Source organism: Taudactylus pleione, unplaced genomic scaffold (genome assembly GCF_031769625.1).
Source record: "Taudactylus pleione unplaced genomic scaffold, aTauple2 ptg000090l, whole genome shotgun sequence".
Lineage (NCBI taxonomy): Eukaryota > Metazoa > Chordata > Amphibia > Anura > Myobatrachidae > Taudactylus > Taudactylus pleione.
The window spans coordinates 6,606,850-6,673,914 of NW_028284492.1; the positions used below are offsets into that span (position 1 = coordinate 6,606,850).

General features: G+C 40.2%; 1 protein-coding gene across 1 annotated transcript; it reads left to right on the forward strand.

Annotated features, from left to right (window-relative positions):
* Positions 1 to 57,293: 57,293 nt before the first annotated feature.
* On the forward strand, positions 57,294 to 60,059 carry BHLHE22 (basic helix-loop-helix family member e22). The gene has a single exon (XM_088469359.1). The coding sequence runs from the start codon at positions 57,808 to 57,810 to the stop codon at positions 58,699 to 58,701; it is 894 nt and encodes a 297-aa protein (XP_088325485.1). The 5' UTR covers positions 57,294 to 57,807; the 3' UTR covers positions 58,702 to 60,059.
* Positions 60,060 to 67,065: the final 7,006 nt, after the last annotated feature.

Below are 67,065 nucleotides of genomic sequence, written 5' to 3' on the forward strand. Positions count from 1 at the left end.
GACATCAAAATATGCTAGAACCCATTTTCATGTACCCCAAATTTGACCTTGGTACTTATTTTTCCCTTTCTATAATTTTTCAGCACTTATGCACATAAGCGTGTAACAGCCAATTCTGACACTTTAAGAACACAAAACACTTTTATTAGGGCTATTAGAACACTTCTATATTTAATTCTAATGTTAGTGCAGCTTTTTCTGGGGTACAGACTGATTCCCCAAAATCTTAGGGACTTTTCGCCTGTTTAGCTTTCCGACGATTTCGCCTGTTTGCCTCTTCGCGTCTTTTGGAATTGAATACGGAGATAAGCGGGAGCGTGCAGGGAAAAAGTATCGCCTAAAAACACGCGAAGGCGGCGAAAACATCGTGGCTCGGCTTTTCGTAGCTAATTGAATACGGGCCTCTTATGTAACAGTCAAAGCAGTTAATACTGCCACCTAGTGATGGCGTTAAACAGGGTCCTCCGTTTCCCTTACTCTAACTCTGCCTTCCCTGCCTGCTTTGAAAGCAGAGCCAGGAGTAGGTGCCTGTGATCAGCCTGTGTGTCTAATAGACAGCAGCGCTGATCACAGTGTAAAAAAAAAGTTTGATTTAGAAAAAAAACAACACTTAACCTGCTCTGTGACCTCGGGCAGCTGCTCTATGCTGTAAGAGCACGAACTCGGAGACCAGCTTAATGGACTACAGGAGGACGTCACCAGAGCACCGACCATCATCAGGTTAGTGTATAGCTGAGCGGGAAAGAACAGGAATATGGGGTAACAGTTGAGATGTGGGGGAGTGATAGCGGGGGGGGCGGGGTCGCAGAGGTGGTGGGGTGGCTATCGTGCAGGGAGTGGGCAACTGCAGGTGGTGAGAGCTAGCGGCTCTCTGAAAAGTGTGCTTTCTCGCAAGCTCTGTCCTTGCATACAATATTTGATACATCCTTGCAATGTATTCAAATATCGCATTCTGAATCCCAGCAATATTATCTCATCACATCTGCTTCTGAGATGCAAACTGTGATAAATAGGGCCCTTATACACCATGCACTTCATGGGGACTGTGTATTACAGGTAGCCAAAGTAACTGCACATGCACTTTTATGCCAAATGGGTCCATAAAAGTATAGTCTTTGGCAAAGAAGTGCATTAATCATACTTGCCTACGCTCCCGATTTGACCGGGAACCTCCCGAAAATCGGGTGCCACTCCTGGCCCCCCAGAAAGGCAGGCAAGCAATGTGTCCGCACCCCCCCTTGGTTGTAAGTATAATCCCCGACAGTGGGGGCCGGTGATGCAATTCGTGCTGAATCGCGTCATCATGGCTCCGCCCCCGGTTGTACAATGCCATTAATCACGGCATTGTCAAGAGGGGGCGGAGCCATGATGACGCGAACACGCTGCCATGCCCCCATGCTCCGCCCCCAATGATGCATCACCGGCCGGGCCCCGCCCCCTTTCACCGCGTCACACCCCCAGCAGTGTAAGCCTGACAGCTCCCTCTTGGAAAGAGGGAGCTAAATGTCGCCAAGCCTGGTGCATTTCTCGGTGCACTCTGAGGAATGTAATAAAAGGCAGCGCCGTTGGGAGGGAGGTGAAGCTTGTGAAGGAGGCATAGTTGCTTCCCCAGTCTGCCTTGCACAGCCAGCCTTAGTGAAACTAATTGCCGGGCACCTGCTGTGATGGCTGATACACGAGTGGTGTGCACGGCCCCGGCAGCCCTCGGCTCCTATCCTCCTGTCCTCGTCTGTGTTTCTGTGTTAGAGATGTACACTGACCCCGTGTTTTGGATCTGGAGTCATCTTCATGTTTTGGTTTTGCAAGGAGATTACAACCGTGGCTTGTTGATAATGGTGTGGTTAATAAATGTAATGTAAGGTCTCCAATATATGGCACACTAAAATCACAATAAAAATGAATATTTATCAATGATGCAAATTAAATGAATAATGATGAAAACATATTTTTAATTGTAATACAGCCACAATGAGAATGTTTATTCTCTTCTTTCCCCCCTGGAAGAATTAGTGATATTTTTAAACAAAAATAATATGCGTGGGAAAAAGGTGTATACATACTGTACCTTCATTTTTCTGGGTATCATCAGAATTTAATTCTCCACATGCCCCTTAAGTACCACTCAGACTTCCCCCTGTGCCACTTTTATGTTATCACAGATTCTGATGATCTAATAAGCAGGGTACACAAGGATAAGCATTATATTAATTTCTCCCACGCATCATAATTTTAGTGGGACAGTCCCGATTTTGTAGGACTGTGTTGTTGTCACACGATCAGGAATTGCAGAGGGTTGTGTACCACAACCCTCTGCGGTAGAGGCAAATGCCTCCATGGTGTGCGGCATAAAAACTGTCATTTTTCTGAAAATAGCTATGAAAAACTGTCAGGCACAGAAGGCATTTATCAATATTTTCCCTACTTGGGCTGCACACCCATTGTGGAATGTCCTCTCTGGTGTAAGAAGACACTTCTAGCATCTTGACCTTCAAGTGTTCCAGGAAAACTAACCTATTTAGGAAAGCATATCAGATTCCAGAACCACCCACATGGCCTCCATAAGCTAATGATCTAATAATTTTATATAATTCACACTAAACTGACATGTCTTCTCTTTCTACACTCAAACAACGCTCTGACCCCGGACCAAACCATTTACCCTTGCTATCTGGCTGGACCAATATTCGATATGCAGCACTTGCCCTCATGTATCACACTTCTATTCCCCTATACATTGTAAGCTTGTATGCAGGGCCCTCTTACATCTATGTCTGTCTGTTAATACCCAATTGTATAGCGCAATGGAATATGCTGGCACTATATAAATAACTAGTAACTAACCAGGTCACCTCAGTCTCTCTACCCCCAAAGCTCCTTCCCCCACCATGCTGCAGCTGCTCATCCCATGCCAAGCCCACCCTGGACCCCCCCCTTCCCCATTCATGTCCTGGAAAACCTTCCCCTGCTCCCATTCTACTTGCCCCACTATGTACTCCTCTCCTAGGTCTGTTCCATCTTCTTAGCAGTAGAAGCCATATAGAGGAAACGGAACAGACCTTAGGAAATTATTATATAGATTGTTAATAAATTAATAAACAATGGCATGACTGATTATGGAAGTCTGTGTATAGTGTGGTACAGGGCCACATACTTTATATAGCAAGGGACCCTTTTGCATTACTGCAGTGTAATTGTAACACTGGAGGTGGTGGATACAGAGCTATGTACTGTTGGAGTAGTGTAAAGTTGCTCTGAAAATGCCACATACAGGTGAGAGACACATTCATAGTAAGACAATACAGGATTAGAGTAGCATCAGAACCAGAACCAATAAATAATCAATATTGGATCAAACAGGACTGGATGATAATCAGAAGTTAGGGGTAAGCCAAGATAGGATCCAGGAAATAAGAACCAATAGGCATACTCCTTTCAAGGGAGCAGCAAACAAAACAAACATCTAGCAGTGAGAGAATTGCAGGATGGCGTTTATATGGGCTTGGGAGATGATAAATGCATATCGAGTGCTGGTAGCTCATTATTAGTAATTGGCTGTTAATCTGCCTGTCTAGACCACTGCTGCTCTGGTCCAGTGGTAATATTATCCCACTGAAAGTTATTGACTCAGCCTTTGGGTTATTGCACTAGGTCTGCCTTGCTGAGATGTAGTGAGTTGTTTTTGAAAAATGTCCATGACAACAGGGTTTAACCATTGTCATGCTGCAAGGAGGAAAATGGAAAGCTACAGTACACCAGTTATATACTAGGGACAGGGACCCCAATAGGATAAAGCTGCAAGTGATGCATGGAGATTGTGGATTCAAAAATATTTTTATGATAAAACATATATAAGGCATTATATCATAAATCAGTCACCCTTTGTGAAAACAGCACACAAGGGGAAATGACGTGTGACTATAGAAATCCTCCCACAAAGATAAAAGCTCAGAGTATCCAAACACCATTAGGCATGTTTAACTTTACTTCATTTAAGTGGAGAAAGAGCATATCAACGTGTCTTTATCTTCCAATAACATCCTCCAATAGATGTTTTCAGGTGTTTTTTTTATTAAAAAAATAAGTCTAATGCCATACCGCCAGTAAATGGAAAAAGATCAATAACTCAAAAAGGCAAGGGGCGCCACTCTAGTAAACTAAATTAAGGCTTTTCTCCAGCATTTTAGCTGGAGAAAGCAAATTTTTTGTTTACCCTATATTTATATATATGAAAAGTGCGGAGAAATCAGTGATTTAGTTCTTGCAGAGCCCAAAGCTTTTAATAGTGTCTACTGTGGGGCAGTATTTATATAAAGGAGGAGCTCTTTGTTTCAGACAGACATAACGCCATCTCTTTCTGGCGTTATGTAGCACATGTGGAGCCGTGTCACATAGTTTTGGGCCAGGCTTATCTATGAGGAACTCCAGGGCCATGGTGATTCTCTCCAGGTGCATCTGGCGGAAGTTGGATCTCTGGCACATCCTCTTCTGGCTCAGCACCTCCAGCAGCGCAAACAACTGCAGTCTGTCGCTCAGATCTGTAATCCCCTCATGCACGCTTCCGCTACCCGTGGTATTCAATTTTAAAAATAGTGGTCACAGGGTTTTCAGCTCTGAAAACCCTGCGCCACGTAAATGAAAAATAAAAACAAATTCATCACTGACCTGGCCCGGGGGTCTCCGGTGGTCTCCACGGTTCCCGGTGGCCTCCCCTCTCTCTTCTTACTGGAGAGGGGCTGCAGAGAGTCCTGGAAGCTCCTGGGACACTCCAGGGGCTGATGGGAGGGGCAAGGGCTGCTGGGAGATGTAGTTCTCCCAGCGTCCATTCCGGGGGGGACACACATACACCGGGGATCACACACACACTCATGCACACACACAGTCACTCATACACACTTACAGGCACCACACACACTAGATACTCACTGTTGCTGCAGAAGAGCCGGCTCCCGATGCTGCATGCAGAATACAGCACTTCTGAAGGTGAGCAATTAAGGACTAATTAAGCTAATGGGAAACTTCAGTTGCTTAATTAGTCCTAAGGGGGTGTGCCGCCGGGGTGCCAGAACAAGTCCCACTGATTTTTCCTAAAAAAAAAAAAGATTTTAGGAAAAATCACGCTTGCTCTGGAGGTCTGTGAAAAAAACCTCCCGGCGTAAAAAAACAAAACAAAACACGCACCTAATTGAATAGCAAAAAACCCGCACCTGCAGGAAAAACCTCGCAGGTGCGGGTTTTTTGCTATTCTCACCAGGGCTGTAGAGAGCCGTGCCAGGCCCAGGTGAAGAGGCGGCATGGCCTAATAGCGGGAAGCGCGGCCATGCCCCCTTGAGCAAAAAAAACCACTTCTGCAGCACCACGAAGAGGGGGGGGGGGGCGCTGTGAGCCCCTCAGCCCAGCGCAAAGCCAGGGGGGTGCGATCAGTGTAATCACTCCCCCCCACAGGCATAGGAGACTGCTGTGGCTGCTGCTCAGCAGCCAAGAGCAGTCTCCTGCTGTGTGCTGGGCTGCTGTGAGGGAGGGAGAAGGGAGGGGGGGCGGTGCTGAACCCGGGCCCCCGCCGGGCCCCTCAGGAAGCCTGGGTAAATAGTACCCGCTCCCCCCTCTCAGCGCCCCTGATTCTCGCACCCAATTGAATTTGCCCCATGGTGTGTCCTCTCCTAGGTCCTTCTCTGTGGCCAGAATTTCTCAGCTGCTTGGTCTCCCCTGGAACTGCGCTCCTGCTGCTGCCACCTCGGTTCCGTTCTGTGCATGCGCAATGCCATGGGAAGCCTTTATGCCGACCTCTGCATCAGCAAAAAAGTTAAGAAAAATCCTTACTAAGACAGTCCTTAATAACATGGGCTGTCCCAGCATCATTTTTCATATAAATATAGAGGTAATTATACAGTAAATGATGTGGTAATTATCTCTAAACACAAGTAACTTTTATTAAGTAGACCCCTTAGACACAAACAACAGTGAATGTGAAAATCACAAAAAGTAAACAGTGAACTGCGCAAAATGATTCTTGCTTCTGGTTTCTTCCAGCAAGGATTCTTAACCCAGACAAGTGAAACCCAAGGGTGATATTAAATGAGCTTGTAGCATATAAATACTAAGAATCAATGTGATAGGATTCTTTTTCCGTGTTAGCTCCTAAAAACAAGGAAAACAAATATATAAATAATTACAATATGGGGCAGATTCAATTGGGCGCGAGGTTTCGCAAGGAAAAAACCTTGCGCACCTTGCACCCAATTTTGGAATACCGCGGGTATGTGCGCTCCCGATACCCATGGTATACAATTAAAAAAATAGTGGTCGCAGGGTTATTATTATTATTATTATCCTTTATGTATATGGCGCCACAAAGGTTCCGCAGCGCCTTACACAGTACATAAATGAGCACACAAGAAAAACAGTTAATAGTAATACAAAACAACACAGGACAAGGACATGGTTTATAAACATAGCTGCATAACACAAGCAGCAGGACATGAGCAACCAGGTGTTAGGTGCCATTGTGGGGAGTTAGGAGTAAATGATACTATAAGTAGGGGGAGGAGAAGCACATGAGGGACGAGGGCCCTGCTCGTGAGAGCTTACATTCTAAAGGGGAGGGGCAGACAGACAGGGGCGACACAGATGGACTAGATAGTGAGGAAGGAGCATGGAGCAGTGGGTTAGTATATGTTCTGCGGAATGTGTGTGTATAAGATGACCTGATGTTATCTCAAAATTAAGTCCTTCATTCATCTATCTCTATGACAGAAAATAGATTTTAATTATGTGTTATTTACATGAGAGATGTACAAAATAAAGTAGTAGCACTTTAATTATTGTGTGTTACATTTTAGCATCTAAATACATCCTGATAAAAATGCAGCTATTATGGGACTGTCATGCCATCCTAATACAGTAGTGAATACTTTAGTCCCAGCTGCTGGGTGCTATGCCATGCTCCATGCTCCTCTCGCATAACAGACCCACCCACAAATGGGTGCAGCCATGCCCATCATGATGTGGTCCCACAGGATGTTGCAGTACCCAGGCCCAGAATTTCTCTTGGCAGGAAAACTTCGCAGGTGCAGGATTTTTGATATTCTCGCACCCAATTGAATATGCCCCTATGTGTAGGTAGTATAGGTGGTAGCACCATAAACAGTCACAGTTGGCCTGGCGTTATGACATCAGTTTGCAGCAACCCAGGTCATTTTTGATGAATTGCCATCCGCAACCAGCTCAATGTGTCACAATAACGGACAACATTCACACTATCTCCCTTGGTGAAGAAATAAATAAGAAGCACGCCCTTGTGGTCCCAAAACACGGTCGCCATAGCCTTATTTGCTGATGGAGTGGTTTTGAATTTCTTTGAAGTTGGGGATGATACGTGTTTCCATGTCATGGATGCTTGCTACCTCTCCGGTGTCACATGGTGCACCCACGTTTCAGTGCCTGTAACAATACGCTGCAGGAACTGAACTCCTTCCTCATGATACGGCGTCACTTGCACGAGATGCAATTCCATCCTATTGACTTTGGTACCCATCGTGAACACTTTTTCCTGTAACCCAGTTGCTCATGAACGATGTTGTCTACAGTACCCACTGAGATGTTCAGTTCATCATCAATATCACTAACTTGATTGTGTCTGTCCTCGTGAATCAGACCTTCAATGTGGCACAAATTGTCATCTGTGGTGGACATGCTTGGCCAGCTGTAACGCTGCTCTTCATGAACGTCTGTCTGCTCTGCCGTTATCAAAGGCAGTGCACCAAACCCAAACCTGTTTCTATGACATGGCGTTATCACCATACACCTCGATAAGTTGGCAATAAATTTCAGCTGCTGATGTGCCCTTTAGATGCAGAAATCTGATCACACTACGCACCTGAATGTTTGACCATGTTTCCGCCAGCCCCACTATCTTACAACTGATGTTAGGACAGTATGACTGATATGAGGCGCAGTCTAATGGCCAGGAGGGGAAGCAGTGGTCTACCTGCTATGGCCTGGAGGGAAATTAGAATGAAATAGAGAAAATTACACATAACATTATGTTTTATCATAAATAAAAAGTGATTCAAGTGTATTAAAGTAAGCAGTGTCTCTATTGCACAAATAAGTTACCAATAAATATTCATCCCCGGCTTGGCCTGACTGGCTTGGGGTGAGAATGCTTTGGCCATGGAGACCCGGTAATAGGGTCTCCTGGCTGTGGCATTACACCCCGGACGGTTTGGGTTCGGTGCTGGTTTTAATGATAGGGGGACCCCTACGCAATTGTTTTCCCCCTATATTTAAAACCAGGACTGGCCCTGCGGCCTGGTGCTGGTTCCTAAATTACAGTGGAACCCTACTCGTTTTGTTCTCCATAATTTTTGGAATCAGGACTGGCTGACAAGTCCAGGGCTGGTTATGGCTATTGGGGGGGGGAACCTACGTCATTTCTTTTATTAAAAAAATCCCTTTACAGGAGGCATATAGGCAGAAACATATACAAATCACACTGATCTGTGTATGTTTCTGGCAAATTTGCAGCTCAGGAGATGGTCTATTTGAAACTTCAATTTATCACTGAGTTTGCTACAATCTCACCCGAGATTGTAAACTCGAATCTTAGTTAATTCTCGAGTTGCATCTTTTATATCATTAAGCTGATTGAGCAACTACCATATTTTTTGCTTGCAGTTTGGAGGATTGAAGGGAGTCAGCATTAGGAAGAGGTGCTGATCCTTATAGTGCCATGTGGAGGTTTTTTGGGGTACCTCCAAGGTAAGTTAGCTCTCAGCTCATAAATGTACTGTTATCATCCAGTACACCAATTTGTAATTATATGACCCAGAGTGGGTGCTACTATTATGTGGCAATAATTATTTTGGGGTGAGCGTTTGGGAGTGGGGCCCCCGGGGTTGTTCTGGCTGGACCTTTCTCATGGCATCAGCACTTAATTCACATAGGATATTTTTTCACTTCTCTATTCGTTTGTATATTATTTATGTCATTTTAATTCTTTTACATTTCATTAACACTTATTGATTTATCTTTACACATCTATCCTTTTACACTTCACTATCACCTTTTTTCCCCTTTTCGTGTGATGCCCTGGGGATGGTCCTTGGCTGGAATTTTTTGGGGTGCCTTGCTTCTCGGACGTGAACCCCTTAATGTTAGGGATGCTGGTATAGAGGAGCCTTGACGTCGGCCCAGCACTTATTCATATATTTGCAAATGTATGTAACCAATACCTCTGAATTTCTATTATCATGTAGGATTCAAGTATTTTTGATTTAGCTGCAGTGTGCTGAGGGGCAAATTCCTTTTTTCTGTGTTCAGTGTAAACCCCGCCCTTTACAAGCACCTGTAGTATATAATTAAGCTGATTGAGCAACTACCATATTCTTTGCTTGCAGATTGCAATCTCACCCAAACTCGATTCTTAATAAATTTACCCCAAACAGTTAATTACATTACAAGAGTGGTCACCTTAAGAAGTGGAAAAACAATATTCCTTATTTTAAATTTTATAGAATTAAGTGTAATTGCACAGATAATATAACCTGTGAGGAACAAGTAAAATTATATATTCAAGGATAAAGAATAACGGAAATATTGGTGGAATCCAACAGAATTTGAAAAGATTGGGCCTGTTACAGTATAAGGAAAGAAGGAAACGAGATATGGACATCGTTCTGTTTATGACTACTTATAATGGACAAGAACAAACAATTAGAAGAATACTTTCCAAACATTGAAATATACTGAAAATGGATCCAATTCTTAAAGACGTGCTCCCACCGAAACCTCCAATAGTTTTCAAAAAAGTAAGTCTTACTAGCTCCTAGTATGTTAAGAAAAAATATCCAAAATCAGCCTAAAAAACAACTTACTTAAACGTCATGGATGCTACAAATGTGGATGATGTAATATCTGTAAATATCTTCACCCAAAAAGAAAAATATTTGCTAACTTTAATAATTATAAGGAATATAAAATGAAACAATACATGAACTGTACCTCTTCATCATGATCTATTTTCTTGAATGTTCTTGTGGGATCAAATACATAGGAAAAACTAAAAGACCACTAAAACTAAGGCTCCAGGAACATATACGGAACACTAAAAATAAGGTGGAAAGTCATGCAGTTTCAAAATATCTATATAATAAGCGAGAAAGCAGATCTATCTGTCTGTCTGTCCATCTGATTGTCCTTTATACATGGCCAGCGTTTTGGACCTAGCTCCACCATATTTGGTCTTGATGTTGTAGTTTGACCAGGATTTCGGTTTTTGCCTAGGTTTGAACTTCGTCAGGTCCACACACTGTCACACAATCCCTAAAAATGTGGACACATTAAATTACACAGGATCCGGGGCTGGCTCCAGTGGAAATTGGCAGTCTGACAAAAACCTGTGAGAAAGCTACAAATGTATCCTTTTAACCTCAGTCTGAGCAAACTTGATGACTCATGCAAGTTTATATTAAATCCAGAGCCTCAGTGTTTGCATGCAAAGGTGTGACTAGAACTTTGTGGGCCACATAGTAAGATCTTAAAAGGCCCCTCCCAGAGATAAAAAAAAACACATACATTTGCCCCCACACAGAGCCTATTCATGTTATGCCACACAGACCCTTTCAGGTTATGCCACACAGGGCCCATTCAGGTTATAACACACAGTAGTACTCCTTATACATGTTATGCCACACATTAGTAGTGCCCCCTATACATTATGTGACACAGTAATGACCCTTACGCTACACAATAATGCCCGTTACACCTTATACCCCACAGTAATTCCCTTTATAGACTATGCCACATAGTAGTGCCCCATATAACACATTATTCCACACATTAGTAGTGTCCCTTACACATTATGACCCCCCAGCAACTCACCTCTCCATGTCCCTCCAGCAGCCTCACACCTCCCCCTGTGTGTCATCAGCAGCCAGCAGGTGTGGATTTGTGGCCAGGCCATCAGCTAAGTACAGCTGTTGCACCGGGAGGCAGGCAGCGGCAGACATGGACAGACAGCACCGGTGCAATTTTAATCTGGCAACCTTTGATTGCCTTGTGACTGGTGGTGCTGTCTCTCCATAACTGCCTGCCAGGGCCAGCACCAAATCAACATCTTAGACATCCAGGTGCCCCTCATATGCCCTGACTGGACCGGCCCACCTTGTGTGCGTGACTGGGTACAGGGGGAGCGGCAGGCCACAGAGACAGCTCAGGCACCATAGCAGCCTCATCCCTTGCACCCATGGTAGTTACACCACTGTTTGCATGCATAATAAGAAACAGTTGGGTCTTTTTCAGGATCAATGGAATGGGATTATAGGCAAAGACAAAGGAAACAAATAACAGGCTGCAGGTGTACTTCAGGGTCCAGTCTTCAACCCAGGCAACAATGGGTATCCCAGCTAGTATATGCATGTGCATATATACAGTATATATATATATATACAGTCAGGTCCATAAATATTGGGACATTGACAGAATTTTCTGATTTTGGCCTCTATTCACCACCACAATGGTTTTGAAATGAAACAAACAAGATGTGCTTTAACTGCAGACTTTCAGATTTAATTTGAGGGTAATTACATACAAATCGGGTGAACTACAACAGTTTCAATATGTGCCTCCCAGTTTTTAAGGGGCCAAAAGTAATGGGACTATCAACTCAAAAGCTATTTCATGGACAGGTGTGGAATATTCCCTCGTTATTTCATTATCAATTAAGCAGGTAAAAGGTCTGGAGTTGATTCTAGGTGTGACATTTGCATTTGGAATCAGTTTCTGTCAACTCTCAATATGAGATCCAAAGAGCTGTCACTATCAGTGAAGCAAGCCATCATTAGGCTGATAAATGAAAACAAACCCATCAGAGAGATTGCAAAAACATTAGGTGTGGCCAAGTCAAGTGTTTGGAACATTCTTAAAAAGAAAGAACGCACCGGAGAGCTCAGCAACACCAAAAGACCCAGAAGACCACGGAAAACAACTGTGGTGGATGACAAAAGAATTATTTCCCTGGTGAAGAAAAACCCCTTCACAACAGTTGGCCAAATCAAGAACACTCTCCAGGAGGTAGATGTATATGTGTCAAAGTCAACAATCAAGAGAAGACTTCACAAGAGTGCATATAGAGGGTTCACCACAAGATGCAAACCATTGGTGAGCCACAAAAACAGGAAGACCAGATTAGAGTTTGCCAAACAACATCTAAAAAAGCCATTACAGTTCTGGAACAACATCCTATTGACAGATGAGACAAAGATCAACTTGTACCAGAGTGATGGGAAGAGAAGAGAAGGAAAGGAACTGCTCATGATCCAAAACATACCACCTCATAAGTGAAGCATGGTGGTGGTAGTGTCATGGCGTGGGCATGTATGGCTGCCAATGGAACTGGTTCCCTTGTATTTATTGATGATGTGACTGCTGACAAAAGCAGCAGAATGAATTCTGAAGTGTTTCGGGCAATATTATATGCTCATATTCAGTCAAATGCTTCAGAACTCATTGGACAGTGCTTCACAGTACAGATGGACAATGACCCGAAGCATACTGCAAAAGCAACCAAAGAGTTTTTTAAGGCTAAAAAGTGGAATGTTATGCAATGGCCAAGTCAATCCCCTGACCTGAATCCGATTGAGCATGCATTTCACTTGATGAAGACAAAACTGAAGGGAAAATGCCCCAAGAACAAGCAGGAACTGAAGACATTTGCAGTAGAGGCCTGGCAGAGCATCACCAGGGATGAAACCCAGCGTCTGGTGATGTCTATGTGTTCCAGACTTCAGGCTGTAATTGCCTGCAAAGGATTTGCAACAAAGTATTAAAAAGTGAAAGTTAGATTTAGGATTGATTAGTTTGTCCCATTACTTTTGGCCCCTTAAAAAGTGGGAGGCACATATAGAAACCGTTGTAATTCCTACACCATTCACCCGATTTGGATGTAATTACCCTCAAATTAAATCTGAAAGTCTGCAGTTAATGCACATCTTGTTTGTTTCATTTCAAAACCATTGTGGTGGTGAATAGAGGCCAAAATCTGAAAATTCTGTCAATGTCCCAATATTTATGGACCTGACTGTATATATATACACATTTAGAAGTCACTATCCATAAAGATGTCTGCAGCCAAGTAGAGTATCTGAAATGGTACATGTGTCCAGCTTCTGCGTACCATGTACCGATATACCAGAAATGACATCACAGGATGTGATGTATGCATTCCAGATGTGGTTCAAATAAGGAAATACATCTTATGATGGCCGCAACAGGAAGTATGTACAGGTGTGCATGCGCTGAATGAAGACAAACTGTGTAGTGTGCTGTCCATACTACACAGTAACAAACACTGCTGCCAGGTAGTACACTCATACTACCTGGCAGTGGTGTGTTTGTTTTGGCAGCCAATGGGGCAGCGGCAGGTGCAGGAGTGGGGATTCAGGTGTTAGATTTTTTGTGTGTGTCTTTGTCTTATATATGTAAGGGGCACTGCACTGCATAGGGGGGACCACTATTGGGGGCAATGCATAGGGTAGACTACTACTAGGGGCACTATATAAGGGGCACTGCATAGGGGAAACTACTACTGGGGGCACTATATAAGGGGCACTGCTGAGGACACTGCTTAGGGAAGACCACTACTTGGGGCACTGTATAAGGGGGACCACTACTAGGGGCACTGCATAAGGGGCACTGCATAAGGGGGACCACTACTGGGGGAACTGTATAAGGGGCACTATTGGGAGTACTGCATAGAGGGGACCACTACTGGGGGCATAGTATAAGGGGCACTACTGGAGGCACTGTATGGGGGGAGCACTACTGGGGGCACCGTATAAGGGGCACTACTGGGAGCACTGCATAGGGGCGACCACTACTGGGGGAACTGCATAGGGGGGACCACTACTGGGGGCACTGTATAAGGGGCTCTACTGGGGGCACTGCATAGGAGGATCACTACTAGTGGCACTGTATAAGGGGCATTATGGGGGGCATTGTAAAATGTGTCACTACTGGGGGCACTGTATAAGGGGCACTGCATAAGGGGCTCTGTATAAGTGGGACTACTGAGGGCACTGCATAAGGGGCACTACTGGGGCACTGTATAAGGGTACATTACTGGGGGCACTGTATAAGTGTACACTACTGGAGGCACTGTATAAGGGGCACTACTGGGGGCACTGTATAAGGGGCACTATTACAGGGGGCACTGCATAAGGGATACTGTGACTGGGGACATTGCATAAGGGGTATTACTACAGTGGGCATTGCAAAAGGGGCACTACTGGGGGCATTAAGGGGAATATGGAATGGAAAGAAATGTTTCCAGAGTGATGAGAAATGGTGGTGTGTCATGTTGACATGCCCCCATTTTCCAGTGAACATGCCCCCTGTGGCATTTGACCATGGCCATTTTTTGGCGTGCACACATACTTGGGGGCTTCATTTTTCAACTTGCCCTGGGATCCAAAACCCTAGTTATGCCACTGATAAGACCATCAAAAAGACTAGAGAGAAGGAGAAATATGTTTATATACATGTCAATTTTATTATTTTCTAACTCCACTACCACCAAGTTATGTAAAAGATATAAAATATATGAATTATATGAAAAATGCAGGAAATTACATCACCGGAAGTAACATCACAATTGGATTGAGCTGTTGACAATTGTCCCTATTAGTGCGCCTCCCCAAAACTTATATATCCCCTTGATGAAGTCTGCGAGACCAGATGAAATGCGTTGGGTACTTTTTCTTTGCCTAAATATGGATCTCCTTAACTGAACTGAGATAAGCAAATTGCTCTATATAACTTTTAGGGGAATACTAATTTTTTAATAGGAATCTTTCTTGTATGGAATTTTTGTATGTGTTTATCTTACATAAATAGTGTCAAAAATGTGGGTTGTTAGTTTTGTAATATATAGAAAGTGGTACTTGTTTGTAAGGATACTTGTGCATTTTAGCTCCTTAGTGAACTTTACATTTAATATATTTTTTGATTATTTATTGGCATATTATTTGTGCAATAGAGAAACTACTTCAACTTTAATACATTTGAATCACTTTTTGTTTATGATAGCTCAAAAGTATTACTAAGCACTAGTAGGTGCTTCTATCCATTCACATATTTAGATTTTAACACAAGTGAATTCCTACCACCATTTTCCAATGAACTGAGCTGACACCCATTTTTTTGAGGGAAGTGCCATTGTGAATATTGATCAGTGAATATTCTTTTACCAAAGTACATTATTACAATTGTTGCTATCAATCATCACTTGTTGTTCATATTATATATATATATATATATATATATTTATATCCCTGAGGAAGTTTGGTTCAAACGAAATGCGTTGGAGGTTCCTGCTCATGGTTTTCCATGGCTTGCACCCATTGAAGAAATACCAAGGGTGTCGGGAGTTCCCAGAATTCGGTATCATTTTGGTTGGACTATCCTGATCCCGGGTTGGGCGATTCACATTTGTATACATGTACTATGTCAAGTGTTTTTTATGTACATGTTTTTAATCCTTACTTTTTTATACAGTCGATACATACTACCCTATGAGTTCTTTCTAATCTTGTTTTTGGTGCTGGGCTGCATTCCGATATTGGAGGCTTTAAAGAAGTATTGGGTCTTGATTCATTATACCATCGATCAAAGTGGAATTGAGATAAGCTTAAATACTCTTATTAATGTATGCACAATACTTACCATAACAACCAAAACAGGTTTTGAATTTGCTACACTATCAGCACCTTCTTGTCTTGTCGTTTGTGTGTGTATATATATATATATATATATATATATATATATATATATATACAAAAACACTTAGAGGGCGCAAATAGTGTTCAGAATGACAAACAAACTTCAATAATATAGGCTAGTGGATAGGATAGGAAACAAATGTCCATGTAAAACTCCAATGGTGGACTCGGTACACTGTTCTTCTTTCCGATATCTTTATTAGTCCTCTGATGGAAATGTTGGAATATTCAGCAAATTCTAAAAAAGGACCCTCTCACCAGAAACACAAGAAAAAAAAGCCCAAAGGCCAATCATTAGATATCTTTCAAAAATTATTAATTAAAAACACATATACTAATTGGCACATAATTAATACATATTAAAAATGCTTACGTTAATCATTAGTTATTCTATTTTCCATTGACATAATTGAAGAGAAATACGCTAAATCCTGCCGGCCACCAATCGGGGTTGAAACTTATTCAGCAGGTTCCTCACTGAAAACACATGGATTATTGACCAAGAAATCACTACCCCAAATGGAGTTGAAGTTTGTCATTTTGAACACTATTCACACCTTCTAAGTGTTTTTGTATGTTTTATTCTGTTTGATTCTTGCTAACAGGGAATCTACTGTGAGGTGCAGCATCCATCGAATTGTTTAGCGCAAAATAAGGGTATTCTTTTGTTTACATATATACAAGCAAAGAAAGTTAGTGCGCTATTCAGTCCAGCTTACACCAGTCTTTTTTTGTGGAACAACTAGTCCTAGGTTAAATTTGCAACAGAAGCAGACAAGTCAGCATACCCTGATTCTTTCCACAGCTTTGTCCACTTGCACTTAAGTCACATGAGCTCAAAGAATGGCGTCCTCCCCTTTAAAACCCTAATCCACTGCTCGAGTAGTTAAAGTCTAAAACCAAATTAGATAAAAGGGGCGCACCATCGTGCACTAAAACATTTTAAGGCTCTTACACTCACTTACAAAGCCCTCACCCATTCCTCTCCCATTTACATCTCTGATCTCCTCTCCCTTCACTCTTCTGTCCGCCCTCTTCGTTCACTTAATACACGCCGCCTTTCATGCCAATTGATTACTTCCTCCCACTCCCGCCTCCAAGACTTTGCCCGTGCTGCTCCTCACCTTTGGAACTCCCTCCCTCTCCCTATCAGACTCTGCACCTCTCTACCATCTTTCAAATGAGCTCTTAAGACCCACTACTTCATTAAAGCCTTCCAGCTCTCATCCTAACTTGCTGCTACATCTTCCTTTCTCCCGGCCCACCCCATTCTGTGTCACTCCTGTTTGTCTTCCCCTCTCTTAAAGAATGTAAGCTCTTTCAAGCAGGGCCCTCTACCCTCTTGTGCTTCTCCCTACTGTAATTTAATTTATCTCTTACTAGCCACTACTGCAACTAACACTTGGCTGCTTATGCGGGCGTTAATGTCACTAATGTCACTAATATAGCAATGTTTATCCATGTCCTGTATTGTATTGCGCTATTCAGTCCAGCTTACACCAGTCTTTTTTTGTGGAACAACTAGTCCTAGGTTAAATTTGCAACAGAAGCAGACAAGTCAGCATACCCTGATTCTTTCCACAGCTTTGTCCACTTGCACTTAAGTCACATGAGCTCAAAGAATGGCGTCCTCCCCTTTAAAACCCTAATCCACTGCTCGAGTAGTTAAAGTCTAAAACCAAATTAGATAAAAGGGGCGCACCATCGTGCACCAAAACATTTTAAGGCTCTTACACTCACTTACAAAGCCCTCACCCATTCCTCTCCCATTTACATCTCTGATCTCCTCTCCCTTCACTCTTCTGTCCGCCCTCTTCGTTCACTTAATACACGCCGCCTTTCATGCCAATTGATTACTTCCTCCCACTCCCGCCTCCAAGACTTTGCCCGTGCTGCTCCTCACCTTTGGAACTCCCTCCCTCTCCCTATCAGACTCTGCACCTCTCTACCATCTTTCAAACGAGCTCTTAAGACCCACTACTTCATTAAAGCCTTCCAGCTCTCATCCTAACTTGCTGCTACATCTTCCTTTCTCCCGGCCCACCCCATTCTGTGTCACTCCTGTTTGTCTTCCCCTCTCTTAAAGAATGTAAGCTCTTTCAAGCAGGGCCCTCTACCCTCTTGTGCTTCTCCCTACTGTAATTTAATTTATCTCTTACTAGCCACTACTGCAACTAACACTTGGCTGCTTATGCGGGCGTTAATGTCACTAATATAGCAATGTTTATCTATGTCCTGTATTGTATTGTAAGTCAATGGTTACTTTTTTGTCTATGTACTATGTAAGGCGCTGCGGAACACTTGTGGCGCCATATAAATAAATGATAATAATAATAATAATAATTACAAGCAATCATACAACAAAGAAATACAAAGCGCTTTGTATTTCTTTGATGTATGATTGCTTGTAATAAAATGTTTTGGTGCACGATGGTGCGCCCCCTTTATCTTATTTCGTTCTAGAATATATACTATATATATATATATATATATATATATATATATATATATATATATATATATTCTATTTAGGGTTAATCCAGCAAACAGGTGATATGACTATTTGAACTGTGTTAAGAATTGAAATATAAGTATTATATAACTATTATCCATGTTTAAGAATTAGAATTGTACCACAAATATGTAATAATATGTGTACTTATACATAATTGGTGGTGTGGGCCAGAATCATCCAGAAGGTTCTGGGTGCCTGAAACTGGTTAGCGCTAGTTCTGCTGACTGTACACACTGACACTGAGGAGAAGTGACAGTTGGAGAGAGTGGTCAGTTAAGGTGCGCATCCATTACCCGTCTATGGAAAGACAGTACGATTACGACATTGTACAGTCATTACTGATCCCCTGTAGCGCCTACACTGAACGATATGTCGTTCAGTGTAGGCACCCTCCCTCATCCCTGAACATTGCCAATCTGTTATCGGCAGATTGACCAGCATGTTCAGGCGATGGTTGATGTCGGAAATGACCAGCGGGAGTGCGCATCGCTGGTCGTTTCCGACATCGTGCACGATTTGTGCACGATTAAAGAGCAATTGAATGATTTCGATGTTGTAATCGTTCAATCGCTCATTAAAATCGCCTAATGGATACGCGGCTTTAGAGCTAAGCTAACCTCAGGTGATGACTGAAAGAGGAGGGAGTCTAAGTCAAGTACCTGATGTAGAGAGACGGAGCCTGTGCTCTCTAAAGTGGACAGCAGATGAGGAGAAGTGATGAGTGGCGGCCACTAAGTAGGGGGATCAGAGCAAATTAAGTAGAGACAGAGAGCTCACCTTAGGTCTGAGAGGAGCAGCCAGAGCGGTCAGTAACCACTAACCACTGGTGCTGACTTGAAAACATTGGGAGAGGTCTGTAATCTCTCTACAGTGACAGCCCTATATTCCTTTCTTACTATACCCACTAACTTATACACGGAAAAGATCCTCTAAAATATCATACTATGGACATAATTGTGAAGGCAGAAACTTCCCCTGCAGCCCTCCTCAGTTATTTTTGAAATAAGACTGCAGTATCTGTCTATATCTAATACTAGACTGCATACTACTATTATATCAGGGGCTCTATGACAGAAAGCAGCCACACAACCAGAAAGTCTTCAGCCAGAGCCGGACAGTTGTAAGTCTTCTATAACCTCATTGAGGCATTCACTAAGTACAACAGCCTAATGACGCATACACACTAGACAAGAATTTTGTACGATATGATCGATAATGATATCGTTATCGTTCATCACGTTCAATATCATCCAGTGTATATGCAAGACATCGTTAACGATGCGCACTCCCCCAGATCATTAACAATGTCTTTCATTGCCTGTACTTGCAGGGCAACCTGATGATTTTGTCAGGTTCTGCAAGTACGGGGATGAGGGAGGGTGTCGTCACTGAACAATATCATTAACGATATAGTTCAGTGTGTATGCTCAATGTCGTTAACGACATTAAGCCAAGCAGTGTAAGGTAAACACTTAAGTATATCATTCATGGAGCATATCGTTAAGTGTGTATGCGGCTTAAGAAACAGTCTGTGATCTTACATTAAGTGACTTGAGTTCACCTGCCTCACTCAGGATATATACAGACAATATTTACATAACATATAATTATATATATCCCTCAAACTACAGCTGCAGGTTACATTTGTACATTACATCACCTACATTTAATTAAGTAATACTATTCTGTGTGAGGATATTCCCATGTGCAATCATCACCTGCAGGGAGATAACAAAACTATTATTTCATCCAGCCTTAAAAAAATCCATGTATATATACCAGTGCCGAAACTCGGATTTTTGTCACTCGGGGAAAGACAGTAATTTGGCGTCCCCCCTGGTAATTCCCCATGGTAATGCCCCTGGCAGCAGTGCCCTCATAGTAATGCCCCCTTCAAAAGTACACCTATAGTAATGTCCCCTGAGGTAATGCCACTGTAGTAGTGCCCATATAGTAATGCCCTTGTAGTAGTGCCCCCATAGTAATGCCCCTGCAGTAGTGCCCAAATGGTAATTCACCCATAGTAATGCCCCTGCAGTAGTGCCCATATAGTAATGCCCCCATAGTAATGCCAATGTAGTAGTGCCCATATAGAAATGCCCCTGTAGTAGTGCCCATATAGTAATGCCCCCATAGTTATGCCCCTGCAGTAGTGCCCCATAGTAATGCCAATGTAGTAGTGCCCATATAGAAATGCCCCTGCAGTAGTGCCCATATAGTAATGCCCCTATAGTAATGCCCCTGTAGTAGTACCCATATAGTAATACCCCCATAGTAATAAAAAAAATAGATACAGTAGAGAACCGCGCACAGGGTGCTGCAAAGTGGGGACTGCCAGGGGAGTGGTCACCGCCCTCCAGCAATACGTAAACTAATAATAAAACAATGGACAGACAAAAAAACTCTGCGCGCTCCTATTATAGTGCCATTGGTGATATATAGTACACCGTGAGTAAATTAGGTAAGAACATGCTCTAACTAGAAATAACTTCTGTACATTTTAGGTAAAGTAATACAATACCGAATGATAATGGAAATCGATATCCTGTTGTGGATGAGGCAATATTCAATATGGCACATAGGACAACGTATCTTACAAAAAAGCTAAAAAAGACAAAAAACAACACAATGGTGTAGTAGTTCACGGCAAAGTCTCTTATACACCAGACTAGAGCATAACTTTTTCCCCAGAATGGTGAGAAATGTTCGTACTGCACTCATGTCAAGGTAAGGTATATTCCTCATGTAAAGGTATCTTTAATGGAAGGGTCTAATCACCATTGTGTAGTACTTCCAAACAAAATGCCCAGCCATGCAGTCTCTGATGTTATAAATGGGCGTACCCAAACACACTGGTGTAGGTCTCAGATGCTCATAAAGGTATCTTTCAAGCCAGTGGTCCCATCCCTCTGTGGTGTTTGATATCTTGTCCTCAAACCCCAAAAATGGGGGATAATGGCAATATAGAATGGAATGGACACTGACTATTATTACCATGCAAATAAAGATATTTATTCCTCTTAAGTTAAAAACATAAAGTAGGGATAACCCATGGAAATCAGACAGATGGAATAACGAAAAAAATGACCTTGAGTGGATAGTAAGTCTGGACTCACTCCGCTACAAGTCACTGATCCAAAATTCAGAGGGCCCCCTTTTTCAGTCCTGCTGCCACCAACACATTTCGACGGGAAAGTCTTTTTCAAGGTGAATGTGGCAGGGTAACTAAAACAGCTTTATATACCCCTAATCCATCCCTCCTCTGTTAAGGGGGGGCGGGGGTCTCAATTGATCATCAAGATGAAAATAACATAAGGACAGTGTAAATAAGTCATACAACATAAAACATAAACCATCCGATTGGGAGTTTCTACAAATACAGAATACATAGTAAATATACCTTAGATCAATAATAGATCTGTTCAAGCGTTCCATAGTGTGGAATGCATCAGCTGGGAAGTCCGGGACAGATCAATTCTGCCCACGTGACCTGCGGCAGCCAATCACGTGGATGTCTCAGAGTGAGGCCTGAACTGCACACACCTGCTCGTGTGTGTCAAAAAGACGATACCGCAATGTCCAACGTCTCGCTCTGGACCAAATTAATACCACGGGGGTTTGCGTTTCAATTGTCCGGAAGTGGAGCATATTTATGCATTCAAAATCCCCGGACCAAAAAAGAATACATACTATATAATAAATAGTGTGATAAATATAAAAATTTACTATAAAAATCCCCATATTGCATAATAAAATTCCAATTGATACCTCCAAACATGGAGATAATCAATCTAAAACAAATATATTACCAACATAAATTACATAAGACAAATAAAAGAGGAATAATCATGTAGGCTGGAGAGGACTGTTTCTGCAACAACATTATAGAAACCATTTGGTTTCGAACTCAAGATTAAGGCCATTAGGAATAAGTGTTCCCAAAATAAAAATAGTTCTAACCTTATTATTTACTCACGGTGTACTATATATCACCAATGGCACTATAATAGGAGCGCGCAGAGTTTGGGTCTGTCCATTGTTTTATTATTAGTTTACCTATTGCTGGAGGGCGGTGACCACCCCCTGGGCAGTCCCCACTTTGCAGCACCCTGTGCGCGTTGTCTACTGTATCTATTTTTTCGAATACGTATCTCTATTGGTCATTTTACGGTGTGAAAATGGCTGCAGTTAGTATGTTTCCACATAGAAACATCAGGAAAGAGAAGTTTGAAGAATTTTTCTCAGGGGAGCATGAATTGTCAGTAGTAATAGATGAGGATCTTGAGACCATCATGGGGAAATTAGAACACCCTCTCATTAGAGAAAATAAGGTATGGTGGGAACTCATATCCTTAGAGCGGTATGTGTCAGAAGACATTATACCTAGAGGGTTAAGGATTGATAAGCTACCCTTCTTCCCCAATAAATCCTCTAGTTTTGAGAAAGAGTGGCTCCATATTCTAGATTCATGTTCACTAGGATTGATGAGGCTTATCATTAAGGAAAGGAATAATGAACACAAAGAGCTGGAAACTGAAATAGAAGCTTTGAAAACCATGGTGGAACCTTTCTCAGATCTACCTGACTTTAAAGAAATGGAGGAAGAAATTACTAAAAAAATTGCTCAGAACGAAAAAGAAATAATGATCAAAAAAAAGAAAAAATACCTTCGAGATGTTGCCGACTTTAAAGAAGGGCAACAACATCTTGTTACAAGGAAAGAGCAGAATTTCTTCCTCCCTAAAGAGAACACAGGAGTACGGTTTAACAGTGACGTGGAGATGAGCAATTCTGCGATAGGAAGACACTTTGCCAGATCCAATTGGGAGAAGAGAAAGGGAAACAGGAGAACTTCATTTTGGAGATGTTTTGGGCTCACCCCATTTTTGAAGATCCCAATATAACCATCCCAAACCTTGGGAGCAAAAGAGATCGATGAACTTCACAAGATTGGATGATGATCCCTTTAGGTCACCACCATGGAGAAGAACAACAGATAAAAGATCGAACGTATATAGATCACCCACTTCCCATTCTCATTCCAAATTTAGAAATAGATTTGACCCTTTGGAGGATTGTGGGGAAAGAGATGAGGATTTTTTAGGGCAAAGACGAAACAGGCCGCCCAGAAAATAAAAAACAGAAGGGGCCGACGAGGACTTGCCTCCTCACAAAATCATAAGAAAAAATATCAAAATATTAGAAGGAAAAAAAGGAGAAAAAGAAATAAGATACATCTTCTGGGAATTCCAATAAAGTCCGTGAGATCACCAAAATCTATAATTTGAGCAATTATGTGCTTACTGTAGATGAAGAGAACGTATTAAAAAAAGGACTTAAATATGCCCCTTCTAGCAGTCTGGACCGCTTTGAGGTATATATTGACGTTCAATGCTTTATTAGGAGACTCACTTTAAAAAAAAATTTTGATGATCCAAACCATGAAGAAGAACCAAGTATGTCCAATAGGTCTCATTTTAGACCCAAATCTATATTTTTTCCAACTCATAAGAAAGGGTGCTTCGTAGACACATTTGAGAAAATGGTCAAAGAAGAAATTGAAAATAAAAAATTTCAAGCAATAAGGAACCAAAATCTTAACAAAAAGGAAAGAGAAGCTTTAAAGAGTCTTAAAGAGAATGCATGCATTATTATCAAACCAGCAGACAAGGGGGGGGCAGTAGTGATACAGAATATCAGGGATTATAAAAAGGAGATAGAGAGACAATTGGATGATAGTCACACGTATAAAAAATGAAGAGGAAATCCAATGGATAACATTGTGAAAAAATTGGTGAATCACCTTGATAAATACGAGAAGAAAAAGGTTATCACTGAAATGGAAAGGAAGTATATGGTAGTGTCTAAACCATCCATTCTGGTTGTCTATACTCTCCCAAAGATCCACAAAAATATGGAATGCCCCCCGGGAAGGCCTATTGTTGCTGGGACTGAATCTGTCACCTCGAATCTATCCCACTATATAGACCGTATTTTACAGCCTCTAGTCACTACTACACCATCTTATTTGAAGGATTCAATGGAGGTTATTAGAAAATTAGACTTGGTCCAGTGGGAGTCAAATTATACTCTGGTCACAGCTGATGATACATTGCTGTATACAGCAATAGGCCACCAACATGGCCTGGAAGCTACTAAATACTTCTTAGATCAAACTGATTCCAGCCTTGACTTTAAAAATTTTGTCCTGGATAGTATTGAATTCATCCTCAGCAATAATTTATTTTGGTTTGACGATTCCTTCTTCTAACCGCTACATGGAACCGCTATGGGCACCAGATTCACACCCAGCTACGCCAATCTTTTCATGGCTTATTGGGAGACCTTTCATGTCTTCAGTGATCCTGAGTGGGTTGTGAATCTGGTGCTCTGGAAAAGGTATATCGATGATATCCTATTCATTTGGGTGACCAACAAACACTGGATGATTTTTATACAGCATTGAATCGGAATAATTTGAATATTCAACTCACTTTTTTTAGTCATCCCAGTATGGTCAATTTTTTGGATTTGACAATTTATATTGAAGAAAATAAAATCCATACTAAATCTTATACAAAACCAACAGACTGCAATTAATTTATACAATTCGACAGTAATCATCATAAGAATTGGTTGAATTCTGTTCCCAGAAGCCAATTGCATAGAATAAGGAAAAATTGTTCTAAATTAGAGGACTATCAAGTTCAAGGTTCACTTTTGAAAGCACAGTTTGTGAAGAAGGGTTATGACTCAGATACGATTGAGATTCCGTATCAGAAATACGCCAGATGTGATAGAATAGAAGTTCTCACCAGAAGGACTCAACAAGATGAGGAAAGTAAGGGAGATAATAATGACTTCAAGATCCCTTTTATTACTAAATATAGTAACCAACATAAGGAATTTGAAAATTTTTTAAAAATCATTGGGGGTATATTACTTATAGATCCCATTCTGAATAAATATCTTGACAAGAAACCAAAATTCGTATATTGGAAGGCGGACAACCTACGAAAACAAATTGTTCGAAGCGCGATAGAAACCAAGGGCATTAATAGACCGATCAAATCTAAAGGTTTTTACCGTTGTGGTTCCTGCCTGATGTGTAGGAATTGTAAGAGCAAAGACTCAGTCATTACAAAGTACAAATCCCAATATAATGGAAAAGAATTCCAAATTAAAGATTTTATTACTTGTCATAGCAAGAATGTAGTGTACCTACTAGAGTGCAATTGCAATAAACAATACGTTGGCCATACTACTCGTAGGTTGAAAGAAAGGATGGCAGAACATCTACGCAACATTAGGAAAGGTCTTATCAGTCATGGTGTATCTTCCCATTTTAAGGATAAACACAATTGTAAAACAGAAGACCTTAATGCGTGTTGTGGGGTACAATTAATTCCCAACCAGTGGAGGAAAAATGATGTAGAAGATTGGCCAGGACCGAAATTAAAACTATTTTTATTTTGGGAACACTTAATCTTGAGTTCGAAACCAAATGGTTTCTGTAATGTTGTTGCAGAAACAGTCCCCTCCAGCCTACATGATTATTCCTCTTTTATTTGTATTATGTAATTTATGTTGGTAATATATTTGTTTTAGATTGATTATCTCCATGTTTGCAGGTATCAATTGGAATTTTATTATGCAATATGGGGATTTTTATAGTAAATTTTTATATTTATCACACTATTTATTATATAGTATGTATTCTTTTTTGGTCCGGGGATTTTGAATGCATAAATATTCTCCACTTCCGGACAATTGAAACGCAAACCCCCGTGGTATTAATTTGGTCCAGAGCGAGACTTTGGACATTGCGGTATTGTCTTTTTGACACACATGAGCAGGTGTGTGCGGTTCAGGCCTCGCTCTGAGACATCCACTTGATTGGCTGCCGGAGGTCACGTGGGCAGAATTGATCTGTCCCGGACTTCCCGGCTGATGCATTCCACGCTATGGAATGCTTGAACTGATCTATTATTGATCTAAGGTATATTTGCTATGTATTCTGTATTTGTAGAAACTCCCAATCGGATGGTTTATGTTTTATGTTGTATGACTTATTTACACTGTCTGTATGTTATTTTCATCTTCATATGGTATTGATGATCAATTGAGACCCCCGCTCCCCCTGACAGAGGAGGGATGGATTAGGGGTATATAAAGATGTTTTAGTTACCCTGCCACATTCACCTTGAAAAAGAGTTTCCCATCGAAACGTGTTGGTGGCAGCAGGACTGACAAAGGGGGCCCTCTGGATTTTGGATCAGTGACTTGTAGCGGAGTGAGTCAAGACTTACTATCCACTCCAGGTCATTTTTTTCGTTATTCCATCTGTCCGCTTTCCATGGGTTAGCCCTACTTTATGTTTTTAACTTAAATATCTTTATTTTCATGGTAATAATAGTCAGTGTCCATTCCATTCTATAGTGCCATTATCCCCCATTTTTGGGGTTTGAGGACAAGATATCATACACCACAGAGGGATGTGACCACTGGCTTGAAAGATACCTTTATGAGCATCTGAGACCTTCACCAGTGTGAGTTTGGGTACGCCCATTTAGTACATCAGACACTGCATGGCTGGGCATTTTGTTTGGAAGTACTGCACAGTGGTGATTAGACCCTTCCATTAAAGATACCTTTACATGAGGAATACACCTTACCTTGACGTGAGTGCGGTACGAACATTTCTCACCATTCTGGGGAAAAAGTTATGCTCTAGTCTGGTGTATAAGAGACTTTGCCGTGAACTACTACACCATTGTGTTGTTTTTTGTATTTTATCTTTTTTGTAAGATACATTGTGAGAGGGACATTGTCCTATGTGCTATATTGAATATTGCCTCATCCACAACAGGATATCAATTTCCATTATCATTGGGTATTGTATTACTTTACCTTAAATGTACAGAAGTTATTTCTAGTTAGAGCATGTTCTTTACCTTATTATTTACTCACGGTATACTATATATCACCAATGGCACTATAATAGGAGCGCGCAGAGTTTGGGTCTGTCCATTGTTTTATTATTAGTTTACCCCCATAGTAATGTCCCTGTAGTAGTGCCCATATAGTATTGCTCCTGTAGCAGTGCCCATATAGTAATGCCCCCATAGCAATGCCAATGTAGTAGTGCCCAGATAGTAAAGCAAAACAGTGGTAAAGGACAGGAATTTTAAACTTGAGTAAGGCCAACATAGGACCAAGCCACATATCACTCCTGAATAAAGGGTTAAAATTTGCACACAATAAAGACCTGAACAAATTTGAGACATATCTTGACTTGCATCGATTCACATGGAAATTAACCCTAGCAATATATTTCATGAAGAACTCCATTATATGTAACGACACTCCATCGGACACTACAGAGTACAAACACACAGATCTCAAACTACCATCAACGTTTTACCCTGCACACATGAAAAGCCCACTTATAGAAATATTTGAAAGATTGGTCGGGAAAGATATAGAATCCATAGAAACCAAATTGAAACCCAGAAATTTAAATCTAACAAAAGGAGAAACTGCCGCCCTAAAATAACTAACTAACACCACCAAGCTAGTGGTCAAACCAGCTGACAAAGAAGGGAGGGGTCATTCCGGTAATATACGATCTACTAAAAATCCACAAGAGCACCCTAAATCCGTCCGGATGCCAATCATATCAGGCATCAATTCTATCACCTAAAATTTGTCACAATACATTGACTTCTTCCTACAACCCCACGTACGGACACAAAAATCATACATACAGGACACCACCGACATCCTACAAACACTTAAAAACATCTCTTGGTCTGAAGATATTTGGATATGCACCAGCAACGTGACATCACTATATACAGTAATAGAACACCAACAGGGACTAGAAGCCATACAACACTACTTACTACAAGACAGAAACATGACAGAGTCACAAACCCACTTCATCACCAACTGCATATGATTTATCCTGGAGCATAATTATTTTTGTTACGAAGACACTTACTACAGACAGGACAGAGGCACTGCTATGGGGACTAAATTTGCTCCCATCTATGCTAATTTATTCAAGCGTAGGTGGGAGGACCAAATCATCTGATGTCATCTTTATATGGCATGGAGATGAGACAAAATTACTACAATTTCTGCAATACCTCAATCAGAATGACAGGAATCTTGCATTTACAAGTAACTACAGCAGGACACAAGTTGACTTCCTAGACATAACAATTTTCATTGAAGACAACCAGATCCACACTAAAACTTACCAGAAACAAGTTGATGTTAATAGCTACATCCTTTCTAACAGTGGACACCATCCCAACTGGTTAAGCAACATCCCCACTGGCCAATTCAAAAGACTATGTAGAAATTGCAGCAAACTTATAGACTATCAGACACAAAGCAAACAAATGGAGAAACAATTTTTAGAAGAAGGGTACAAAAAAGAGACATTATCCAACACATTACAAACAATAGAAAATCTAGACAGAAACACTTTACTGGCCTACAAAGAAAAAATAAAACACACCAAAGGCCCAATACATTTTTCATAACACAATTTAACACAAACTATAGACACCTCAACAAGATTTTAAGTAAACATTGGCACATCCTATTAGGAGATGAGGCTTTAAACGACATACTCCCAGAGAAACCAAAAATCATCTATATAAAAGCACTGAACCTAAGACAAATGTTGGTTCACAACCATATAAAAGGGAAACAAGCAATACAAACAACATTGCCAGGCCAAAAAATCGCACAAGGCTTCTCCCACTGCGGATCCTGCCAAGCCTGTAAATTGAACATGATAACTACAAAAAAACATAAGACGTTCACCTCTACCCAAACCAATAAAGAATACACAATCCGTGACCATATAACATGCAACAGCGAAGGAGTGATATATTGATAACGTGTCCCTGTAGCCACCAATATGTGGGTAGAACTAGGAAATTAAAAACACACCTTTCTGAACATATCAGAAACATACGTAAACAGACACACAGCCTCTCCAACCACTACAAAAACTCTCACAACCAAAATCCCAGTAAATTGGAATTTATAGGTATTGAGCAAGTCAATAAGAACTGGAGAGGTGGAGACTACAGTAGAAAAATAAACAAAGAAGAATTAAGGTGGATGATTGACCTCAAAACTTTAGCACCTCGGCCTCAACCTCGACAATGAAGTTAGATCAGTTATCACCGGATAACACGACATACTTGTAAGGACTCGTTAGAGCATGTTCCCAGAATGTCCAATCCCACCATCAATTTCCATAATCTTAGTCGCGCACTTCATTCTACCTGATTCTGCATACTAAGCCAAGGGCCCATTTACTGCTTCAAGGGAAAATGCATTTATTACATGCTCATCCTTCCAATTTAATCTATTATGATTACTTATTATACTATTAATATCTATACGGCCTATCCACATCCCTTTGCTGATTTGACCTATATTTTATCCACCTTTTTATTCACCTATTTATCCACTTGTAACTCCAAATATCCCTTGTTTTATTTATCTCATTATAAATATATAACTGTCTCATCACGCACACGATCTATGTGATCACCTCCATTGGACAATGAGTTATACCTCCATATCATCAGTCATAACATTGCCTATTTCTATATATTAATATCCCCCTTCAACACAGCTATATGTTATTATCCTAATTGGTAATTACAACTCGTTACAGCTGTCCATCTACACTATGCTAGTACAGATTCAAGCTGCCTTAATTACACACACTTTATGTGCCCACATCACCATGGAGATTGATAGCCAGGGCGCCTTATGACGTCATCCAATACTCGGATATATATTGCCCTCTTCCAAGATGGCGCCACAATACTCCCCTAAGAAGGCCTGATGGCCGCGATATGTTCGGAGTACCCCTCTCAGACATCCTTTCATCCACCCAGGGAGAACCATTAATTCTCCCCACACCGCAAATCCATCCACTTCCAAGTCCCTCACCATCGGGTGAGTTAGAGCGTGCAGAGAGTGACCGGGACTTCCATTACAACGGCCCGAGGACCAAGCCGGTGAACACACGGACGGTGTTCATCGTCATAGGGTCCGGATCAATTCAAAACAAGTAGACAAAAGAAAGAAGATAGAAGACAGAAGAGCAAAGTAAGTGAGGCCTCACCAGGACTTATTACAAAAGACTTTCTATACATTGCCACACTTGGGGGGTTAAGGGATGCCGACCCCCCAGGCTATTACTCTCCATCTCCCTTCATAATCCTCTCCATACCCACATCCATACCTGTTTGCTTCCCCCTCTCTCCCCCCCTCATTCCATTTCAACATTATTTGTTTTACCTATTAGATCCATTTGTACTGCATTAATACTCACCATTTTACTCCTAAGAGCACTGTGACTGTATTAAAGGAGTTAAATACATCCTTTTTGTGTCAGCTTTGTATTTACATTATATAAGCTTAGTTACACATTTACACACAGGCACAGTCTTCATTTGTTGATTTAAGTCTTGGCTTATCTCATCTAAAGGATTGACCATTATTTATTTCAAAGAACAATATAGTTATTTATACTGTATGTATTTACTAATATTGTGATAACATTGTAAGTATATTAGAAAAGGTAAACCTATATATATATATATATATATATATATGTATATATATATATATATAAAAACATTTAAGTTAGTGAAAAAACTAGACTAGACTCTATAACTAGAGCTTATAGAATAGGAGTTCTCACCCATATTAAAGTATGTAGTAGGAGTGTTAATTACTTTATCCATTTGACAGTGTAGATATGTGCTTGTGATTTAATGTTACATTGTGTAACCAATGTGACCATCTTTTTTGTGTGATTCATGCATTATATTATTGTGCATCCCTTGAATAAACCTCTTTCATAGGATCTGCATCCTGAAACGCTCCAGCCTAATAAAGTCTGTATTCATTTGTGTCAGATATACGTCATCAGTATTTTGTCTATGACCAGGTTTGGTAAAAGGGGATAACCTTTCTCAAACACCCTCTCCCACAGATAGGGTCTCTCACAAGCCACCCCCTGGTAGCTAGCTATTGTAAATACAAGGCTTGGGTGGAGGCACTATAGATTTAGCTACTAATCATTAGCCCGAAAGCATAGCAGATGTACAGATAGTCTGAATACCCTTATTTAATAGTAAAGTAGGATTACATATATATATATATACATACACTCACATACATACTGTACATACGTGCGTGCATACATACATACACACATACATACACACACACATACATACATACACACATGCACATACATACACACACATACATACATACACACAAACTTACAGTATACATATACCCTGGGCTGAAAGTAGATTGGTGGCCACTGTGTGTGAGGGATGGCATGCGCAGCAGCTCCTCCGGAAATTCTGTGTGCTGGAAGCTGTGATGATCAGAGCTCTCTGTAGCTGCAGCTCCACAATCGTGGACTTTTTTCTTTAGCCCATCAGATTGGGTTTCTAGGTACTCAGAAATCCCCCCTGCATGCTCCACTTGGTTATCTACTCTACAGAGATGCCAGGAGAGCTCCCCAAAAATTGTGAGTCTCCCTGAGATTCCAAGAGAATAGGCAAGTACTGTATGCACATTCAACTTGTTTTCAACATAACATATATAATTAACATAATTACAGTATTTTGTCATTTGTTTAGCTAAACATAATGATTAAGATATTTTCTCTCAATTTTGGTTAGATACCCAGCTACAATTTACACTTAGTCCAAACATAACAAACTATTCTATAAATAATAAAATAGAGCGACAATTGATCACTGTAACCTGTAAAGCGCACATTTACATCAAGTCAGTAGAGATGAAAAAAGGTTTAAGTATTTTTTCCATAAATAATTTTTTATAATAACAATAAAAGTTATAGAGCACATAAAGGGCTGTGGGAAGAAGACATTTTACTGTATGTGTATTGCTCTGAATGCTCTCTGAAATATAAATGTGACAATCAGACATCTGAGTGTGCTTCAGAGAAATCGCCAAACCAAAGATTACATTTCTGAACTTAATACGTTTTTAGGATAATAGCCCATTTCTAATAAGTAATGCGATGCATTAAAATATTGTAAAAACAACTGCAGCTTAAATGAAAATCACTTTGAAATCAGACAGTGGGTTGTTTTGTAAACATTAGATCAGTTTTACATAGTAATCTTAATGGTAGTGTTATCAATTCACTTCTTAAACAGAGCATAACTATGGTTATATAATTTTGCACAAACTCTTCAATATAAGTACATATCACAACGAATTAAACAGAATTCAAAAACAGTCAGTTCTCCATTTTTTAAAATTTTTGCAGGGGACCTGGAAAAATTAGTATAAAATCTGTAAAAATCTAAAATGAGAACAATGTACAGAAAGCACCAAACTTCAAGGCAAATTGCAAATGACCAAAGCGCCTGATTGTGATAACGAGCTCATTTCATCATATACAATTTGTCACAAATAACAAATCTGTACATACTAAATTACAGTTTTATTTTGAGGATAAAATATTGTTATCCCTTAACTCAACTGCCCACTAGTGCTACAGCTACAGGTCTGGACCCAACATTTTTTTTTTATAAATAGGGTCTCATTTAATGTTGGACATATCGCAATTTTATTTTATTTTGTCTTTGAGATAAATTTCCATACAATCAAAAAATACATACTCAAATGTCCATATCCAGATATTTGTGCATCGTAGACTTATATCCCTTCACACCTGAAGAGGTGGTTCAAGGACAACAGCTAATGTAGGCTGAGTACTGTGACAGTGTGTTCCTGCAATTGTGACACTTATTTGTAGACGCATCCCCAGACACACCTTTTATTAGGAGTAGCCCTAGCAGGTACTGGAGGGTTGGTGTAACACAATAAATATGATGACAATCAGTAGCACTATCTAGTAGCTTATGATTGTGTACTGACCCATTAAATCACTATGACTACGGCTATATTATATAAAGGCACAGCCATCCATTCACATTACATCATTAATTTTGATTTGGACTTCTGCAGGAAAGAGGATTCCCATATGATCTGTAAACAGGAAAACAACAGATGTGGAGGAGTTTGTATTTAATAGTAAGCGGGGTGGTGGTCTAGCGCACCTTATGCAAATGATGTGTACTTCAATGAAAAAGTGTGCTGCTGCCCTGGAGGATGTTTGATCTCATCCAATGAAAAGCAATATGAGAAATAGCCAGAGGCTGCGCACAACCCTTATACTATATTGATGTAATAACGAGTTCCTAAATAATAATCAATGATTGATTTCATTATTGTGTATGATATCCTTGACAGGACATCAGTTTTTCATCCACATATATGACCAATCTATCTGAATTATTATTCACTATTGATTTATGTAACTAATGATTAATTATAACCATGGATATTTAGGAACTCGTTATTAGCATCATTAAACACTATTCTTTTTACGAATTTCCTTATGTTTTTTGACATCTCATTAACATACATCAATATAGTAGAAGAGTTTGTATTTAACTACATCTCATATAGAAAATGCAGCTTTTGCCTTTATTGATAACTGTTTTCTGTACATGGCACTTTATTATATTGTGATATTATGTAGAAATTGTGCAATGCATTTACTGCTAACAGTGCAAAGTCACATCTCTACACCATCACTTGGCTTAAGTATACAGACTTTTATGCTTGAAGCACGTCTGACACAAACACTACTGTTTTTGAATCACGCCTGGCACAAATAGTACTGTTTTTGAACAACATCTGCCACAAATACTACTGTTTTTTAATCATGTCTGGCACAAATAGTACTGTTTTTGAACCACGTCTGCCACAAACACTACTGTTTTTGAATCAAGCCTGGCACAAATAGTACTGTTTTTGAACCACGTCTGCCACAAATACTACTGTTTTTGATTCATGTCTGGCACAAATAGTACTGTTTTTGAACTACGTCTGCCACAAATACTACTGTTTTTTAATCATGTCTGGCACAAATAGTACTGTTTTTGAATGACACCTGGCACAAACACTGCTGTTTTTGAACCACGTCTGCCACAAATACTACTGTTTTTGAATGACACCTGGCACAAACACTGCTGTTTTTGAACCACGTCTGCCACAAATACTACTGTTTTTGAATGACACCTGGCACAAACACTGCTGTTTTTGAACCACGTCTGCCACAAATACTACTGTGTTTGAATGACACCTGACACAAATACTGCTGTTCTTGAACCACGTCTGCTACAAACACTATTGTTTATGAACCACGTCTGCCACAAATACTACTGGATTTGAATGACACCTGGCACAAATACTACTGTTCTTGAACCACATCTGCCACAAATATTACTGTTTTTTGAGCTGGATGCATTTTAAATACATCTGATTCAATGGATAAACACTTTTCTTTCATGTGTGTATGCATACTGTCCATTTTGTACACAGATGTATCCAACTGTAGATGAGTCCCTTAGTGTCCATTCAAGGGGATCCCCTGTACACAGTCCTCTTCTACAAGTTTTCAATGGGGCTCTGCATGGGCCATTCCAAGATAATGATCTTCCTTTCTGAACCTATCCCCTGATTACCTTGGATACATGCTTTGGATCCTTTTTGTGCTGGTAAGTGAAACTCCTCTTTCTCCTCAGCTTTCCAACAGAGGCTTAATATCTAGAGCTTTGCATTATGCCCTGTACCCTGATTAGAGCCCTTGCACCAATTGAAGTGAAGCAGTCTCACAGCATGATGACACACTACCATGCTTCATAGTAAGGAATGGTGTTCTTTCATTTGTATTATTTTTGCATCTAACATATCTTTATGTAATGAAGCCAAACAGTGTAACATTGGTCTCATCAAATTCAAGTCAGTTACCTAGTTGATTTGGGGTTAATAAATATTTGGCAAAATTTAAACATTCTTTGACGTCATTTATTTTTGTACAAAATTACTTCTGACTATAATATTACACCATAGCCCCAGCACAGGTGCAATTTTTGTCACATACATGACCAGCGTCTGACAGAAATTGCTGCAGCTCCTTTAATGTTGCTGTTGGTCTCTTGGTAGCCTCCCTGATGAGTCTTCTACTTTTTCTGTGACCACCTATGGAGGGAAATACTGATCTTGTCAAAAACCTTCTTTTCCAACATTTTCTCCACTTATTCTTCACAGTGTCTCCTGGTACAGTTAATGCCTTCAAAATCCTTTTATACCCCTCTTCTTTTATACCCCTTCCTCATTGGAACAGTATCTTTCAAGAATGAGATTCTGTAGGCTATCCCAGGAGGGTGCCACCAAAAAAGCTCCAAGGAAATCCTACAGGGCCAATTGATTTTTATTTGGGGTTGTTCAGTAGCAGCAGTTTCCTCTGGCTGTATGGGGGGCAAGGAAGGTGATTGCGATCAGCGGATTTGACACTGCTCAGGGGTACAAGGCTCCCCCATGTGGAGCGCGCTGCACCACTACACGGCGCAGCAAAAAAGTTTCTTATTATTTATTAAGAAGGCGTGGCCATGCCTACTGACATTAGGCCACGACTCATAAAAAAAATTATCGGGGTCTGGCTAGGATCACTAAAGCCTTGGCTGTATAAAGGACTTGCATTTTACTTCTAACTTGTTGGAAGTTAAATCTTAAAGGTTCCAGCTGAGGTAAGAAGAAGGAACAGACCTAAGTGACCAGCTTACTGACAGTTGACAGCTTACTGAGGCCTTAGACATTCATGGATGTGAATCAGGGAGATTGATTTTAAAATCAGAGCAAAGGTAAAGAAGTCTATGGCATTCTGAAGGCTGATGAACTGGCGGGGAGATCCCAGGAATAGCTTCAGGGGAGCATAGTGCCATAATTCGTGTTATCACGTCCTTACCCATGCTGCAAAAGGGCAGGGCCACAATACCATCATCACATCTCCAACCCGTTTCACAGATGGGATCCCAGGAGAGCTCCCCGGATTTCAGGAGTCTCCCAGTTATTCCGGGAGGGTAGGCACGCACAGACAAGGCAGCACATGAAAGGTAATCTGTAGGAGATTCTGTAATAAACCTACATATTAATGTACTGCATAATTTTAGCAGCTATTACATGGTGCTCAGGGCTTCGCTAAGAGGTCACAGACCTCCTTATGATATGGAACCATGGATTATTCTTACACAGGGAGGACCTCAAAGGAAGGATAGGTGGAGTTGTTACAATGAGGCTGATTCTGATTTGGGAATAGAATAAGAAAGAGCAAATAACTGGGCACCTTGGCAAAACCATTCTGCTCTGCAGGTGGGACAGATGTAAAACATGGAGAGAGATTTATATTTGGGAGGTGTGTGTCCAGACTCAAATCTAAATGGCAGTGTAATAATAAAGCTGCACAGTATTTGTGGGCTACATGCAAAAGCAGCCAGTATTTACCCTGCATGTAAAATAATACAAAATAAATGTGCACCCCTTGCTTTGCAGCATGGTTTGTCCAGGTGCACGGTTACCTGCTTCTTTTTTTTTTTTTTGCTTTGATCCCAACTCAGAATTAACCCCATGTCTCTCAATAAATGGGTAAAAAATGTTTTAGTAAAAAAGACAAATATACATCTGTAAAATGGAGTATGGAGAGGGTTGGGATTATATAACTATATCAGGTTCAGATCCCTGAGTATGGTGCTACCTTACCTTTTCCTTGCTTATTGGCCATGCTAGGTAAATAAATATTACAATGTGATGATATCACACGACTTTTTCTGGGAATAAGATACCCCTGAAGCTGCTCTCTCCTCAGCTACTAGGTGTATGGTGACCACGAGGAGATACACTCATTGAATAAAAATGACTGAGACTAAAAATTTAATAATTGGTGAAATAGGCAATGTCCCTGTCACCAGTAACATTCACCTCACCAATGAGCCACCCATCTGATGAGGTATCACACATAACTATGGGCCTGATTCAGAGATTTACGGACAAGCACAGCCATCGCGCCTTTGTACACAGCGGTTATGGTAAAATATGCAAAAGCCGCAGGAGGCATCTTCAGTAAAAAGACTTTCACTGACGGCTTCTCTGATCCACTGCTACATCCAAAGACACAGCCATTGGATCAATTCGTAACCCGGGGCCAGTGTAACAGCACCCAAGGACGCGGCCACTGGCTACACACAGATGCGCAGATCTCTGAACTAGGCCCAATGTCCCTAATTTCTAGGGATGTGCGCCGACCCCCGTGCTTTGGTTTTGGTTTTGGATCTGTATCTCCTTCAAGGTTTTGGATCTGGATTTGGTTTTACAAAACCACCCTCAAGTGTTTTGGTTTTGGATCTGGATTTTTTAAATAAAAAATAGATAAAAAGTTTTAAAAACAGCTAAAATCATGTAATTTATGCAATCTAAAACCCGAAATTCGGATTTAATATCCGAATTCCATACCGCAAAAAGATCAAAACTACGACCCGGATTTACCCGGATCTCCTCAGGAGATTAGAACCGCGACTCAGATTTACCCGGATTCACGAAATTTGGGTGGATTCGGATTTCTGGAGAACCGAACCGCACATCTCTACTATTTTCACAGATAATAAAGGCAGATTATTAGAAAGTTAATTATAAAGAATAGCACAGGATCATAACATTAAATTGTAATAATATTGTTTTTATTTGGAGACTTTTTTAAAATCCATTTATCAATAGAATAACAAATGATAACTTAAAGTGCCGCTACCCACATATGGCATTCCCTGCCATGCCAGATCAGACTTTCCCACAGTCATCAAATCTTTGAACGCACCCTGAGAACCCATCTCTTTATGACAGCGTACCCTACTACCCACACTAATGTACTCTTACACCACTTCTGTTGTTTCAGCTGTGTCCTCTTCCAATCAGAATGTGAGTGGGCCCTTCCTACCTTTTTTTTTTTATTCTGCATTCATTTTGTCTACATTGTGTAAAAAGAGAGGTGGATCATGCAATGTGCATTCAGTAATATCCAATAATAAAAATTTTGAATGTTAGACAGAGGTTTGCAACAATTAAACTGCATTTTGCATGAACAAAATAAGGTGATAAAGATGTTATTTATACATATTAAACGTGTACTGTTATAACTTGAGATATAAACAATAAATTATGGAAGGAATTTCCTAAGCAGCAATTTTGCACACGGATTGCAAACTGGCACACGTCAGATGCCAAACAGCAGGATTTACTATGCTGTGATTTGGAGGCAACTGAAACGGCATCCAATGTGCAGAAGCTTGTTAGGTCCCACACCACGTGCGATTTATAAATATCACTGGGTTTCACATTAAAGTGCAATAACTCCTCAAAAATCAGAATGAGCTTTGCATAACCTCGTCAGTTTGTAATGTTTCGCATTCTGTATTATACGCTAAAAGGTTGAAAAATTCAAAATGACTGATCTGTGTCAAACTATTGATTTGTACATATATATAGACAACCAAAAAAGAAAAGAAAGCACTGGCTACATCTACAAAACTACTTCCTTATTGTCCCTAGTTTCTCACAATGCCTCTTACTCGAGCAGTTGTGTTGCACTTAAAACATTCTTGAGAATTCCCTTTGTTTTCTTGTAGCGCAAGATGCACTGTAAACAAAAAGCTCCCTCCTTTGAAAACATTATATGGAGAAAAAACATTTCTTAATGTACAAAAACATCAAATTGTATTATGCTTACTATATCACATATAGTATACAGAATGAACGCAGATAATATAGATGCTAAGTAGCTGAAGCATTTCTTTTTACAGTCACCATACTGCGATTTCAGCAATATTGCAAATCAGAACCAAGTCTACAATTCCAGCCTCTTTTCTGATGGTTTGACGCGCGGTTTTGCAGATTAATACACTGCACGATTTGTTTTCTTCTTCATGTGTAAAAATCCTGGATGGCGCTGTGATATGAAATTTGGCCTTTAGTAAAATCACATGGTTTAAAAACCGCACAAAGAAACACCAAAACTGGTTCAAACTGCACTTTTGATAATCTCCCCTATAAAGGAAGTACATTGATTAGTTTTACAAAATAAATAAGGATGGCTTGGTATCAGATTTATATTATTCCTAACAATATCAAATGCTAGGACTTTGCTCCAGGTCTGCTATTTCTATGACCTGGACAGAAAAAAGGGTACGTTTACATGCCGATGGCATATTGTAATAGACTATGGTATATTTCACATTGTCCAGCTGCTGCTTAAATATGAACTGACTAAAATAGAATAGTTAATTTTCTTTGCAAGCTGACAATGGTATGTATGTGTCACCAAAGTGCAATTTAACCATCTGGCTAGACATGCTGTTAACTTCCTACTGTTCAGTACTATTGCGTGAATAACTAAGCCAAATGTAATTTTATTCTATAAACCCTGATCATTTCCACCAACCTAGTAACTAACATTGCTGCTTGTCAATTTACATTATTTCCAGAAGATGGCGCTGTGGAATTGGAATCGCCTGAAAGAAGCTGTCATCTGCTGGATGAATTACTATTTTACTTTTTACTACACTGTAGAAATATATTTAGGGTAATATATTGTCTTATTTCACCTTACCAAGACCTCAACAATAGAATATTACACAATTAGATACTTGTATGGCTTTATTTATTTTAATGTAGGAAAACAATTACACTTTCATGTGATCATGTATAAATTGTTGTCATTTTGTTCTATTATTTTTTAGGAAAGTGTAAAATTTTGTATCATTTGCTTTATATAGTATCTATATGTATTTACTAACAGACGGTGAATCTCTTCCTGAAATTTCATTCATCCTCTTTACAGAGCTGAATACATTGAGCAATTAGCAGGTTTGCTTCGAGATATTCTGTACATTAAATTGAGCAATTACTGGCAAGAATATTCATTACACCTAAGTAATGCATCTGCATTGCATATCACGGACTGATGTTTAGGGAAAGCAAACAAACATAGAGAGCATGTAGCTTACTATAATATATATATATTATATATATATATATATATATGTATATATACAGATCCACACACATACAGCATGTGTGCATGTGCATGTAGTTGTTGTACTGTGAATTGGACACAGGAAATGCAGACTTCTTCAGCTTCTTCCACCATTGCGGTCACTTATATTTTATCACTCTGCAAGGCCTTATTTTATATCCTGATTCCTGATCATATAGTTTTACATTGATCGTTTATTATTTCTTTTATACTATAATAGTGTCTATCTATCTATCTATCTATCTATCTGTCTATCAGCTGCACTTTAACAGTAATAAAATATATGGTATTAAATCTATGGCAGGTTGTTATACTATAATAGTGTCTATCTATCTATCTATCTATCTATCTGTCTATCAGCTGCACTTTAACAGTAATAAAATATATGGTATTAAATCTATGGCAGGTTGTTATACTATAATAGTGTCTATCTATCTATCTATCTATCGATCTATCAGCTGCACTTTAACAGTAAAAATATATGGTATTAAATCTATGGCAGGGGTTCCCAACCACAGTCCTCAAGGCACGCTAACAGTCCAGGTTTTAAGGATAGCCATAGTTGAGCACAGGTGACTTAATTAGAACCTTAGATATTTTGATTAAACCATCTGTGCTTTAGCATGGATATCACCAAAACCAGGACTGTTAGTGTGCCTTGAGGACCGAGGTTGGGAATCACTGATCTATAGAAACATTATTGGTAAGCAGAATTTGACATAAGTTCACATATATAAAGTTAATTCGGAGGTTTGTTACATATTTAGTCACTGTTGAGAAGACCAATTACCTAATATAAACTTGGGCTAGGAAACAATTAAATATAAATGTGTTTTTGCTGTTTTATAACCTATATATACAGTATATATATATATATATATATATATATAATGAAACTAACTACATAGTTAAGAAGATAGCTGATTGCATTACAATGTGCCGCAGCTACATACAGCTATTGAGGGGGCTAAACATAAAAGTGACAATTAAAAAGCGCAGACAATATTTGCTAATATTTCAATTACTATGAGGCAGATGCTTTATAGAACAATGGGTTCTACTGCAGAGACAGAAATGAGAGAGGAACATTGATGTGAGAGTCACTTATGTTTAGAGCAATTAGATCTCAAATTTAAAGATTCTAACTAGTTATTTGCGAAATTAAAACAACAAAAGGGGTTAAAACAACAGCCTTTAGAGGTGGGGGTTACAATTAAACCAGGTAACGAGACAATAGACAGATGTGTTTTCATTGCACTGTAAGATAAATGCAGTGTTAAATGCCTGACAACTTCCCAGAAGTAATCAGAAAACGTTTACGAGTGCATAAAACCTCAAAGACCAATCCTCGGGTAGTTTTTATAAGCTCAGCATTTAAACGCCTCAATAAATTCTTCTGTCTGCATGCCACCCAAAAAAATAAAAAGTTTCCAGAAAAACTGCTCAGTCTCTTTTCTGAATCACCAGCCAGCACTGAGGATGACCTTTTGCACTTTAAAGCACAAAGACATTAGCTGTTTAATAAATAGTGTACAATGCAAATAATCATAGAGTACTGCAGTGTAGTGAGGAATTAAAACACACACATATTACTAAGAATTTTATTACATAGAAAAGTGAGTGGGGATATGGGGACACAGCAGCGATGCAAAACAAATGATAATGCTGCAGGAGGCGTCTGAAGGCTAAAGACGCCCACTGCCAGCATTGCAGAGTGCTAGGTCAAAAGACGCAGCATCGGATCATCATCGGGCAGCCATCAGCCATCTGAGTAAGCCTAAGGGGTCTATTTACTAAGCAGTGTTAGGAGACAGAGTGAAAAGTGATACGGTGCCAGCCAATCTGCTCCCAACTGTCATTTTTCAAACACAGCCTTTGAGATCACAGTTAGGAGCTGATTGGCTGGCACCTTATCACTTTTCACTCTGTCTCCTAACACTGCTTAGTAAATAGACCCTTAGTAAGCTTTCTCTGAATGGCCGCCTGAACTCCTCTGTCGGGGCAAGGAAACTGGTCGACACGCCTCAGTTTTGCAAAACAGTCACTTGTGCGGCCCTACCCGCAAACAACCGCAGCATGTCAGGCTGTGGCTTAGGGGGTACTCAGAGAGATTTTGCAGACACTCATTGGCACATGCGCTGTACAGATGATGCACATGGGCCAATCGGCCACCATTGGGTTTGTATACAGCTCTGAATCAGGCCCAATGTGTGTAATGCTGGGTACACACTGGGTACACATTCGTACAGCAAATGAACGTATATCATCCCGACCAACGGTCAGTGTGCACAACGATATATCTGTGAACGACGCCATGCACATATATATCATGCAGATATATCTATCAAGGCATTTGGTGTGTACATACAGTCAGGTCCATAAATATTGGGACATTGACAGAATTTTCAGATTTTGGCCTCTATTCACCACCACAGTGGCTTTGAAATGAAACAAACAAGATGTGATTTCACTGCAGACTTTCAGATTTAATTTGAGGGTAATTACATTCAAATCAGGTGAACGGTGTAGAATTACAACGGTTTCTATATGTGCCTCCCACTTTTTAAGGGGCCAAAAGTAATGGGACAAACTAAACAATCCTAAATCTAACATTCATTTTTTAATACTTTGTTGTAAATCCTTTGCAGGCAATTACAGCCTGAAGTCTGGAACGCACAGACATCACCAGACGCTGGGTTTCATCCCTGGTGATGCTCTGCCGGGCCTCTACTGCAAATGTCTTCAGTTCCTGCTTGTTCTTGGGGCATTTTCCCTTCAGTTTTGTCTTCATCAAGTGAAATGCATGCTCAATCGGATTCAGGTCAGGGGATTGACTTGGCCATTGCATAACATTCCACTTTTTAGCCTTAAAAAACTCTTTGGTTGCTTTTGCAGTATACTTCGGGTCATCGTCCATCTGCACTGTGAAGCGCCGTCCAATGAGTTCTGAAGCATTTGACTGAATATGAGCATATAATATTGCCCGAAACACTTCAGAATTCATTCTGCTGTTTTTTTATCATCAATAAATACAAGGGAACCAGTTCCATTGGCAGCCATACATGCCCACGCCATGACACTACCACCACCATGCTTCACTGATGAGGTGGTATGTTTTGGATCAGGAGCAGTTCCTTTCCTTCTCTTCTCTTCCCATCACTCTGGTACAAGTTGATCTTTGTCTCATCTGTCCATAGGATGTTGTTCCAGAACTGTAATGGCTTTTTTAGATGTTGTTTGGCAAACTCTAATCTAGTCTTCCTGTTTTTGTGGCTCACCAATGGTTTGCATCTTGTGGTGAACCCTCTATATTCACTCTTGCAAACTCTTCTCCTGATTGTTGACTTTGACACATATACATCTACCTCCTGGAGAGTGTTCTTGATTTGGCCAACTGTTGTGAAGGGGTTTATCTTCACCAGAGAAATAATTCTTCTGTCATCCACCACAGTTGTTTTCCATGGTCTTCTGGGTCTTTTGGTGTTGCTGAGCTCTCCGGTGCGTTCTTTTTTTTTAGGAGTGTTCCAAACAGTTGATTTGGCCACACCTAATGTTTTTGCTATCTCTCTGATGGGTTTGTTTTGATTTTTCAGCCTAATGATGGCTTGCTTCACTGATAGTGACAGCTCTTTGGATCTCATATTGAGAGTCGACAGCAACTGATTCCAAATGCAAATGTCACACCTAGAATCAACTCCAGACCTTTTACCTGCTTAATTGATAATGAAATAACGAGGGAATAACCCACACCTGTCCATGAAATAGCTTTTGAGTTGATAGTCCCATTACTTTTGGCCCCTTAAAAAGTGGGAGGCACATATTGAAATTGTAATTCCTACACCGTTCACCTAATTTGGATGTAATTACCCTCAAATTAAATCTGAAAGTTTGCAGTTAAAGCACATCTTGTTTCATTTCAAAACCATTGTGGTGGTGAATAGAGGCCAAAATCTGAGAATTCTGTCAATGTCCCAATATTTATGGACCTGACTGTATGATTGAACGTCTGAATGATATATCGGGCGCAGAATCCATTGAATATGATGTCAGAAGTGGGCAGATATATTGAAATGGAGGCTGCTGGGCAGACGATTGGTAAATGTGTATGTACAAGATCATTTGTGAATACCAATTATTGGATCAGTCATCCTGCTGTTTGTCGGCCCAGTGTGTACCCGACATAATAGATTGTTTGATGGGTGATCATAATACAAGGAGTATTATTTGTTTATTATTAACAGTTATATAAATAACTCATACATATTACGCAGCTCTTTATAGAGAATATAGGGGTCTATTTACTAAGCAGTGTTAGGAGACAGAGTGAAAAGTGATAAGGTGCCAGCTAATCAGCTCCTAACTGCCATCTCACAGGCTGTGTTTGAAAAATGACAGTTAGGAGCTGATTGGCTGGCACCTTATCACTTTTCACTCTGTCTCCTAACACTGCTTAGTAAATAGACCCCATAGTCATTTACATCAGTCCCTGTCCTAGTGGAGCTTACAATCTACAGTATATTCCACACCACATGGACACATAGGGCCTGATTCAGCAAGGATCACTATTGCGATCGCAGCTGCGATTACGCACGTAGTTCAACTGTGATAGTATGCTAATCCATTGCAATCGCTATGCCGCCGCAGCACTACATAAGGATGCCCACTTTGCCTTACTCACATCCGTAATGTTTAGCAAGTCTGCAAAACCATCGGTACAATCGAGTACAATCGCATCCTCACACACACCTGCATAAGGTCAGGCTGCGTAAAGGCATCGCAGTGGATTTTTTATTCACGCCCATGCAACGGCATTCAAATGCACTGGCACGTCTGCCTTTCTCCGACCACCACCCACAAATGGCACTTCCTGTTAATCACTTTGAAATGGGTCTGCGTAGTCACTGCGATCACAAGGCCTGATTCAGAGCTGCTCGCTGCTGGTGAGCGCTCGCTCAGAATCAGGGCAGGGATTTTTTTTATTTTTTTCTTCAGGCCGCTCGCGAAGCTGTGGGTGACCACCCACAGCTTTTGCGAGCGGCCTGGAGATGGTCGCGATTATTGCGACCATTGGGCTAGCGACGAGACCCTGTGGTAGGGTTTCGGCTCCCGCAAGCCCGAGTGGACTTCCTACACTAATAGAGCAACAAATCCACTACTGACATCACTAGTGATGTCAGTAGGGCCGCCCACTAACTCCAGGCGTTCCTAAGGGAACGCCTGCATTTGCCTAATCACCCCCCCTCCCCGCCTACAAAACAGAGCGAGCTGTCACTCACCATCGACAGCCGCCCCGTCTTGTAGCGAGCCCCGGAGCGACTGAACTTCAGTCGCTCGCTGGGGCTCATGCATGCGCACGCCGGAGGTGGCGCATGCGCAATGGGGGACCATTGACCCGCTTGCGAGTGTTTCTGAATCAGGCCCACAGTCCCGATCGCAGTGGCTAGTTTGCGCACTGCAATGCATACGCATTCACAGTACGCAACAATCAGCCGATTGCATGCGTATTAGCAACTACGATCCAAGCTGAATCAGACCCATACATATTAGAGGTTGTTTTTTTTTACAGAAGCCAAGTAATACCTGTGTGATTTGGATTGTGGAAACACGAACACAGAGAAAACATAAAGGGCCTGATTCAGGGATGCATGTAATGTCAATGCCACACACGCAAGCGGACGATGTTTTAGTATGCGCATGTATCCGGGTCGCACTGTGCATGCGTCCCAATGCTTACTGCTCTAAGACGCAGATTGAAATTTCAGGTTTCAGGGAAATAACAGGGGGTGGTTAGCCAGACGAAGGCATGTTGCGATCAACGACTGCACCAAAGACGCAGTTGCACTGATACCGGCTGCCATGTTCAGAAGGCGAAATTGCATCTGACATAGGGTAGGTGCATCTTCGATGTTGTGACCGATGGTGCAACAATGGTGCATCATTGTACGTGCGGTGACAGAATACCACCGCTGCCAGTGGCTGTCTCAGTAGGCTGAGAATCGGTCACGGCATTTGCCTAAAGATGCAGAAGCTATTGCGTAACAATACTGCAACTGCGTCCACCTCTGAATCAGACCCAAAATCTCCACATATATAAGGCCCTGGCTGGAATGGAACCCATGACCCCAGTGCTTTGATGCAGCAATGCTGACTACTGTGCCACTGTGCTGCATCAAATATGTAATTAGTTCACAACTATACTGACACTGAAGAGAATAGTGTCTGCCAATTTGTGGGCTGAAGCAATGTTTTTAGAACACTACAAACTGGTCATGCACTAGTGACAGGTGGGGAAAAAAAACAAAACTAATTATTATTTACTTAGTATTGTGAGTAGAACTAATAGGCTGCCTCAACTGTCTACAGCTCTGGAACTCCATGTTTTTTAGCTGTGTCACCAAATGTCAGTATGTTATTGTGGGCAACACAGATGATGTGATGGTTAGCATTACTGACTCACAGCACTGAGGTTGTGGGTTCGATTCCCACCACCTGTGTGTAGTTTATGTTTGCGTTGGTTGCCTCCGTGTACTCTGGTTTCCTCCCACGCTCCAAAAATATACTGGTAGGTTAACTGACTACCAACAAAATGTAACCCTAGTGTGTATGTGTGTGAGCATGTGGTAGAAAATATACAGTAGGTTGTAAGCTCCGCTGGGGTACAGACTGATGTGAATGGGCAAATATTCTCTGTAAAGTTCTGCAGAATATATGTGCACTATATAAATAACTGATAATAAATAAATATCAAGATGCCATTGATCTGATACCCAAGTATTGATATGCAATTGTTCTGACACCTAAGTGTCAGTGTGCCATTGTTCCAGGGATAAAAACGCAGGATTTAGAGTGAGTATGGCCAGTCCATGAAGAAGGCATAATTAGCATAATAGCTATAATATATGTCAAAGTGCAGTTTATGTCATAATTCTGACATATACAGTGCCAGCATACATAGCTAACCCATTAGATTTGGCAGTAGGGCCATCCTGCCTGAGCTGAATGTTTTTATTTCAAATGTGTGCTTCATTCCAGAACATAGGAGCAAGTCCAGATGTTTAGGGAGCGTCAGAAAAACCTAGCACTGCCCTGGACATAAATGTACACATTGGGTTCCTTACGCACTGGATAGTGTATGTGTATTAATAATTATGCCAATAAATGGTATATAGTACAGGTGTAATCATTACTGGTTTTGGTAATTATTTAATTTGAGATACTCAGATCCTTAAAACATGCAGCTCTAGTAAAATGTAATTATATACTTTAATTGTGTTCGTGGTGTGGGCCTGGGGGGAGGGCTTCTCCAGGCAATTGGACCCCCTTCTTAGTTTGCCTATGTGTTCTGATACCCAAGTGTCAGTGTGCCATTGTTTTGATATCCCGTGTCAGTGTGCCGTTGTTCTGATATCCCCAGTGTAAGTGTGCCATTGTTCTGATATCCCCAGTGTCAGTGTGCCGTTGTTCTGATATCCCCAGTGTCAGTGTGCCATTGTTCTGATATCCCCAGTGTCAGTGTGCCATTGTTCTGATATCCCCACTGTCAGTGTGCCATTGTTCTGATATCCCCACTGTCTGTGTGCAGTTGTTCTGATATCCCAAGTGTCAGTGTGCCATTATTCTGATATCTCCAGTGTCAGTGTGCCATTGCTCTGATATCTCCAGTGTCAGTGTGCCATTATTCTGATATCCCCAGTGTCAGTGTGCCATTATTCTGATATCCCCAGTGTCAGTGTGCCATTGTTCTGATATCCCCAGTGTCAGTGTGCCGTTGTTCTGATATCCCCAGTGTCAGTGTGCCGTTGTTCTGATATCCCCAGTGTCAGTGTGCCGTTGTTCTGATATCCCCAGTGTCTGTGTGCCGTTGTTCTGATATCCCCAGTGTCTGTGTGCCGTTGTTCTGATATCCCCAGTGTCAGTGTGCCATTGTTCTGATATCCCCAGTGTCAGTGTGCCGTTGTTCTGATATCCCCAGTGTCAGTGTGCCCTTGTTCTGATATCCCCAGTGTCAGTGTGCCATTGTTCTGATATCCCCAGTGTCAGTGTGCCATTGTTCTGATATCCCCAGTGTCTGTGTGCCGTTGTTCTGATATCCCAAGTGTCAGTGTGCCATTATTCTGATATCTCCAGTGTCAGTGTGCCATTGCTCTGATATCTCCAGTGTCAGTGTGCCATTATTCTGATATCCCCAGTGTCAGTGTGCCATTATTCTGATATCCCCAGTGTCAGTGTGCCATTGTTCTGATATCCCCAGTGTCAGTGTGCCATTGTTCTGATATCCCCAGTGTCAGTGTGCCGTTGTTCTGATATCCCCAGTGTCAGTGTGCCGTTGTTCTGATATCCCCAATGTCTGTGTGCCGTTGTTCTGATATCCCCAGTGTCAGTGTGCCATTGTTATTGTATCCCAAGTGTCAGTGTGCCATTGATCTGATATCGTAGTCTCAGTATGCCATTGTTCTGATATCCTAGTGTCATTGTGCCATTATTCTGATATACCCAGTGTCAGTGTGCCATTATTCTGATATCCCCAATGTCAGTGTGCCGTTGTTCTGATATCCCCAGTGTCTGTGTGCCGTTGTTCTGATATCCCCAGTGTCAGTGTGCCATTGTTCTGATATCCCCAGTGTCAGTGTGCCGTTGTTCTGATATCCCCAGTGTCAGTGTGCCATTGTTCTGATATCCCCAGTGTCAGTGTGCCATTGTTCTGATATCCCCAGTGTCAGTGTGCCATTGTTCTGATATCTCCAGTGTCAGTGTGCCATTATTCTGATATCCCCAGTGTCAGTGTGCCATTATTCTGATATCCCCAGTGTCAGTGTGCCATTGTTCTGATATCCCCAGTGTCAGTGTGCCGTTGTTCTGATATCCCCAGTGTCAGTGTGCCGTTGTTCTGATATCCCCAGTGTCTGTGTGCCGTTGTTCTGATATCCCCAGTGTCAGTGTGCCATTGTTATTGTATCCCAAGTGTCAGTGTGCCATTGATCTGATATCGTAGTCTCAGTATGCCATTGTTCTGATATCCTAGTGTCATTGTGCCATTATTCTGATATACCCAGTGTCAGTGTGCCATTATTCTGATATCCCCAATGTCAGTGTGTCATTGTTATAGTATCCCAAGTGTCAGTGTGCCATTGATCTGATTATCCCGTGTCAGTGTGCCATTGTTCTGCAGCCCCAGATGAGTCAGTTGCCAATTTAATGTATTTTTTGCATTTGGAATCAGTTGCTGTCGACTCTCAATATGAGATCCAAAGAGCTGTCACTATCAGTGAAGCAAGCCATCATTAGGCTGAAAAATCAAAACATACCCATCAGAGAGATAGCAAAAACATTAGGTGTGGCCAAATCAACTGTTTGGAACATTCTTAAAAAGAAAGAACGCACCGAAGAGCTCAGCAACACCAAAAGACCCAGAAGACCATGGAAAACAACTGTGGTGGATGACAGAAGAATTATTTCCCTGGTGAAGAAAAACCCCTTCACAACAGTTGGCCAAATCAAGAACACTCTGCAGGAGGTAGGTGTATGTGTCAACAATCAAGAGAAGACTTCACAAGAGTGAATATAGAGGGTTCACCACAAGATGTAAACCATTGGTGAGCCACAAAAACAGGAAGACCAGATTTGAGTTTGCCAAACAACATCTAAAAAAGCCATTACAGTTCTGGAACAACATCCTATGGACAGATGAGACAAAGATCAACTTGTACCAGAGTGATGGGAAGAGAAGAGTATGGAGAAGGAAAGGAACTGCTCATGATCCAAAACCTACCACCTCATCAGTGAAGCATGGTGGTCGTAGTGTCACGGCGTGGGCATGTATGGCTGCCAATGGAACTGGTTCCCTTGTATTTATTGATGATTAAAAAACAGCTGAATGAATTCTGAAGTGTTTCGGGCAATATTATATGCTCATATTCAGTCAAATGCTTCAGAACTCATTGGACGGCGCTTCACAGTGCAGATGGACAATGACCCGAAGTATACTGCAAATGCAACCAAAGAGTTTTTTAAGGCTAAAAAGTGGAATGTTATGCAATGGCCAAGTCAATCCCCTGACCTGAATCTGATTGAGCATGCATTTCACTTGATGAAGACAAAACTGAAGGGAAAATGCCCCAAGAACAAGCAGACAAACTGAAGGGAAAATGCCCCAAGAACTGAAGACATTTGCAGTAGAGGCCTGGCAGAGCATCACCAGGGATGAAACCCAGCGTCTGGTGATGTCTGTGCGTTCCAGACTTCAGGCTGTAATTGCCTGCAAAGGATTTGCAACAAAGTATTAAAAAGTGAAAGTTAGATTTAGGATTGTTTAGTTTGTCCCATTACTTTTGGCCCCTTAAAAAGTGGGAGGCACATATAGAAACCATTGTAATTCCTACACCGTTCACCTGATTTGGATGTAATTACCCTCAAATTAAATCTGAAAGTCTGCACTTAAAGCACATCTTGTTTGTTTCATTTCAAAGCCATTGTGGTGGTGAACAGAGGCCAAAATATGAAAATTCTGTAAGTGTTCCAATATTTATGCACCTGACTGTATAATGTACAAGAAGAGATAAATGTATGTACTACTGCATTGCTGCCATGTACACTGTAAGAGTATGTATTCTGTAATAACTGATGTTTTTAAATATATGACTATGTATTTGTTTAGGTGCTGAAGTACATATCCTATCAAATAGGTTATAGCCATTGCTGTTAATGGGAATTGTAGATCAACTGTGCAGCCAGAGTTACTAAACTGTATGACTGCATACAACCAAACCACAGTATATGAGTGTCGCTAAATTCTATTTTCAACAAAGGCAACTGCTTCAGATGAGTGGCAGTAGTCACTATACTAAAAGGCGATTTGGGATTTTCATTGTTGACATAAATGGAAGGTAAACCTCATCAACAAAAGCAATAAAGACATGAATGAAGAGAAATGATAATAGACATGTAAGTCCTACTGTAGCATGATATAATAGCCTTTATGTATTGTCTATGTGTATAAATTGTGTATAGTCATTCAAGCTCCGTATTAGACAACTGTCTATTACAGATCTGGGCACGTTTCAATAGCAGCAGTACATTATTCATCTAGACAACTAAAGCCTCATTTTTTATTCTCCGTTATAATGATGAAATGTTTCTAATTTTGCATTGCCTAATGACACATTCATCTCCTCACAGAAGTGAACACGGAGCAGGTAATTGCTGAATGAATAAAGCCCTTTACACTAAGCCCTCCAAACCTAGCAGAGGATGCAGCATATATCTGTACTGCATTCTGCATCAAAGGCTCACTGAACCAGGACACGCAGCCAATGCTTAGATGATATTTTTTTCACAATAAAAGTGATTGCCATCTAAAAGTGATATAATTACTTTCTGGGCACTGTGCTGATAGGATGCACATATAATACGCTTCTGCAAAGAGGGTTGATTACTAACACATCAAAATGGGCTAGGGCCTGCTAATTGGAGAACAGTAACCCTACAACACTGTCACATATCATCCCTTTGGTAGCAAGTTGAGAGAAATCAAAGGGGCATTTGGAAATATGGATTTGAACCCATGGCTCCTGTAGAGATAAACAGAACAGAGGAGGGGGCTTGTTCTCATTGATGGTGGAGTATGCCCTATATGAAATTCTTCTTATAGACTACAGTTTGCCTATCGTTCTAGTGAATGGGGTGTACTGCTGAACTTTTTTTTGCAAACTTGAACTGAAAAAGAGAGATCAATATATTCCGAGTTTGAGGCCCTCAAAATCCACACAAATTAACTAAGTAATTATTTTTAAAAAAGTAATTAACTACTCTTATAATATATATTTACAGCTCTGAACAATCTTGCAGAATATTTATGGTATAAGTGAATACAGAAAGAATTAAAATAGCTCACTGAGGGATCTCTATTCTGCAATGAGTTTTTTACATAAAAAATACGGAAACTATGATTTCCGTATTTTTTATGTAAATTTCCTATTCAGCAATGGGATAATGGAGAAGATAACGCAATTATCTACTCAATTAATTCCCTACTCGCAGAGTACCGCACTGTAGGGATCACCATTGATCTTTACTGTGCTTTACCGCTTTTTGCTATTCAGCAAAGCAAAAAGTGTTAAATCACTCGAAAAATATTTACTTTATATAACTCCATCTCAGAATGGCGTTATATGAAGAAAATACTTAAATATCCTGAAAACTGTAGGGACTAAGGGAAATTTTCCCATAAGTCCCTGCAGAATCTTGTAAGTCCGCCCAGTCTCCGTGCCTGCTTCCCAGTGACCGCTGGAAAGGAAGACCAGTTAGAGCCTGTTAAACCTGCTGAAAGTGATTGACATGTGTATACAGGCTTTATACTACCCTGTATACATGCATATTTATGTGCGATTATATTTAACATTTACATATAAATGTTAAATATAAAAGCACATAAATATACATGTATACAGGCTAGTATAAAGCCTGTATACACACATGTCAATCACTTTGGACAGGCTGGAGATGCACTTACCCCGTTGGTGGTCACCACAAGCAGGGATGGAGACTGTTCAGGAGAGCATGACTGAGCATGCGCAGTATCAGTAACAGAAGTTATTGTTTTCGGAATCCTGATAACAATACCTTCTGTAACATCGCAGGGAAAGCGTGTTACCGCAACCACTGTCCCTGCAGAAAATATTCTAGAATAGCAGCAATAAATTATCAGAACTTATAAAAACTCGTGACGATGTTGCCCGATAATATTCTAGGCAACATCGTCACTCTTGCTGAATCCCTATCTGCCTCACATCTTTTTATCCTGTCTATTTATTTATTTACCCTATATTTCTGTCTATCTATATATCAAGTATATTTATCTATTTATTTATCCAAATCTATATATCATCTATCTATCTATGGCATAGTGGCTATTCTATCTATCTATCAATCTATCCACCTCATATCTATCTATCTATCTATGGCATAGCGGCTATTCGATAGATAGATAGATAGATAGATAGATAGATAGATATGAGGTGGCTAGATAGATAGATAGATAGATAGATAGATAGATATGAGGTATATAGATAGACAGATAGATAGATAGATAGATAGACATGAGGTAGATAGATAGATAGATAGACATGAGGTATAAAGATAGATAGATAGATAGATAGATAGATAGATATGAGGTAGATAGATAGATAGATAGATAGATAGATAGATAGATAGATAGATAACATGAGGTAGATAGATAGATAGATAGATAGATAGATAGATAGATAGACATGAGGTATAAAGATAGATAGATAGATATGAGGTGGCTAGATAGATAGATAGATAGATAGATAGATAGATAGACAGATAGATAGACATGAGGTAGATAGATAGATAGACATGAGGTATATAGATAGATAGATAGATTGATAGATATGAGGTATATAGATAGATTGATAGATATGAGGTATATAGATAGATAGATAGATAGATAGATAGATAGATAGATAGATAGATAGATAGACATGAGGTATAAAGATAGATAGATAGATAGACATGAGGTATAAAGATAGATAGATAGATAGATAGACATGAGGTATATAGATAGATAGATAGATAGACATGAGGTATAAAGATAGATAGATAGCCTAATTTAGAGCTAGAAGTAAAGCTAATGTAATTTTGCACCTTGGCAAAACCATGTTGCGCTGCAAGGTTGCAAGGTTTAAAATGTGTGGAAATATGTACAATTGGGAAGCTTCTTGCTCACCTGTGAATTGTAGGTGCTAATATAGACCTGGCAAGTATTGGTGTGCTACACACAAACACAGGCAGTATTTCCCTACATGTAATAGATCTGCATTACAATTCCCTTGCATTGTGACATGATTTTCTCAGTATACATTTGCACCTTTCGCCTGGTTTGCTCCTGAACCTGAATGAGGCCTATGACATCTAAATAAACTGAAGGAAACACCTTATAACCCGAATATATTACAATTACCAAATCAGTCAGGGATGCAAACATACCTATTATTCTGCTGTTTTTTACGCTGTACAAAAATAATAGTTTTCACTTAAAATCGAAAATCTACTGCACTCTGAAGCCGGTTTGTTATTTTGATTTATTACCATATTTACTCCTCTGCATGTTAGCAACACGTACTGTATATTCATACTAGCGGAGACTGTGCAGGTAGTGCCTATGTTGTCTTAAGCACAGAGGCCTGTAAGGCACCCAACTGTTATTATATTTTTTTTTGCCACCATTGAATAGCAGGTCCTGTGGAAAACCTCATTTGTGAATCTATTACAGAGATTAATAGATTATTTCTTCTTTTTCAACTAATTCTCAGTTGGGAAATTTAACCATATGGTACAGAGAGAATTAGAATTTCATCACATTACAGCAAAATGTAATGAAAGGAGTCCAACACCTGGGGCCAACACTGAAAGACACAATTAAAAGCTTTTTAATGCAACCAGGAAAAAAATCATTGCCTTCAGTGATTCTGTCACATAATAATGATTTACTGACGTGTTGGGAAATATTGTTTTTACAGATGTCACGGGAACAAGAACCTGACGCTAAGTAGTATGTGGGTGCCTATAGTTAATTAAATAAGTCCACACTATAAGATAATAGCAGACACATGGAGATGTTCTACATACATTGATGCTTCAGAGTTCCTGTGAGGGAAACATATGAGTGTATTTGGTGCAAAAGTCCCAAAGCTGCAATGAATCTCCATTGATCATATATACAAAATGGATACAGCTCTATACATTTTGCAAACTTCTACATGATAATTATTGTAGTTCAGCTATACTGACAACATAAATGTTGGCCTTCTTCACTGTGATAACTACAGGAATATTTGGTAATAAACCCAATATTGCAGTATGTGTAGTCTCAATATGACCATAATGGCCGATAATAATGTAATCAAAATCAATAAAATAATTATCAGCCATGGTGATCGATTATTATATAGATAATGTCCCAGTATCTCTCAGATAACACTACACTATATTTTCCTATACATTGACTTTACTGGATTAGGTAGTCATCTTCAATTAAATGACAACTTTTAACTAAAATACAGTAGCAATTTATAACATTCACAAATATATGTAAAAGTTACCATACAATTACAGAACTTGAGAGGTTTGACTTTCTAATTACATTTACAGTTCACTTCCCGTTGTTGTTCTCTGATATCTGTTACTTTATACAGTAGGTGGCCAAATGAGGTTTGGTGAAGCCTTCTTCAATAGGATCAAGGATATACTTGTGCAACAATTGCAGCAGTATATACTGTATAAGTGTCTGAAAGCTTCAGACACTTCTGCATACACGTGTGTGTATGTATATACATATATATATATACATACATACACGTGTGTGTGCGTGCTATATATATATATATATATATATATATACTCACAAATGTTATTTGTACTGTAGCACTTTAAAAGAAACTTCTGTTTAAGTTCAGGGGTGATTTCATTTATCTTTCCAATACACCTGTATGTCCTTTCCTGCAGATGGTGGAGTTTAAGGACCTGTGTTTAAGGAGCAGCATTTATTTTTTAGAATTAATGATCTTCCTTCCAACAAACTGATCTATCCCCTATAACCAGACAGCTAGCAGTTAGGTGATGTTTACCTGAGCGCTGACCCAATAACTTACTTCCCCCAGTGCTGACCCAATAACTTACTTCCCCCAGTGCTGACCCAATACCTTACTTCCCCAGTAATGACCCAATAACTTACTTCCCCCAGTGCTGACCCTATAACTTACTTCCCCCAGTGCTGACCCAATAACTTACTTCCCCAGTAATGACCCAATAACTTACTTCCCCCAGTGCTGACCCAATAACTTACTTCCCCAGTAATGACCCAATAACTTACTTCCCCCAGTGCTGACCCTATAACTTACTTCCCCCAGTGCTGACCCAATAACTTACTTCCCCAGTAATGACCCAATAACTTACTTCCCCCAGTGCTGACCCAATAACTTACTTCCCCAGTAATGACCCAATAACTTACTTCCCCCAGTGCTGACACTATAACTTACTTCCCCCAGTGCTGACCCAATAACTTACTTCCCCAGTAATGACCCAATAACTTACTTCCCCCAGTGCTGACCCTATAACTTACTTCCCCCAGTGCTGACCCAATAACTTACTTCCCCAGTAATGACCCAATAACTTACTTCCCCCAGTGCTGACCCAATAACTTACTTCCCCAGTAATGACCCAATAACTTACTTCCCCCAGTGCTGACCCAATAACTTACTTCCCCAGTAATGACCCAATAACTTACTTCCCCCAGTGCTGACACTATAACTTACTTCCCCCAGTGCTAACCCAATAACTTACTTTCCCCAGTGCTGACCCGATAACTTACTTCCCCCAGTGCTGACCCAATAACTTACTGCCCAGAACAAGTTTCAGTTCAGGTACAATATTGCGATTCCCTCATAAAATTGGAAAAATAATCCTCACTCATCATAAAGGACAGTTAAGAGAGTGCTAGGGTGGATTGTTGGCAAACTTCATTGCTTTTAAAGTCATCCAGTTCTATGTTTTATGTAACACTGGACAAGTCTGCTCATATCTCACCATAAAAAGAGGAATAAGTAGTTTGGCTGATAGGCTCCAGAGGAAGTCAGATGAAGATGTACACCCCATAAAGCAGAGATGGGGGAGAGCTGCCTCTATATAACTTCCCCTGATGATGAGGCACTGACACATACATTGTTTAGTGCTGGCAGCCCTGGTGAAGGTGTGCAGGGATATTTGTGGTGTGTTTTGCAGAAGGAGGGAAAGGAACATTCTTATAGCTAAGTGGAATATTTCTTTTTTACTGTGCTCATTGATGAGTGAAAGTCGCCACACATGTCAGGCTAAAGGCAGTTGTTGGGTTACTAACAGGACACAGCGTCTTGCAAACATATGCGCTAAGCTGTGTATACAGATGGCACAGAGAAGAATGGGGCAGGCGCCTGGTATAAAGCTCTAGCTGCTGCCATCAGAGCAGGGGAATGAGAGTCCTCAGACTCCGGGCCAGCTAGCGCCTGCGATTGTCTGTTACCGCTTTAATCCTATTAATTACAACGTTAACCTGATTGGGTAGAGAGCTGTGTCCCAACAGGCGACTCTTCTCCATAATAACCTACTCAGAGATAATGATGTAGAAGACTCCCCCGTCTGTGGCTGCCGCTGCTGGGTGGCTCCGGAGCTCTCTTGAAGGTGAATCCAAGCAAGATAAGCCGCGCTCCAAGCTGAGGATGCCCGAGCAGCGGGCGCTACTTCTACGCTGAGCTGGAACTGAGCGCAAGCGCACCGAGGCCGAGCGCAAGTGCACTGGAGCTGCGCGCAAGAGACTTTATTGCGCAATAAAAGTCCGGGCAGTCCTTTGGAGAAGCTGTGCATGGTTTCTCTGTGATTGTCTGACAGCAACAGCGAGGAGAAGTTAGAGACAAGTGAGGAGGACACTGGCGGCAGGGGAGATGGAGAGGGCGCTGAACCTGGCAGAAGAGGACTTGTTCCACAAGAGTCTAAGCGCCTCAGCTAAGAGGATGGAGTCAGCCTTCCGCTCCCCGCAGGGTCTAGACCTGTCCCAGCAGGGGGATCGCTCCCCGCTGCACTGCTACGACGGACCGGACCCTTCGGACCTCCTGCGGCACCACCACCAGTCCACCGCCGGCGCGCTGGGTTCGGGCGCAGGAATGGTTGGGGGCGCAGGAAACTCCTTGGCGCTTGCGGCCGCCAGCATGTGTGCCAAGTTCGGGGAGAGCGCTGGCCGGCGGGTGTCCATGGCGGAGAGCAGCGGGGGAGAGGATCAGAGCCCGGACGATGACAGCGACGGGCGCTGCGAGCTGGTGCTCGGGCCGGGGGGCTCCCAGTCCGGCATGAAGTCCGATGTGCCTGGCGTGCCGGGGACGGGCAAGAAGTCTAAGGAACAGCGAGCCCTGAGGCTGAACATCAACGCCCGGGAGCGGAGGCGCATGCACGACCTGAACGACGCCCTGGACGAGCTGCGGGCTGTCATCCCCTACGCGCACAGCCCCTCGGTGCGCAAACTCTCCAAGATCGCAACCTTGCTCCTGGCCAAGAACTACATCCTTATGCAGGCGCAGGCGCTGGAGGAGATGCGCAGGCTGGTGGCTTACCTCAATCAGGGCCAGGCCATCTCCGCCGCCTCCATTCCCAGCGCTGCCGCCGCCGCCGCAGCGGCAGCTGCCGCCCTGCACCCTTCACTTGGAGCCTATGAGCAGGCGGCAGCCACCGCAGCCTACCCTTTCAGCACCGGGCTCCAGGCGACCAGCTCCTGTCCGGACAAATGTGCCCTATTCAGCAGCGTTTCCTCCAGCCTGTGCAAGCAGTGCACCGATAAGCCTTAGCAGCCCCTCACTACAGTACCTGGCACCTGCTGCTCTGCACCAGTTAGGGGATCATTACCTGGGCTGTCTGTCCCATTAGTCATTGGAAAGAACTTGCTCCATGCAGGCGACCACTGGCTTCTCCATTCTTGATTTTTACTTAACCTCTCTTCTGTCCTGTTTTATTGGTTATTGTTTTACTTTATTTTTTATTTTGTTGTTGTTGTTTCTTTCACTACTGATGGACTAAGCAGCACACAGACCTCAGCGAAGTCTGACATAAGTCCCTTGTTCTAGGTTCCTGTGATCAAACGACATCAGTCTGTGTGGAATGAATTTATCATTATTTATGTTACAAAACGCTGCTCATTTTTTAACTGATGCTAATAATATTAGATATCCCTTATTCACTTAAGACTGAAGTTCTGACAAAAATCAGAATAAAAAAATAAATAAAAGGGCACTTGAATTTGATAATGACTCTGAGCCAGGAAAACACTTGAAATATATATAGACTTATTTAATTAAAAAAAAAGAAAACAAAAAAGACGTAACATTGAAAGAATATAAATCATTTGTATTTTATATTGTCTGAACTTTGTATGACATTGCTGAATATTTTGGTGAGGATGTAAAAAGGCTTGCAAAAAAACAAACAAAAAAATAACTTGTGGGAGTGAAAGTCTAGATTTAATATAATTTAATTATTATTTTTTCACAATATTTATGTGCACCTTGTTTACCCCATGTGGGATGTTGTGTGAGAATATGTGACAATTTATGTGCTACACTTCAATAATTGTTCAAGATTTATTTATCTTGTGTGAACAGGTGAAAGGAAGTGAGATGCATTATCTTCGCTCTTTTTTTAACTATTATTTTTCTTTTTGATTTTGGGAACTCGTTTTGCTGATTTAATTTATATACTTCGTGCCAAGTGTTTCAAAAGCTTAATAGACGAGAACATATAACAGAATCTTAATGTTTCTGAGCTGCTGGCTCACTTAAAAGGTCATTATGATTTGAAGTTGCTACATAACTGTATTTAAACTGAGCTTTAATAAATTGCTTCAGTCCAAAAAAAAATCTGGAAGATAATGTGTATTATTAATTGGAAAATTTATAAATATAAATGACCATGTCTGACCTGTTTTAAAGTCCAAAATCAAGAAGGTGTATTCTGTATAAAGTTAATTCTTTTTTACCATGGGCCAAGAAACGTAAATTCAGTTCTTTATTTCTGTGTGAAGTTCATATTTTTTTTTCTTGTAGTAAGCTTATAAATGTGATCAGTTAAACAGATTTAGAAGACACATAGGCCCTACCCTGCTGTTTGTATCACTTGCCAGCACCCAGTTTGTCCTGCTGAATGGCTGGTAATTGATGATGTCTGAGCAAGAATGTTTAAAAAATGCTGCCTATTAAATAGGTCAATCAGATTAGCAAACCACATATATTATCATCTGTGTACACAGGAGAATCCTGTCTTTTGACAACTTGATACACCTTATGAACAAATGTTGCAATGTTCCTTCAAAATAGAGTGTTGAAACCCTTTAGATACATTATATACACTTTTATTTTGCAAACACGATTATTATAGCTGTGCTATGTATATGGTTTTTAGATCTGACTTATTATAATGCAGCTTTGTAATATAATATGGGTCCTAGAGCAGGAGTCCATCTTTATGTGTTACTGTCTTTAATTTGACATACAAGTTGTTCAGATCTCTGTAGTATATTGTGATTGCAGATATTTGGGCTGTTTTTTTATACTGTTATTATTATTATTATTATTATTATTATTATTATTATTAGTTTGAGTGCTTCTGATAACTATGGTATAAATGGTTTTAGATATTCAGAAGTATTTACACTGATGAGTGAGGACTTATATGAGCAGATGTGGGTATTATTATTTTTACAGCAATTTCTGGCATACAGAGTATTTTACAATGCATAGTTATTAAGTGATATAGATATATGAATTAAGGCGTCATCTGTATTGCTCTTCACTTCTGAAGACACAGGAGATTTGGGAACTTGCAACTTTCCAGCATGGGGCTGGGAATGGCTGTGGGGAAAGGGTGGGATGAGCAGCCTTAGGCCAAAAGACAGCCGTCTCTCAGCATTACCACACAAAGCCTGGGTGCCTCTAATTATGATTATTAAAACAATTTCCATGACGATGTCTAATATTATGTTAATTTGAAAACAACTGTGTATGAAAACTGTCGACTATAATACCTAAATTCATTTAATGAAACACATCGTTAAGGCAATTAGACCTCCTGGATGTGATTAAGGAACATAATTATGACACTGTTCTGCGCCGTAATTGGGTGTCTTTAATCAAGGAGTAAAGTGATCAGCAACACGGCCATTAGTTTGTATTGTTCTGCCTCTGCTTAGGAATTAACCACCAGCAGCAATTTTTTTTTCTTCCAAATTAACATCATAGGACAAATTTGCTGCAAGATTTTACTGCTTAATATTTCTCATTACAGGGACGTGACTTGTGAGAAGCCATCCATATGCACGACCCAAGTTCCTAGGTCTAGCCAATGACTCCATCATGTCACATGTGTGTTCAAAATAATGCAAATAATCTGTATAATAAGATGCAATTATTTCATCTGATCTTTGCAGGTTTTAGTATTGGGGCATCTAGTTCGTGTATTTTTCATCATTGACAACCAAACTGCATTAAGGCTATTTTCTAAATGTTGAGTGTCAGCTACATATATTTTATAGTTTGTGTTATATTTTATTTTAAGTTTAGCAATGGTGATGGAACCAAGTGTTATTATGCCATTTGTGTCTACATTATTACTTGCACTAAAGTGATGATTCTGTTACTGGTGTACACATTAGTTCTACCTGCTGCAGAACAAATATTCACCACTGACTTAAAACATATTATTTAATGGAATCTCATTTGCCTACAATAAATAATCTTGTTATTTGAATTAAATCAATTGTGGAGATGTAACTTTTATGGGGTAGCTTATTCTAGATTTCTATGCACTGTTCCTTAGCGTCAGTCCCAGAGCCAGACCTAGGTTTGGGGTCATACAATAGCTGTATTGGTTGTGATAATTACACAGATGTCCTATCAGCACGTTCTGGTCTTGTAACAATTGAATTTGTGGCTTTTTTAACAATCGGTTTCCTATATACCTCTAGTTGGGTCCCCTCCCCTCACTCCTTGTCCTTTATGCTCTCCAAATCTTGCATGCTATTGCCCCAGCATGAGTGACATTGAAATCCCTAATAGAATGGCTTTCCAAAGATATAATCATGTGTTAAATTGAATCCTTCGTTTAACTGTTAATGGTGTGCCCAGGAAACATTTGCGTATGAGATGCTATGGTAACTAATTATCACAAGGGAAAGGGGACGATGTACTTTGCAGACTTTGACAAATAATTATGAGTTCTGAAAATCATGTTAGCAGCGGTGGATCGCCTAGAATGAGTGAGTGAATAAATGAATAGGTAAGTAGTGGCTGTGTGAACTGTGGTGAAATAACCTACCCATGTAAGATATACATGTATATAACTCTAGAGATAGGTATATATATATATATATATATATATATATATTGTAGGCATACTGTCTGCATAGGGTAAACAAATTCTTCTTTTACACTAATTGAATAAACAGCATTATTAGTCTCTTCTAAGATTATTTTAACCTTTCGCATAAATATCATTAATGATAAGTGGCTAAGGATGGTTAGTATTTTACTAAATTGTGGTTGTGTATTTTAGGAGCATTGATAGGTCTTTTTCAAAAGTGGTTTGACAAAGTGTGTAATCGAAGTTGCAATTAATTAATATTTTTTTCCCCAAAGTATGTTCTGATCATGGTTGTCACATACCATAAGCAATGGCATGCTGCATATACACTATGGCGTGCTAGCAATGGTACCATGACTAGGCAGAGTTTTCACAACAAACAAGTTAACAAGATATGGAGACATATAAACTTTATTGCAGGTGTCATCAATTGATCATCTCCCACTACTGTATTAAGAGGACAGTAGTATAGATATGGAAGAGAAGGGGAGTCCCGGCTAGGGTGTTAATTTGGCATTATCACTGCAGTCGAGGTGTTTATAATAAACTAGACAACAACGTGTTAACTATCCCCAGACTGGGTCACTCAATGTCATGCAATTCAGTGTGGCGGCCATTGTTTTCTCAGAGAGAATCATTAATTGGTGTAATTAAGTCTCTGTTAAATTAAATACCGTATTTGATACCATTTTAATTAGTCCAGGGTTAGGTAACTGTTGTCTCTCTGCTCTCGGTGGAACATGATCATGCTGGGAATTGTGGTTCTACAACTGACTGAGAGCTGCAATAGCCTGTCTGCTATCGTTTAATTTATATCAATCATTATGAATTGCGTCTTATAATAGCAAAGGTATTACAATACTATAAATGTATCTTTTGCAGCCATCTCCTATCAGTGAGACTTATGATTGAAACAATTGCTAGTTTGTAGCTAGAACTGTTTCATATGATAATTTATACTTTATTTTTTAAAACATTCATATAGAAAATATTACAAAGTCTGAAACCATGAACTGCTGTGTATTTAAACAAACAAATATATATATATATATATATATATATATATATATATATATTTATAAAGTGGTTTGAACAGAACTATAGTAGTTGCAAGAACATTTCCTCCACCACCTACAGAGGCAAGGGTTAAATCTCTGCTAGGTTATAGCTAGTTACCCTTGCCCTTCCCAGGCTGATTCCCCAGACCTGTAATAAACTATCAGACAAATTTATGGTGTGTTTCAGGATTTTATGGTGTTATTTATGCATTCATGTATGCATATAGGCACTGTGAGGAGAGGATAACGCGACCCACCCTCCACAATGCAGCTGCATGTCAAATGCCAGTAAATTTGGTTGAAATGTGTTAAAATCTGCAAATATACAGGTGAAAATATAGACAGCACAGAGACAGGGAAGAGCGACAGAGAAGGGGGATATAGGATTGCATCTATAATGATTCAGTTACCCTATAAAAGAGACTTACAGCTATTTGAGAGATCAAGTGCTTAGAGAGAAGCTAACCCGGGGTTAAGATCCCTGTCTAGTAGGAAAATACATTATATACATATATAATCATCAGCTCATCTCCCCGCGAATAGGATATTGTCATAATTAATAGCTTTTATCCAGGAGCCGAGTGTTCTGTGACAGTAGCTCACTGTAACCGCTTGTAGGACCAAGTGCATCTCATCATTAATTTACAGGTCACTTCCAACACACACTAGGGTTTGCTATAAGTTTATTTCAAGTATAATATCATCGTCTTTTTTAATTTAAATGCAGATTATTCCTCCATTATAAACAGCTGACTGCTCTTTCAAAGCAAAATCATCCTGAATACCTTGATTTGCTCACATGCAATATTATATACACTCTGTGAAAACATATTTTCTAGCGTTTAATTACATAGAAAATATTAGCTCATTGAGAAATGCATGCAGTACACCAATAATAATCCATATTATTACATGTTGTTGGTGAAATTGGAATATTTCTGTGTTTCAATGGCAGTTTTTAGTCTGTTCTATCCACATTCTGAAATTCTTCTATGCACAATTCTCCATCTGGTGCAAATGTCTTTGGTTTTTAAATCGTGTGAAAAGGTTTCAGTTCTATGTGGCCATCAAAATGTGTTGCAATTTTCATTTCTTAATATGCAGATATGACATGCTCCTTCTATGTGGAATGTTTGAAACATTGAATTTCTTTATTATATGTTTTTAAAAAGCAGTCACCAAATGAAATCAAAGACAATAATGCAAAACAGTGATCTGTCTAAATTAGAATATATATATATATATATACAAGATGATGTTTTGTTTTTATTAAAGACAATTTGAAAACAATTCCCCTCTCCAAACTGTCACATGCAAACCAGTGACCACAAGTGGAAATGTGACATTTAAATTCAATTTCCTCTCGAAGTTTACAACAAACAGTAAATAAAATAAAATAAACAACCTCCCAGGTCATTAGGATAAATTGTTCAAACTAAATACAGTATATATGCGGATTGTCACTCTGATACTATTTTATGACCTATAAACAAAAAATACAAAAAAGTAGAAACTGTGCATAGTAAACATTATTATTATGCACACAATACAATTGTGTTTTATTTTTTTGCTTTGTATTAATTGGCTCAGCCTTGGTGAACTTAAGACAAAACTCACTTTACACTATTATTGAAAACAAGAAATTTCATTTCAAAATCACCACATTTTATAATATGTCTTCAATGTTTGATGAAACTATTACTCCTATACATTGTTGTCTATTTCAGATCTGTCATTGTGAAGGAAACAAATGCACATGAATATTGTATATTAGAAAGTATTTTTTATATACCTATCAGTATATGCATGTTATTTATTTGATTGCAAAGTTCTTTGTCCATAGTTTAGTCCATGCGGAAACCATTTGAAGTGATCACAAAGTTGGCTATTTAAATGTAATATTTTTTTTATGGTTCTCTAAAATCTACGTTACCTGGACACAGTGGAGTCAACACAGGGTGGAGCATACGCCCATTTACATAGTCTATCTTCCATGTTTTCATCCTGTGCATGCTCAGGGACCAAGTACGGCCAATGCAGAGTTATATGCATTTCAGTCACATCTCTAATCTGCCAGACTAACTGGACAATCTCTCAAAGGCAAAATTCAATGAGGGCCTGTAGACAGTATTGTTGGGCAAGCATAGTTGCATGGAAGTGTAAATGCCTGTTTTAAGATGGATCATTTGCACCAAGTATAGGTTGATGATGAGGAGTGGCAAACTCAGCGCACTTATAGCAGGTGAATATATGCATTATTTCCGTGTAATGGTGAGCAACTTTGGCTGAGTTGGGTTTCATTTTGTATCAACATTGCGTTGGGAGTCATTTATGTGGATGGAAAAGTATCCTCTACCCTCTTGTGCTTCTCCTTACTCTACTTTAATCTACTTCTTACTCCCCACTAGGGCACCTAACACTTGGTTACTTTGCTTTGTTGCTTATCTGGGTGTTATGGTTGCTAATGTAGCAAGATATATTATACAATTATACATGTTTCTTTCTTTCTCCTATTTGTTTATGTAGTTTGTAAGGCGCTGCTGAACACTTGTGGCGCCATATAAATAAATGATAATAATAATAATATCCAATAGAATGCTCATAGTGTCTCATGCCTCATACCTCAGTGGTGTCACCGCCTCAGTTTGAATGGAGAAGTTGTTTGCTCATAAATGTAAGTTCAACTGACTAAATTTAAGCAGGAACAGCTACACTTTAATGCTAATGGAATCATGGAAGGTTTGTGCATGAACAAGACTTTGTTGCAAATATTGAAATGGTATAATGTGTTGACAAGTACACCAGTAATGACAAATAGTATAGATTGGCCATTTTGAGAGAATTATTTCTTGTACCAGATGCTTTTGGGCTATAATAGTTTGTAGATGATGAAATGATGGAATATAAGTGTTAAATGTCTGTTTTGCAGAGTAATGCTGGGTCTGCTGTATCACACTCAAATTATCATTTTGAATATACTTTTAACCGGTAACATGTGTTGATAAAATGGGGATAGTTGCTTTCTTTTTTGTAGGAACAGGTTCCACAATTCTTCTTAAAAGTCTTCTAAACACCTTTTAATGCAGATACTTTGTTTAAAAAAAATTTGGAAACACACTTATGACAATTGTTTTTGTGTGTGTCATTTTTAACTCTACGAGCACTGCTTGTTAGCACTAAGCACCTTGTACACTATGGGCCTGATTCAGATCTGCATGCAAATTCTATCGCAGCTGCGATATCTCATTGATCGCAATTGCAAAAATATGCTAATGACTCACCCACCATCCAGGACTTAGAGACACCCACTGAAACCATCTCACATCCGCCGCTCACGCAAAAAAAACGGAAACATCGAACGCAAATCAGGTGGCATCAGCCTTCTGAGTAAGACTAAGGTGCCGCAGACACAGCGGGTCTCCAGACACACAAAGGGTTCTCCTGCTGCGAGCAAGGATGCAGTAACTAATCTATGCATGCAGTGAAAACATAGTATAAACGGTCTGACACGCCTGTATTTTTATAACCACTCCCTGACTACATGTATCTCACTTTGCTAGTGAAACCTCTGTATGAGTGTAAGCACAAAACAATCACTGACTGCTCAAACTACGTAAATATCAACGTACAGATTTGAGTCAGGCCCTACGTTAGAAGGAGGCTTTGAGAACATACTTTGAACAGTACAAGGTTTTGCATTCACTTCAACAAACATTTTTTCACTTCTCATGCATGCAGGAACTT

What these genes read in the sequence shown, in the direction of transcription:
- BHLHE22 (XM_088469359.1), top strand. Translation starts at nt 57,808, where the DNA reads ATGGAGAGGGCGCTGAACCTGGCAGAAGAGGACTTGTTCCACAAGAGT.